The following is a 72,089-nucleotide window of genomic DNA, read 5'->3' as shown; positions in this document are numbered from 1 at the left end:
TATAATGTGGGGTACATCATATGCAATTGTGTGGCATGTGGGAAGGAATTTGTCTGAAGTCTTCGTAGTTGTGTTGATTCTTCTCTGGTGACCTTTGGATGTGGAGGTGGGTATTTCCTTCTTGTATGCCTGAGGTGTTCCAAGATGTCTTTGCTTCGTTTGGCGATGGGATGGCTGTGTGGCATCCCGGGCAGGACGTGTGTTCCCGTCAAGGCAACTGCCCGGAGTGAGAGGTCTCGGGCTACGGCGTCGGCCGCTGCGTTACCTTCTAGGGACTCGTGCCCCGGTGTCCACACGGTGTATATATCTATTGGGTGTCGGCGTGCTTGAAAAGTCTTGGATAATATTCCAAGCGCCGTTTTAGAAATTCGTCTTGTTTGGTAATTCCTGCAGGCTGCTTGCGAGTCCGTGAGCACTGTGATTCGCTCTTTGGTTTCCGGCGCTGTGGTGACGGCAAGCGCAACCGCTGCCTCCTTCGCCGAGTCCGTGTCTCCCGTCTTGATTGTTGCCGATGATAGGTGGGAACCTTTGAAGTCTACAACGCTTATTGTATCGGCTCGTTTATTTCGCTTGGATACACTGCCGCATCAACGTATCTTGAGTTTTGATCATTTCTGTAGGATCTGTGGAGTGCTTTCGCTCTGGCTTCGAGACGCTTCTTGTGGTAGACGGGGTGCATGTTTCGTGGGATGCTTGCTACTTCGATGTGCGTCCTTAAATTGAGGGGGATGCGTTGCTTTTGGTTTTCTGTTTTTATTGGGCCCTGATAGTTTAGGCGGCACAAGGTAGCTCTGCCCGTTTTTGTAAGCTTGAGCCGTTCCAGTTGGCTTGCCCGGTGCGCTTCTGTCAGTTCGTCCCACGTATTTGCACCCCTAGTTGCAGGAGTTTTTCGGTTGAGGTTTTGGCCGGTAATCCAAGCGCCATCTTGTATGTTTGTCGAATTAAAACGTTTAATTTTTCTTTTTCTGCTGTTTTCAGTTCTAGGTAAGGGGTTCCGTAGGTTATTCGACTTATGATTAGTGCCTGGATCATTCTTATCGTGTCTTCTTCTTTTAGCCCGTGCTTTTTGCTGGTCCCTCTTTTGATCAGGTGGGTGACCTGGGAGAGGGTATACTGTAATTTTTGGAGAGTGGCTGATCCCGCGCCGTCCTTTTGGAAGACGTCCCAAGACTCTCAGCGTGTCCACCTTTGGGATGACGACCCCATGAAGCGTTACTTTGTGGTCGAGGGACTCCGGTGGTGGTCGTCCTCTTGTCCGTTTCTTTAGTATTAGAAGTGCTGATTTCTCCGGAGCTAGGGAAAGGCCGCAATTCCTGAGGTATTGTTCTGTGTGGTTTACTGCTTCCTGTAGTGCATCCTGTTGTGTGCCGGTTGACCCTATCGTCGTCCAGAAAGTAATATCATCCGCGTAGATAGCGAGTCGAAGCCCTGGGATAGTTTTTAGTGATTCTGGTAATTTGATCATTGCGAGGGTGAATAATAGAGGCGAGATCACTGAGCGTTGGGGTGTTCCTTTTGCTGGTACGTCGAATTTTTCGCTTTCTAGGGTTCCTAGGCTTACAGTTGCCGTCTGTGAGGATAGAAAGTCCCTTACATAGTTATAGGCTTTCTCTCCACATTGAGTTTCCTGGAGATTTTTGAGTATGGCTGCATGCGACACATTGTCAAACGCTCCCTTGACGTCTAGGGTAAGAATGGCGCTTTTTTGCGTGGTACTCAGGTTGTCAATCACTTCTTCTTTAATTTGTAAAAGGATATCATGAGTTAACAAATGGGGGCGAAAGCCATACATGGTGTCCGGAAATCCCCCTCTGTCTTCTGGTGATTCTTCGATATGGCAGGTGAGTCTATTGAGAACCATGTGCTCCATTAGTTTACCCAAGCATGACGTCAGTGATATTGGTCTGATGTTAGATATTTCGACAGGTTTGTTTGGTTTCGGAATCATTGTGACGTCGGCATGTTTCCAACTGGCCGGTAGCCTGCCTTGCTCCCATACATCGTTGATTTTTTTTAGTATTTTGTTCTGCATATCTTCGTTTGTATTACGCAGTAATTTGTTGGTCACCTTATCACTTCCCGGGGTGGTGTTTCTTGTGAGCTTGGCCAGAGCGGCGTCCAGCTCACACCTAACGAATGGTCTGTCTAACTCCGGGTTGGGGGTCCCTCTGTAGTCCAGATTGGTAACGGCAGGTGGCGCGGACGTGGTGCTATTATTTCCAAGGAACTTTTCTTTCGTCGCTTGGAGGAAGTCCTTTTCTGTCCCTGGAAGATTGTGAATAAGGCGTGCGACGTGTTTTCTGGTAGATGATTTGGATTCATTATTTTGAGGCATGAGGGATCTCAGGATATTCCAAGTGCCTCTTGTACTAAGAGTCCCTTGTAGCCTGTCACATAGTTGATTCCAGTTCTGTCGAGCCAGTTGATTTGCGTATTCTTCCGCTTGCTTTGTTAGATTTGCAATACGGAGTTTCAGCTTCCTATTGCACTTTTGTTTCTTCCACCTCCGGCTGAGGCTGCGGCGGGCCTCCCAGATGTGCAGAAGGTAAGGGTTCACTGCTGGATTATCTATTGTCAGTTGAATTTCTTTTGTGTAGTTTGTTGGCCCTTTCCACCAGGCTTTTTGTCCACTTTTCTAGGTCATCCAAAGAATTTTCATCGTCATCTTCTTCCTCTATGAAGGCCTTCCAATCCGTGATTCTTGCTTTGCCCACTCTGGTGGGTGTTCGGTTGTGGTGATGGTTGAGACTCGTTGGACTATGTGGTGGTCACTGCCCAATGTTTCATCTAGCCTCTCCCATTCTACATGTGGTATTCCCCTGGAGAAGGCGAGATCAGGGCTGGTGTCTTTCGACACGCTATTGCCGATCCTGGTGGGGTGTTGTGTGTCGTTCCACAGGGTGAGGCGGTATTGTTGGGCAACATTGTGGACTTCAGCCCCTTTCTTTAGAGTTCGGGTATATCCCCATGCTACGTGGGGTGCATTGAAGTCCCCAACCATTATAAGTTTATGGCATTGTGTCACTTTCAAGACGGATCGAATCAGGTTGTCAAGGTCCCCTAGTTTGTCCGAGGGCGGGCTGTATATATTCAATATAAACAGGCTCTTCTGATTCTTCTTTAGAGGCAAAATTTCAACAACGGTGTTTTCAATCCTATGTTGGACTGAATGCTGCTGCGTCGTTAGATATTTCGAAGTTAGGATGGCTGTGCGGGTACTGCCTTCTGCTATGTGCGTTTCGTATCCCCGCAATGTTAATGAATCTGTTCCTGTCTCTTGAAGGGCCAGGATGTCCGGTTTTTCCTTTTCAGTTAGTTGTGAGAGATTATGTCTCTTTAACCTAATTGTTCTACAGTTCCATTGCCAAATTTTGAGTCGTCGATCCGCGCTCTTGTCGTCGATGTGTTGAGAGGGGCTATACGTCGTCATCGTCTAACGTCTCCTCCATTCTTGCTTCTCTTCCCGGATAGCTTTTGGGCTTTTTACGAGCTTTGTCCTTTTCTTCTATGGTGGTAACTCTTCGATCTAGTTCGGTCTTTTCATTTATGATAGTGGCCAATGTCTCCTGAATTTTTCTTTGGGTTTCCAGGTTTTCTTTGAGGGTGGTGTTAATATTCTGAATTTGTGCTTGAATTTGCTCGAACGTTTGTATAGCCATCTGCTGGAACAAGCCCTGATCCTGCTTCATCTTGTTGACTTCTTTGTCTTGTTCAGCTTGGTGCAATTTCATTTGCTTTATTTCTTTCAGCATTTCTTCCATGTACGATCTCGTAAGCGCATGTTCTTTCATCAATTCTTTGGTCATTCGCGTGTTCTCTTCAGCGTTACGCCTGAGTGCTTCGAAGGCAGCTACCCAGTCGGGTGCATCTCGTCCTTCTTTACTAGTGCAGGTACTAGAAGGACAGGAGACTTGTGCGAGGGGAGGGAAGTGTTCGTCTGAGAACACTACTTTGTGCACGTCTCCTTGTGCACGCCTGGAAAGCGATCGTGATGGCGATCGCGACTCTTTACGGATCCTTTGACTTGAGCGAGAGTGTGATCTGGATCTCGAATTGGTGGAAGGGGACGACTCGCTACTGCTCTCTTTCAGAATGCCTGAGGGCACCCCTGTTGCGGCCATGGCACTTTTTAGGCTAAATGAGTTGCAGTTGGTCTCTGAGGTCTGAGGGAGCCGTTGACCAGGCTGCTTTTCCGCTTGTTTGGTCCCATGCCTGCCTGGTGCGAAGCGGGGGTGGGGGTGGTTTTAACCGGCGCCTGCACTCTTTACCAGCGGTCTCATGCGGTAAGTTGCAGAGCTTGCACGTCGGGTTGCAGTCGTCTTCCTCGTTTTCGTGTTTCTTTCCACACTTTGAGCAGACTTCTCGTTTTGGCGAAGGGCAAACATCCTGCCTATGTCCAATATCTCCGCATACCTTCCAGTATTGCACAGATTTACAGTAGGGGCGGCATCTGGCTATTGTTCCTAGTACCTTTATGTAAAAAGGCACATGTGGTCCCTCGAAGTGTATTATGGCCGCTGACGAGTTTCCCAGTCGTCTGGCTGATACAATTTTATGGTGTTCTGCCGATATGTAGTCCATTATGTTGTCATTGGTTAGCCAATCTGTAATTCCTACAACTACGCCCACACTCGTGTTGGGCAGTGGTTTGAGATAGGCAGTAAAGGTGCACAGGTTTGGGCCTACCTGGAGTTGTCTGACGGCTGTGAGGCGGTCGATCATATCCTCGCGCGCTGTGCTTGCCACAAGCAGATTTTGGGCCCACTGAACTTGAGTAGTCACTTTGTTTACAAAGTCTCGAAGCGGCATGTCTACGGCTCTTGCCATTGCGAGGGCAGCGTCGGAGTCCTTCCATTTAGCGAGGTGAAGTATACAAAAATAACTTTAATCAGCAGCAAAACAAGCCAGTAACGGAAGAGAAACACTCTGCTTAGCATGCGGTCGATTGCGACGTTCAAAATACACAGCAGGTATCTTGGCACGGTGGCTTTGCAAGCTTCTCACACCGGTGTTGAAACTCAACAAATTGCTTAAACCGATTCTAATTTTTACGCCTTTACGTACACGTGGTATATATCCTAACGTTGGCCTTACGTGCGAGTCCAAATGCCTCCTCTCTCTTAGGTGGGTTACCAATCGACCACTATGAAGGGGCGCCTTAGTTCCTGGGTGGCTAAGAGTATTCGTGTGCTCTAGATAGAAGGAGACGTGACGGTCGCCTCTCCCCTTCAAACTGGCGTTTATTACCTAGACACGCGGTGTTGCACTTGCCGCATTCACCGTATTACATCCTTATTACTTACGGGTGGTCTTTCCACTCAATGTGTGTATCTAAAGTGTGTGTTTGTTGTGTGTGTGTGCGTGTGTGTGTGTGTTTTGTGTGTGTTGTGTGTGTCTGTGTGTGCGTGCGGGCGTGCGTGCTTGTGTATGTGCGTGTATGCGTGTGTGTGCGTACTTGCATGTGTCTGTGTGTGTGATAAAAAGCGTCTTCTTCAGAGGTTAGCACATTCGCACAAGGTTGCAGAATGAATGGTCTTCTGGCGCCTATGTTATGCCTCTTACAGGATATGCTAGCTGTGCTACGGGGAAATAGGCAATACCTATCGACTATTTTTTTACCCGTCCCCGTACAGGCATATATAGGAACAACTGTCTCAGGGACCGTGGTCGGCTCGTTTGCAGCGATTCAGCTAACAAAGGAAGCGTAGCTAAAGCTTCAGGTCACCTCTCACACATTTTTCTTGGTTTGCGGCCCCATCAATGCGTAGGCCGGGTGTGACCACGGCGCTGCATTCTACTTTTACAGCGAAGGGCCTCTCACAGAAGCGGATGGCGGCAGTCTCATGGCTGAGCGACCAGCGGACGAGTATCAGGTAAAACCTTGCGTTCAGGATATCTCGTTTCTGTGGTTTTGTTGAAGCAATCTCTGAATCGTCTCTGGTGTATCGGCCGAAGAGTCAACTACTTCTGTGGTTTTTTGTTATACTCAGCCAATCCACGTAGGCCTCTGCAGTCAGTAGAAGTCACCAGAAGCCCATATTTTGTGCTGACTGTCTCTGCTCCATGAACTACTCCAGGTGCAATAACTATTCTTACCGAACGAATTGCCACATGACTGAAACGCCTCTACTACGCGGTCATTTGCATTTTAACATAATAGCATGGTGGCAACCTTTCTGGGACATGTTCCCGCATTTCTTTTTCGAGAACCCCGGCTGTTCAATCTGGACAGTTTTTTTTACTTAGGTCATATTGACGGAGCTGGTGCTAAATCTGTCGGTTGCCTTATAGGAACCGAGTCTTGCTATCATCATGCCCTAGATATATTAAAGCACCGTTGTGGCATCACCAACATTTTCAAGAAGAAATCTTCGCAAGAATTGCAGATGTGCCGGCCCCTCGATTCATTGAGCAACACGGAGACAACGACAGCGTGCAAATGAACTAAAGAGGAATGTGAAGCTTGGGTATTTTAATGTCAACTTAGGAGGTACGCTGACCGAATTTCTTTTGAAGGATATGCCTTGCGCCATTGTTGTCGTTTAGTTAAAGTAACAGAGCCATGATATATTGTTGTCGATTAGTTAAAGCTACAGAGCCTTGCTACGAGCAACGCTGATACAAGCAGCCATATTTATTCGTAGTTGGAGATGAAATATCTGCTGTTCTTTTCTGCGATTGGAAGTTGTCTGCTGAAACAAAAGCTGCAAAAACCGACCTAGGATCCAAGAAACAGCCATATTTTGCTACTTCTGCGGTTCTTTGCAACAGGGCAAAGACGTTGTTCTGCATCTTCATATCCGCCGCAGACAAGTGGACCGAGGAATTGAAGCAGCGACCCTAATTTTGCTGAGAAGCGACCACTGCAGCCGATGCTTCAGATGTACAGCCAAGGGACATCTTTTACGGAGTGGCCGGGAAACGCTCAGAAGAGACTATGTTAGCACCTCCTTGCTACCACAATGTCATCATTGGCCCAACGGAAAGGTCTTCGAAATCGGCTGCAAAAACACGACGCAGTAACGGACTTTGCCGCGTGCAAATCAGCCGTTCCACGACCGGGCAGTGACATCCTACAACCGACGTTCTTGGCATGCTTAACGATTTTGTGGAATTGCTGCTACGCCCGTGGAGTTTTCGATTATGGTAGCCAGGACAGACTCATCAGAGAAGTTATCTCCTCAAAGCTAAAATGAGCTGAGATTGTACAGACGGGTCTGGCTAGTAAGGCATTTGGGCGATCTGGAATTTCTAGGAGGAAGTTTAAAGTGCTCAAATTGACCCTTCTCAATCAGCATGACGGCACATCCGTTGGGATTGAAACGATCATTTCCTTTTCACTTATAAAAACTTGCCTTGAGCACCAATCGAGGTTGAAAGCATCGCTCCATAAGGCATGGAGTTTCAAGGCATGAACCTTCTCGTTGGGTCCCACCACATCTTGAAGTTTCGGCTGAAGACGAGCAGTGTGGAAAGGGAAGAGAAGAATCTAGCTCAGCTGATTTCAATTCAAGCGCAAGATGGAGGAGACTAGTGCCATTTTCTCTGGAGAGAGCAACAACAAAAATGCAGTTTTCTCGTCAGCGTTTTCTGCACGCTCTCACACGAGAGTAGGGACTCTTTTTGCTCTTTTTGCCAATTTTGTTGGGAGGACACATTGTCTCCATGTACTCTTCGATGAATTCATATACCGATGAAGATGTATTCTAGTTCAAGAGAGTGAACTGCTGGGCTAGTTTGTGTTGTGTATGTGCCTCCCCTTCTCGTCCTGCGTTCTGCTCGCTGGTTTCCCCTTTTCTGAACAAGATGTATTGTGCACATTCCAAGCTCCCATTACCTATAAAAATGGGAAATACGACGTTCTAAGCCACCCCCCCCCCCCCAATTTCTGTGAACGACTACAGCACTATGGCCGTTCCAAGGCCTCAGATTTACCTCTACAGCTGGTTTCAAACGAAGAAGCGATTGCGGCATCCTACAAGGCAGACACGCAATATGGGAATGGCCACACAGAAAAGGCTGTGAAACGCACGTCTTGTCCCCGTCTTTTAAGACACACCGAGGTGCGCCAAAAACCCCTCGATGTCACCAGCTTGTTACGCGTCCTCACGTGCTGTTGTAGTCTCTTTTTTTGCAGGGCCACCTCAAAGAGAGACAGCATTTCAACGTAATGTCAGCTGAAGAAAAAACCCCGCTACCGGTCCCCTGAGGTCATAATTCTACCTATTTCATTGCGACAGCGTTCAATGGCTCATGAACGCTGTGAAAAATGAAATGAGTAGTAGTATGACCTCAGGGCACTGGTAACAGTAGATCTTGCAAAGTACCGCTAACTGGTCGAAGAGAATGCGCTAGAACAAAATCATTGCGCTTCTGCCTTCCGTATAGTGCGAGAGAACATTTTGTAGGCGCGGAGGGCGCTGCGGATTTTTAATTTTCCGGAAACATGATTGACAATTATTGTAGCAGTGGAGCCCACAACGAAGTGTGACCAGCGGCGCCACGCGTTCGAGGTTGCAACGCTGGCGCTTTTGGCTTCACTGTGCACGGCTTAAATTCGCTCTTCGTGGGCTCACACAAACACTGATGTGCGGTTTTACAATTTGTATTAAACGAGTCATCGTTGGGTCATCAAACGAGTCGCTTTACCTGGTCAGGCCGTATAGGCTTCTTGTGGCATCCTTTACTCCCCACGCCCCCGCGATATAATTGCTGGGAGCATAAACAAATATTCCGCACTCCAAAAATTTTCCTTTGCTCTGATTAACGTACACATTTGAATACCATAGCAAGATGCTGTCAGCTTTCTAGTTTTTATAGCTTGATTCCCCTTCGTTACAGTTTATTATCGGTTGAGTGTCATATTGAGGGCACGAAGGATAGAGGATCTGCCGTTGTATCCAGTTTTATAGAGCGGATTATCAGGAGCTCGTGGCTGAAGAAACACGTCTCGAAGACGTGAAATTACTGCCGAGACTGTGGGAGTGTGAAACGGTAGTCCTATGGCGGGTTTTGTTCAGCGGGAAGTGTCGGCTATATTATTGGTGTAATGGTTTTGTACTCTGCATATTTCTTTTGCCATTATTCAATAGAGTAAGGGCATTTGAAATGTTCAATTGCAGTCAGATTCCAGACGGGTGACGCTTTGTACGATATTTTGTACAAATGAACCCTGCCTGCAAGTAGGAGTTCCGTCCATGTCGCGGTTTCTGAGCCTGTGTTGTCACGTATACCTCCTAGGAGCCCACTACAGGCAGGATGGTAGTTCTATGCATGAGGGGGTACTGTTTTACTATTTCAGAGTAAGCTTCGTGGTTCTAGAAGTCTGGAATGACCTACTTGCACTCATATGGTGGCTACGGCAGGCGTGCTCTTCAGGAGAGCGCAATGACTTCAATTAGACGGGGACCATTTGAGTATCCCGAATACCCATGGTCGATGACAAGTTGTCACAATTTCTTCTATACGAGGAATATGTTTTTGGTAAGTTCCTACTTAGCTGTTTAGAAAGTCATTCTGCGAAGGCAGTAAAAGACCCAGAGAAAACCCATGGCAAGTGCTTGTTCTCACCATTCCATTTTTATGATGGTGGTGGTGAAAAACGTTCTTTACTGAGCTCAAGTGGTAGGGAAAGGGGTGTGGTCAGCCTCCTTCGTCCAGGAGGCCGCGGGCCTGCGCTGCATTCGTGGCTCGTTGCACCAGTGCGAGTTGACGCTCTGGCGCCGAGCTGGTCAGCGCATACTCCCACTGCTCAGGGGATGGGGATGGGATGGGGTGAGGGTGGTGGGGACAGTAGTATACTAGGTGGTAAGTTGAGAGTGGGATGTCACACTGTGAGCAATTGTAGGGGAACAGAGATGGGGAGATGTGGGACAGGATGGTGTGGTTGTAGTATGTCTCGGTTTGCAGTCGCCGGTAGATATACGGTTGATGGTTGGAAAGAGTGTGATGAGGAGGTGGGTATATCCTTCTTGTGTTTGTGTAATGAGAGAGAATGGAGCTGTATGTGAGGTCGAGTGGGGTCAGTGCCTGTGGGACAGGTGGGGCTTGTCCGGTTCTTCCTGGCCTTGCTGTTGGGAGTGCCCGGTTGAGGAGGTCGCGGGCTACGGCGTGGGCCGCCTCATTCCCTGCAAGGCCGGTGTGGCCTGGTGTCCAGATGATAGAGATGTCGATGTCTTCGGGGAGGTGTTGTAGGATCTGGATGGCTTGAGGGGGTGCGAGGCCGGCTTGGTATAGGCGGCAGGCTTGTTGGGAATCCGATATGATGGTCAAGTAGGGTTTTTGTTGGTGGTAGTGGTGGCGTGAGCGATGGCTAGCGCTTCGGCCGTTGCTACAGGTAGGTTCCGATAGGAGGCTGCAGTTGCTAATTTACCAGTTGAGTCGAGGACTACAAGGGTTGTGTGTTTGTGGTCTGTAGATCCAGCAATGTCTGTGTACCGTGCGGGAGGGTCTGAGCTGTGTCGTTTTTCAAGGAGCCTCACCCTGGCCTCTCGGCGTCCCCGGTTGTAGGTAGGATGCATGTGTTTTGGAACAGGATGGACCTTGAGGCGTTGACGGATGGTGAGAGGAATACGTTGCGGTGCTTGCTGTGAAGAAGGGGTAGTGCGTCCGATGTCCTGGAGAACTTTTCTTCCTGCTGGTGTCAATATGAGTCTCTGGAGGTGTGATGCGCGCTGTGCTTCCAACAGTTCACTTAAGGTATTATGCAGGCCGAGTTTGAGGAGACGATCGTTAGATGTGTAGGTTGGGAGGCCGAGGGCTGCTTTGTAGGCTTTTCTGATGAGGGTGTCCAGTTTGTTGATTTCCTGCGGTTTCAGGTTGACAAATGGGGTGCCATAGGTGATGCGGCTGACTATCAGCGCATGGATTAGCTTGCAGGTATCGTGTTCTTTAAGTCCGTATGTAGAGCCTCGTATTCTTCGGATGAGGTGTGTTAGCTGTGTGACTGTTTTTTGGAATTGTGGTAGAAGGGCCGCTCCGGAGCCATCGTAGTTGAAAGGTACGCCGAGCACGCTGAGCGTGGTAACTTGTGAGATGGGGGATCCTTGAATGACGACTTGGGGATCTGGGGCAGTGGGAGGGGGTCGGCCTCTTGTGCGGGAACGTAGAATCAACAGGGCCGATTTGTTAGGTTGTGCTGTGAGGCCCCTGGGTTGGAGATGAGCAATGGTGGTGTCGATGGCTTGCTGGAGTGCGTCTTGATGAATATCTTTTTTTGGGAAGATGCTGCTTAGCTGTTAAGAGCGTTATTTTCTGAAGGCAGGCAAAGCCTTAAAGAGAACGCAAGGCAAGCGCTTGCCCAGTGTGCTAGCTTATTCTTAAACATAAATTTTCTTCAGTTCACCGAATCCTGCTCCACGTACTTTTGATTGCCCCTGAACACAAAATTTATTTTGTTCCTACTTACCGTGAAATGCCGCTGATTGATAGCGAACATATGACGAACTTACTCAAAATAAAACCACATAGAAGTGGTGGGCCATGTAGGATTCAAATCTAAATCCTGATTTCATGGCGTACGACTTTAATAGTGACAGCGCACGCCATCAGTACGCTCGTCTGGAATGGGTCGTGCGTCAAAGTCACGTGGACTCTTGAAATGTGTTTTTTCGCAGACATCAGAATAAATAAAACCGTAGCCATAAAAACTGCTCAGAAAAAGATAAGGCACAATTCACCTCAACTCCTACTGTAGGCATCGGCCATTATCTTGCTTCAGGCTCAAAGAACAAAGTATCTTTGCTGCTAACGTATAGCCCTGCTCAGGCTCGATTTCTCTATCGCCTGTGGGGTTCACAGTCCAAATCAATTGTCTGCAATGTGCATTCGCCAGCTGGTGTGAGTGACTCTTTTTTATGTGTGGATATATTGAACAATTATCAGTTCTATTGTTTCTGAGACACGCCCCCAGGTATGTTCTACCAAAAGAAAACATTCATTGAAAAACGTTACCCCCACATCGCCCAAAAGCGACACGTTCTCTACTCCCACCCGCCGCGTCTCGCGAAGTACTTTTATTTCATGGAGCTGTGTGACGTGCACATTCAAGTATTTGAGTCAGCAAGCTTAGCAAGAAGGTTTCGGGAGTGGATTAACATAAAATGCGAGTTTCCTCGCAAGTGTAAGAATCACTGTGCTCTAATATTTTTGTATCCCGGAGGAGATTTTGTAAAGTGCGAGGCCGCCACAACCAGTGAACGCGCTTACGGGCTGTTTAGTATGGGAAAAGAAGATAAAAATGACGAGAGCAGCGACAACTTTGTCGGAAAGGTCTGTTCCTTTTTTATACTTTTTTACCGTTGTTATTTGCTGTTTTTAATCATATACGTGCGAAACAATTTTGTGTCATTAAAGATTACTAGAGACTATCAAACTAGTATTTTCACCCTCTTTGCAGCGAGATGTAGCCAGTGTCGCTGACAGCAGATTAGAAGAGATTTATTTCAGGGACCTATAACTTGTTATATGGTATGTCGTAGTGTGGAAAGTCGATTCAAAATGAATGAGCGGAGGCATTTTCGAAATGAAGTTGGGAGCAAGGGAAGAGTGATGTAAAATATTGCACGTTTGTATGTTTTGTAAATACATCACTGCAGGCAGGCTACAATGGCAAAGAGCGGAAAAGATCCTTGCTTCTTGAACTGCCTTAAATTTATAGCTTATCCCTGCGCCTATTGCGAACGCATGCGCAAACTTTGAAGCACCGGTGTGTTCTGCGCGCCATATGCTTGTTGTAGCTAAACCTCACACGACACTGGCCAATGGGCATGAGCGACGTTGTCTTATTTGACCATTTTGTGGAAGATACAGAATGTTTCGCGAAATGATGACTATCACCCGTAACAACACCTAACCAAGCACATCATCATCATCATCACCAGCCTATCTACGCCCACTTCAGGGCAAAGGCCTCTCCCATTAACCTCCAATTACCCCGGTCCTGTGATATCTGCGACCAATTTATCCCCACAAACTTCTTGATCTCATATTCCTATCTGACTTTCTGCCGCCCCCGGCCAAACTTGCCTTCTCTAGGGATCCACTCTGCTACCCTTAATGACCAACGGTTATCTTGCCTTCGAATTACATGCCATGCCAAACGTCAATTTCTTCGTCTTAATTTCTACTAATACATCCTATTCGCCGCGAGATCGACATGTAGGTGGCGACAGCGTCGCGCTGCTAGTGTGGATGCTGCGCTGAGCGGCCCGTAAGAACGCACACTGTGGGCGCGCTTCGTGCCTTTTCCCGCCGTATGTGCGCACGAAAGGTGAAAACAAGAGTGGTATGCTGTAGTTCGGTTCCTCAAAGTTCAGTGTATAGCATGGAAGCGGCAGTAAGTTTTCATTACTACGCCAAAAAAAGCGACGACCCATCGGAAATCTCAGAATGGCCGAAAAAGTGACAATGAACTTGTACTATGGCTTTGAGCCTTCAATAAAATCATAAATAGAAACAAATGAGGAAGCCTCGATCTCTGAAATTCAGTTTACAACGGAAATCTCAATCGCTTTCACTGGTATGACGCATTCTTGCATTTGTGGGGAGCCCTGAAATGGTAACACTACTTAACTGTCCCGTCATTCTTTCTAAGAGCTTACGATGTTTTTTGTGTTAAAAAGGCAACATAAAATTACTGAATTTCGATCAGCGCAGAGATATAAATGTAACCGCTCTAACGGGTCTTTTAAATGAAATTTTAGCGACTCTGAAGGAAGGTTTGATGAATAACGGTGTCGGATCACTTATTTACGGCTTTCGTCGCAAGTTAACTTGCGAATTGAATTGTCAACGTACGCAGTACAATCAACATCCCATGTTTAGCTAGGTTTTCGCAAAGTGACAAGCAGGTTTACAGTGTGCAAACCAAGCTTCTGGGACCTCACAGTGATCACAAATTTTCTGTTACGGCTGCTCTGTTGACCATTTGAGTTCCTTTTAAAATCTAACAGGTGCCTGCAACAGCGAGATGTGTTTGCATTCCTGCGTATAAGGTCACTCACGAACCCTAAAGATGGAAAATGAAGTTGCGCTGTTGCAGATGTAGTAAAAAACATTTCCTTTTTATTTCTCGTTGCGAATCAGCGGAACGGGTTCCCGGGAACTACTTTGTTTTGTAAACTGAACATCGCCTTTGTCTTGGCATTTAATTATCGATGATTGGTTAAAAAACGAAATCCTGTGGATTTCGTTTTTTGTTGTTGTTTCTCGTTTTTTTTTTTTGTTGTTGCCAACGTTGCAAGAGCAGCGAGAAGAGAACGCATGTAACGCGAAAAGCCAAACTATGGTTATCAGTATTACCTACAATCGAAAGTACGCTAGGCGCCCTGTTCTGTAGCGGTGAAAAAGCAGTACTTTAACACGTATTTTCAAAACCGATTAACCGCCCTTTGGTCCGATATTGTCCAGGAATTATGGCTCGCCTTTTTAAAAATTGTACTGAAAGCAAGCATTGTGGGAAAGAATTTAAAAAAAAAACCAGCGAGTCATGACACACACCCCTCACACATGTGGGCAACAACGTGCATTATATTACGCGATTTCTCCTCTTTCTTTAAACTTAGGTCCACCTTAAGAGGTTAAGACGTGATCATATTAGACATTTGGTTATGCTGAGTGAGACACATTTCTGGACAAGGTGATGTCGGGATTTGAAAATGACATATATGAAAATGACACACGAAATGCCACATGACAGACGCAAACACACAACTGCCTCATTTTACCGAAAAATCCCCCCTAAATACTCTTGCGCATCCATAGAAACGTATTTAAATAATACGTAAAATTAGTAACTCGATACAGTTGAATAAATGTTTATTCCTCCTCCTTAGTATAAACAACGACTGTTCAAAAATGGTATTTATTTTAGAAAAGGTACGGGAAGGACACGATCACACAGGCTCTTGCGGGTGTAAAATACGAGTCCGGTAATGTATGGGCAATAGCGCACGGGTCGTGTGCAGTGTAAACGTTTTTGTTTGTTTCTTCTTTCTGTAAGGACACAGCGCAATTTTACAAGGGTGTGGAATTTGCACGCGTATTCACAGGTCTTGTCGCTTCTTACCCGTTTCGCATACTAAACATTTATCCTTTAAATAATCACCACGCCATCTTCAAAAAGCACCCTTCGACGTTCCCGTAACTGCAGACGGCTGCACTCAGCAATAAAAAAAGCGCAATGTGTGGAAGCAATGTTTATAACACGTTGCACACTCAAGCTGTGACCACGGCGAAGATGTTTCGTGGCATTAAACCAGCGCATTAACCCGCAACGGCCGCTGATTATAGCGTTTCTAGAGGAGATGCGCAAGCAGAGGTAACTATTTCATTGCTTACTGCCAAACGAGCACACATATTGGTTGTTTTGTCGTGTGCAGCACGCGTCTTGTGACGCACGCAATGTGAAAAAACAGACGACGCGAGAGCGCCATCCCCACTAGGAGCGGTTCGTCCCGCCGCCGCCAGGGGCCGACTCTGTTCGCGCTCGGGGCGAATACACGCGTTTGTTCCCTGACCCACTCCGCTCTCTTCTTGTCCCTTAGTGTTATACCTATCATCTTACGTTCCATTGTTCGCTGAGACGTTCTCAATTTAAGGTGAACTCTCTTAGTGAGCCTCCAAGTTTCTGCCCCATAGGTGAGTACCGGTAAGATGCAGCTGTCATACACTTTCTTCTTCGGGGACAACGGTAGACTGCCATTCATTATCTGAGAATGCCTGCCGAATGCACTCCACCCCATTCGTATCCTTCTATTATCTCTACCTCGTGGTTGGGATCCCGGGTCACAACTTGGCATAAGTACCCAACTACAGATAGTCTCAAAAACGAAGGAGTGCACTCAGCGGTCCTGAGCTGTAACTTTGTTTTATATAGCAGGACTGGCGCTAAAGTAGCCCTTTGGGTAATCGCTGCACTCTAGACACGTCATCGTAGACGTCACCATACCTCAGATTAGGCGGGTAATCATTTTGTTTTAAAGTTGTGACATAAATTTCTAAATTCCTCAGCGAATGAACAATAGTTTTCTGCAAGTCAAGTGCTTCGGCACTATACCTTATAAATAAAACAAACTTGTATTGCACCTTCATGGCCCCTTCAAAGAAACACAAATGAATTGTAAGCATACACTGCTATGCTCGAATGAGGACGCCACTTTTTGGAGCGCTTAACAAGTTCCAGACATTCGGAGCAAAAAATGGATTCAAACGTTTGGCTTTGGCTTCACATTTATACCTCCCATTTTCAAACTTCCCCGAAGAAGTTGCAAGTGCCTCGGAAAAAGCTCAGGTGATTGCCTCCACGTATGATGAGCGTAAATGAAAACTTTAGTGACATAACATTTGGAAGGGTTTTTAAGTCTTAAGCAACGTTGTAAACCCATATGGCGTCCCAGCCCGAGTTGGCAGGGTTAACAGCAATTGTAACGAGTTGTTAGAGCGATTACCCATAAACTAAGGCTGTATACTTTCTCTAAATGGCCATACTTCGTGATAAGGGCGGTAAGCAAAAGCACATACGTGACAGTAAATACCGAGAAACATTTGCGTGAAAGTTTCGGGGGTCCTAACGACAACAATAACAACTAAGCACAAAATTCAGCTTTATTGCTACTAATGGCATCGTATTTTTCATACGAGACGGGATGGCGCAACGTATATATGTTTCTTATTTGTCTACGCGCTCATGACTGCTCTACTTTTCGCCGAGTCTCATTTATAAATGCGATCAGGGATTTTAATATATGAACACAGTACTGGGACCAGTGATGCCGACTAGGAACAAAACGATTAGGTCGAGAAACGTCTTTTTCTGTCAGCGATTACCGGTAACGTGCAATTATGCAATGCTGAAAAATACCATATACTGGCGAGGAGTGTCACTTTCTCTGTTTTCACAAAGGAAAGCTTAGCTAGCCACGTGCGTTAACTGCCCGACCGTGCAAACTAATACGCGCATTTATGAGGAATCTCTAAAATTTCCGCATATACAGCATTGAGTAAAAATTCTGAGGCTTTTTTATGGCGCCGTGTTTCCACTTCTCTCAGACTGTCAGCTTAAGGGATGTGCCAACAGCAGAAACCCACACCTCGCCCATGTGATATCTGGGATAATCGTATAGAAACTGCTGAGGTCGCTGTTGCAAACTGAATTGGTGGCCCCACAAAAACTTATTTTCAATCAGCTCTTCCGCTAGGTAAAGTATTTCCTCCTCCTCCTTCTCCCTCTCCTCCACACCTTTCTCGCAAAGTTTTCTGGTTGTAACACCCAACTGGTGAGCCGTCTTGGAAAGAGATTTATAACTGTGCTACAGGGAAACTTACTCACAAGTGCGCCCGGTATAAAGACCATGCGCCACAAGATAACAATCCGTTCGAAGGCCTCCGGAAGGCTTTTGAATAGGTGTCATGCCTGTGCCTCACGGTAACTTTAAATTGATAATTGCACTCTGGCCCACAACTTCCCATTACGTATTTACAACGGGGAACTCCACAGACAATCGGTTGAACGGCCTTCCGAAGGCCTCCAAAACGGCCGTGTAGCACAAGTATGAGTGAATAGAAACTTTTTAGCAACCATGGCGACCCTTTTGAATGTTACGTAACTTTTCTCGTTAATGTTTTGCAGCACTTTAACGCTAATAAAGTTTCTCGCGTCCTAGTTTAGGATCCTAAGGCGTTAGTAACGGAGTTTTTAAGAACGTTAATAAAGAACGAAGAGAAAAATTCCGGTCGCAGTTGTAAAACGTGCTCTCAGAAGTTGTGGCGTGTCGCGCGACACGCCACAGCATCTAACAATTGTTAGACCGCAGCCTTTGTTATTTGCGGGACTAAAAAATCACTAAATTAATTTATTGATATTTGCATCCCGCAAATAACAAAGACGATGGTCTTCCCTAATCGTTTTTAATGATCACGCTGCGTGTGAAACATCAACAATAGCACGGTTCAAGAGGGTTTTCTCATAAAAGTAGTACCAAACATTCATGCAAATCCCTCAAAAAAAGAATTTTCAAAAAATAAGTCCTGGACGTTTTTAATAGGCCGCAATCTGCCAAGTGGCGCTAAAAGGGAAAGCAACGCCACGCTGTGTCTGACAACAATAAAAACTGACCGTGTGCTTACTTTGGAAATTCCGATTATTCTGCGACGCTCACGAATAACCGTATTTTTTAAAAATAACGATGGGATCAACCACGGCTGTTCGTCTGCGCGGGTACCTCAGAGCGCATTGAAACAGCTTTCGCGACCGGCGGCCACCGGGTTTCTAATGATGATGATGATGACTACTAGAAGCCCTACCTTTGTATCGGGACGTCGGTTGTCACCAACCGACTTGCCTGTGTTATTCTACTTGTTTGCCCTACCCTTCACTAAGCTAATGGGTTACCCCCCTCCCGCCCCCTCGTCGCTTCCCCCCCCCTTCCTGCCCTTTCATCCCTGTTTACCTCCTCCCTTCTGATTCTATTTCGGTATATTACTAATCGTATACGTTCCACTCTCTTCCCTACTTTTCTTCCATCATCACTCCAGCCGCCTCTTCGTCACCTCTACGGCTCTGAAGTTGAGGCTCCCCCTCACACCAAATCTCAAAGCCTCCGCCAACGTCGCTTCCCATCGCCCTGTCGCGGTCGTATCTCTGTGCAGTCTATGACAACATGTTGTACGGTTTCCAGATCCCTGCCACAGCATACGCAAGTTTCGTCCAGTTGCCTGTAGTTAGCCGTGTATGCCCGTGTTCTCAGACACCCCGCCCGTGCCTCACAAAGCCATCCACTGCCTCGCGTATTGCCATAGAAACCTTCCTTCCTGATTTCTAGTTTCTCTGTCCTATAAGTCTCCATGGTTTTTTTCCTTTCCATTCTCTGCACCCAATTCGTCGTCTCTGCTGCTTTTACCTGCTTTTTACCCGTTGTGTATACCCCACGTTCCCCTACCCAATTTCCGTACCGCTCGGTCAGCTGTCTGGTCCTCAGTCTCCACCGCGTGTCGATGTTCCCCATTTACAGGTACCTAAACAATCTCGCGGCCAATTTTTGATGATCAGCACCGATGATCACCAATGATCACCGCTGATGATCGCCGATGATCACCGATGATCATCGCCAAGGTATACGCTGCGGCGGAAAATGGAAGTAGCGCCGTCACCGGTGGAGAGGCGCCTTCGGCAGGCCGGACCATGGCCTCCGCAATCTGCGGGGAGGCCACAGCTGGACCTACTTTCGATCGAGCGGCCGAGCCACAACACTCAGATTCTGGAATTGTTGCACCTTTAGAACCACTGAGCATGATATCAGGATGTGTCTTGGATTAATTACACGCCAGAATTTTTGGGGGACTTTCAAGAACATGGAGGACAAGTGAGGATTATAAAGATTACGGCGGGTGGATTTCAGTAGGGACGAGTATTCTTTTTCACATTTTTCTGCTTAAGCCAGGATATCGAAAGTCGGTCTTTATCAGCTAATCAGCTAGCCTTTTCTTTTTATTGTTAAAACGTCGAAGGTGTCGGTTAAACCAAGGAGTGCTATTGTTTGTTTTTATGCCTATTGTAGGGGAAAGATCTGCTGATGGGGCTAGTTAAAGCGTCTTTCAATAGAATCCAGCTTTCTTCGACACTGCGATTTAAGTAAGTTTCAAAAAACTGTTCGCTGAAAATGGATAACTCGGAATTATTTGCAATAAAGTTTGCTCTGTTATAACAAGCTATTATTATAGACAACGTTTTTAGTAGCGGAATAAATAATATCTGCCGTGTGGTTGTCGTCATCAGAAAGCCCATCAACATGAATGAAGTCTGAGCAAATGTGTGAACCGTATGTCAGAATAAGATCTAAGATGTTGTAGGTAGAACCAGCACGCCGCGTGGGTTGGGTGACTGTTCGTGTAAAGGTGTGATCAGGGCATATCTGCAGGAATGAATGTGTTTTCTTGTCACTGGAATTGCTGATAGTGGTGACCAATTGATATTAGGAAAGTAAAAAAGCCAACGATAATTAGTGAGCACTTTGGGTACCAACTATTCACTTCACTGAAAACACGATTAAACTCCGCAGAAAAAACATTATCCACATCAGGCTACTACGTCAGTAGTAGTTCAGCAGAACACACACGCCTTCCAAAAACAAAGTTATATTGAAAGGAACACAGATAAATTTTAGTTTTATTGCTATCGGTACACCACCACCTTTGCGGTGTTTTTTGTGGCAACGAAAAATATGAAATTTGTATTTTTTATTTATTTATTTATTTATTTATTTATTTAACAAATACTGTAGACGGTTTTTCACCGTACTAGCAGGAGGGGGTTACATCATGTTTTAAGTGCGAATGCACTTCTTAAGCGAGCCTGAATCGTCGGCCGCCGTTGTCCGCATAGCAACAGCTGCGGGTGCGCGCGCTCCTCGTCTTCCTCCTCGTCTTCCCTAGCAACGGGGGGAGATGGGCGCGCGCTACTCTCCTCCTCCTCTCTCCGCTCAATGACTGCGGGTGTTGGGCGCACTTCGGGCGGGAGAGCTCTCGCTCGCGTAGCGGGCGCTCCGCATTCCGACGCGTGAGGGCGCTCGTGTAGCCCTCGCCGTAACGGCGGGCGCTACTCTCCTCCTCCTCTCTCCGCTCAGTGACTGCGGGTGTTGGGCGCCTCCTCTCCACTCCAAGATCACGATATCCACCGTAATCGCGCAATCAACAACCGTGCATTCGCACTTACACACTCTCCCCCTCGGGGAAGTGCGAGGGAATTTTTCTAACACAAATGTCAAACCTTTCAGATGTTGTAGCACGCACGCAGCCGGGAGGCCCTAAATTCCACTCGTCCACGGTTCATACAAAAAAGATTACTTAAATGTGTTAATTTTAGGAACATATGCTCTAACATTTTTTTTATGATTTAACCTTCCTGACCGCTCGTGAGGTGGCAGAAGATACAAATCTTTATACAAATGATACAGATGACACAGTTTAAAAGACGCTTAACCTTGCAATTGTTGGTTTGTTTCCAAACGACTTAAGAACACATTCCTTATAATTTCAGAGACCTATTAAAGGCGCCTAAAGTCGGAAAATATAAATCTGGCGCTTAGTCGCTGAATGCTCTCCAGTTTCTGTATATCTTCCTTTAGGTATGGATCCCACACTACTGACACATATTCCATCACTGGTCGAACTAATGTTTTATAGGCTGAAGGTTTTTCTGTCCAATCACACGCCCCCAGTGTCCTCCTTAAGAAGCACAGCTTTTTGCAGGCTTTGGCGCACATATTATCTATGTGAATGTCCCAAGTGTCGTGTTGATCGACAAACCCACGTATTTCATGTCGCTCACAAATGCAATACATTTATCCCCCAAAATGAAGGGGAGTTATTTTATGTGTTATTATAAGAGCACAAGTTTTTGAGTAGTTGATTACCATGTGCCACCTCTCGCACCAGTCAGCAATTTTACACGTTTTCATTCAGCGATAATTGATGCAGGGTGTTACCGACAGTGGTATAAATAACACAGTCATCAGCAAACATTTTCACAGTCACACCCGCGTCTAGATCATCAGCAATATCATTAGTATATATCAGGAACAAGAGCGGCCCTAACACCGACCCCTGGGGCACTTCTGAAAGTATGTCAAGGTTTTGGGATTGACAGCTGTTAACTTCTACATACTGTGTTCTGCTTTTCAGATAGGCAGAAATCCAATTCACAAGGTTGGGAGCAATGCGTACTTGCTGTAGTTTGCTCATTAGTAGAGAGGGCGGTACCTTATCAAAAGCTTTTGATAGGTCCAAAAATACTGCATAAACTTGTTTTCGATTGTTGACGGCATTGGCGAAGTCATGTATAACTGATGCGAGCTGGGTCGTGGTTGAAACCTTTTTCCTAAAGCCATGCTGGAAGGTGACTAATAATTTATTGGATTCGAAAAACGAAGTTATCCGGCAGAAATGATGTGTTCAAGCAGTTTGCAGCAACTACTGATTAATGATATTGGTCTGTAGTTCGTCGCCAGTAGTTTGCGTCCGTCCTTGTGAACCGGCACAATTTTTTCACTCAACCAATCAGGAGGTAGGGAGCCGTCATTCAATGATGCATTGAACAAAACATAAATATTGCGATATCATATCCGCAATATTTTCAAAAAGGCATTGGGGATACTGTCAGGACCAGACGACTTATTTGCGTGCAGTTTTGAAAGAAGGAGGCGAATACCATTTACGCTTAATTTATATCTCTCAGATCGAGTGCTGCACACGGGCAACTAAAAACACCGTGAAATGTACTGTTTAGCACATTATCAATTTTGTAGGGGTCAGTAACTTCACAGTCGCCTACGTGGCGACTTCTACGTGGCGAAGTCAACAGACTTCGTTTTTTCGGAAAGGTATCCCCATAACTTTTGCGGTGCGTTTTTCGTGAAGTTCACAAGTGCGGTGCCAAAAACAATATTCCCGAGCACTCCGTATTTTGTGCCTCAGTGTTTCCGAAAGCGAAGATATGATATTGTTATCTTTAAGGGAAGCCATGCGTTTTCTCGATAGCATGCTTTTCAGGTGTACTATTTCGCGTGTAATCCAGGGATTGCGATGTTTTTTTTCCTAATTGTTGGTTCGAATTTATCAAGAGATGACAAAGTAATATTTTGGAAAGGTTTTCACAAGCTTGTCACATCCCCTCACAAATCAAGTGAATCAATAATAGATTCGTCATCAGCAGCAGAAAAACTGAAGACACCTTTACTCCCGCGATGCTTTTTGGTAGTGGCGAAATTCCCAGTAAGTAAAACAAGCTTATGGTGGGAGATGCCGTCACAAACATTTACTTTCGTGCTATCCTAAAACTTTCCAACAAATATGAGGTCTCGTACGCTTTCAAGGCTTTGCGTAACTCCTGTAGCCTCTTTGACAAGTTGGACGAGATTAAAGTTTAGCATCAATTCAAACAACAAGTTACAGTTCCCTGTGTCAATTGATCCAGAGGGGAGAATGTGCTAATCAATTGATGGTAGGTTGAAGTTCCCCGCTAATATGATTTTTGATTGGATTTGTCCTTCTTTTGAATATAAGACTGAATGTTTCCTAAGAATGATTTGGTTGAGGAGGCGGGGCCGACAGACTATTTGAGATCACACACTTTCATGGTCGGTTATTTCGGCCAAAGTGATACAAGTGACTTACTTTTTCCCTACCGAAGCAACTCCTCCTCCCCGGCAGCGGCGACCATGTCTAATCATTTTGTGAGTTGTGGGAACAATTTCAGAACCTAGGATATCTGAGGATAGCCGAGTCTCGGTAATTGCAATGATTTCTGGATCGTATGTGAATATCATTTCTTCAAGCTCCCGATATTTGTTAACAATGATCCTGGCATTAATGAGGACAAAACGCAGCTGCTTGTAATCAAGTCCTTCATTGCGGTTACGTTGCGAGCGGATAGGTTTTGCTCGTCCCATTCATAGATATCGTCATCAACCCGTATCTTGTCGTAATCCAGAGACACTTTGTGACGTAGAGCCTTGAAATCACTTGAGCACCCGCCGCGGTGGCTCAGTGGCTAAGGCGTTGCGCTGCTGAGCACGAGGTCGCGGGTTCGATTCCCGGCCGCGGCGGCCGCTTTTCTGATGGAGGCGAAAAGCAAAAACGCCCGTGTGTACGAGATTTCGGCGCACGATAAAGATCCCCAGGTGGTCAAAATTAATCCGGAGCCCTCCACTACGGCGCGCCTCATCGCCTGCGTTGCGTCGGCGCGTTAAACCCCACAATCAATCAATCGAAATCACTTGAGCGAGCCCAGAGTTTGCGGCACTTTGCTAGATTGCCCTTGCAAAAGTGCAAAAGTCGTGGTTTAGCGAAATAGGTGTTCCTTTTCTTTTATGGCAGTTTTTAACACTTAGTTTTTTTGTTGTAATCGAAAAAGTTCATGACTAGCTTTATTCTGCTTTTTTTGCAGCCCTATGCACTCTTTCAAAACAGTTATTAACCGCTCCCAGCTTCTGCCCTATCAGTTCTTCGGTTATATGTTTTTTTTTTTTTCAGTTCTTCAGCGTTTCCCCGATCCAGCTCCGTAAATTCCAAAATAATAAGGCTGCGGCGAGTGCTTCCATCTTCTAAATCATCCAGGCGCTTTTGATGCAGTTGTTCATTGCACACAGAAGAATTTAGCGGTGCTGCCATTGCGGGCCCTCCGTGCCCTCTGAAGTGATCGTTGAAGGGGTCGTATTTATACGCTGCAGCAGGGAGCGTAGGTTCGAAGCAGTCAGATGACGATGATGTTAGAGTTGCGAGACAATCGGGACTGGGAAATTCAACCGGGTTTTGCAGCAGTTGCACCATTGTCATTGCTTTGATTCACAAGGCAAATATGTACCGAGTGTAAAAGATAACTTCAAGACACTTAGCTTTAGCGAGCATTTTTAATTTGCAGTTGTTGTCATCAGCAACTAGTGCGTTTTTATCGTCTGCTAAACATGTACATATTCATTACTCTTGTCGATCAACAATTGCTATTGTCACTAATATTTGCGTCATTGTTGACGCGTTTGACATCGTTCATTGGCTGTTATTACGTCGCGCGAAACTTATGCTACAGAGCGTATCCACATAACCTCACCGAGGAGCGTTTGTCCATCGCGCTTCGCGGCTCCTTGCCATTCCCGCCGCTCGATTAACCCTAGGCAATTTTCTTACAAGTAACATAGCTATTCTCTCCCATGGCCCCATGTGAAGGGCCCACTGACTGCAATGACTTGTGTTTTGGAAATCTTAAACTGTCCACAAGTATATGCCCGAAATGGCAGCGACGACGCCATTACAGGGGATTAACGACGCAGCAAAGAGACTAAATGCACGCATTTCGTCTTCCCGTTACACCTTATACATCTGCGGGGACGAACAGATAGTCCGCATTCGTGCCCACGGCCCACACTCTGCCACAGATACTCACCTTGAAGACGAACGGTTGCCCGCGAAGACTACCGGCTGTATTTAAGACCCTATTTTAGTCCTTTTAAATGCAGAGCATTTCAGTAAATCATGATGTTACCCGAGTTGGCGTCCATGGTCCGCGTCCGCATTGCTCCTCCTACACTACATAAAAAAATAATACTTGCCGGCGCCAGGTTTCGATCCTACGACTTTGCGGGCGGAACGCAAGGTGCACGGTACTCTACCAACTGAGCCACAAAGCCGACAGAGAGCGAAAGGTTACGAACGTGCCTTATATCCTTGACTCATTCAACCGTCGGCCAGAGGTGCGCCCTCTCCCCCGCGTCCTCCTCGCCTTCTCTCCGCTCGCAACGCCCTCTCTCGCCGCGTTCGGTTCGGGCGCACAACAGGTGGGGACGTGCGCAACACCCTCTCTCGCCGCGTTAGGTTCGCGCGCAAGAACAGGTGGGGCGCTCGCATCGCGCTCTCTCGCCGCGGTCGGTTCGCGCTTAAACCACATATGTCGTTCGCGCGCGCTGCGGTCGCTAACATCTGTGGCGTGATCGTGACGTCAGCATCACGCGTTCGCGTGGTGGCGATTTCGGCGCTATAACACTCTCTCGCGAGGGGCATTGGATTGGATTCGATTGGATTGGCTTGGATTGGCTTGGATTTGGATTGGATTGGATTAAAGTGGATTGTGTTGGATTGTGTTGCGTCATAGCCGCGCCACGTTGCGTCATAGCCGCTCCACGTTGCGTCATAGCCGCGGCAGGGGGTTCACGGCACGTTTCACCATCGACTTCATCGACAATGTCTACGCTGGAAGACAACAATTCCAACAACAACAACCAATACGTAATCCATACGACTTGCAGGCGCGCCCCCCCCCCCGCAGAAATGCTCTGCATTTGATCGTGCCCCTCGCGAGGGGGATGTTTTATATAGTGTAGGGGGAGCGATGCGGACGCGGACTACGGACGCCAACGCGGGTGACATCGGGAGTTACTGAAATGCTCTGCATTTAAAAATCATACAGGCACCGGCACGATTCGAGCCTGTGTCCGGTAGACCAGACAGAGTCAGTGTCAGTCGACTTACTACCCATTGGGCTACGACCTTTTTGCCTAAAAGTGCAGGTGGTCAAAATAAACCCGGAACCCTCCACTACGGCGCGCCTCATCGCCTTCGTAGCGTCGGCGCGCTAACGCCCCCCCCCCCCCCCCGCTTCCCCCCATCACAAATGAAATCAAAGCTGGTTTTCTGGAAGCTTGGAGTGTTCACACATTACGATTGTATACATCACCCCAATGAAACGCTCCAAAACAAATTGTGTCCGAAGATTTTGCATCTACGACAGCGTCTCAGACAAACCTAGGTGACAGATTGAGGACTGCCGCCATGTTGGTTATTGGGACGAGGGCTCTAAGTTCAATCGTCATTGCCAGCTGCGCCATCAAAAGGTATAGAACAAGGAGTTCTCAAATGTCCTAAAATATTATTATGTGCTTTTACAACAAAAAACTTATACCATGACCTCATCGTTTAACATACTTTTGTAATTGTTTTTTTACCCTAATACATAAGGAACGAAAAACATTTCGTTCCGACAGCTTGATCTTAGGTAAGGCTGTTGGTAATAATTAGGAAGATGCGGAGGCTCTGGGCAAGCGTTGTGCCTAAGCATTATCCAAAAAAATCAGGGAAGCTTGCCCTCACCCGCGTTACTTGATGAAGAAGCTATTGTAGGTGAGCATTACATAGGTTTCGGTATCATTGTTTATTATAGTTGTGGTGCTAGTAACCGTCGTCATATGCATAGAAGAGGTCATCGTCTTCTTTGTGGCGAGCGGTGAATGCAATCATCATCAGCATTTTACACTTCACCAGCTCTTGATTGATTGATTGTAGGGCTTAGCGCGCCGACGGAACGCAGGCGGTGAGGCGCGCCGTAGTATAGGGCTCCGGATTAACTTTGACCACCTAAGGATCTTCAACGTGCGCCCAAATCTCGTACACACGGGCGTTTTTGCCTTTCCCCTCCATCAGAAAAGCGGCCGCCACGGCTCGGAAACGAACCCGCGTCCTCGTGCTCAGCAGCACAACGCCTTAGCCAGTGAGCCACCACGGCCGGTCACCAGCTCTTCGTCATCGACTCGAGGCAGCGGGGGCGGATATGCAAGTCGTCTCAGAAAGGAGCAGCACACTCGTAGATATGTTCCCAAATATCCACAATGGCTTCTAGAGAAGGCAGAGGCCGCGGTAACCTGTCCTAAGCACGGTGTATTGTCAGCCTTAAAATAGCGCTTCAGTTTTTGTTGTTTACATGCACGCTAGCACTTCACGACAGCGCTGGTGTTTTTTTCCTCAACTACTGCGTGGGCCGGAACTCAGCGGTCACTGCGTGGCACACGCTCGTCAGCGCTGGCCACTTTCTTGCTCCTGAAGGTTGTTGCTCTCTTATGTTTTGCTTAAGCCACGGCGCCATGCCGAGGGTGCTCGGCGGTCCCTGTGGGGCACGCGCTCACGTGCGCTTTCCATTTCATAGTATTTTTTTCCTGCAAGGCTGCACTTACCGCATGTACAACAGCTCTGTGGTTACAAATCGCCATTTGCGGTGCCAGCAATGCTGTATTGTATCATTTGGCATTGATAAACATCGTTAAGTGTTAGGCTTCAGCTTGTACGCGGTATTGTGATGGCGTCCGTTTACGCCTTTCTGACCGAGAGGTTTGGGGTGTCACACACGCAGCGAAGCGCTCACGAGAGTGTGTTTCGTCGAGCGCGCAGCTGGTTATTGTTTGAGTCTATCGTATTTACACTGCACTCTTCAATTATACTGAGTCGTAGTTGAGACCTTATTCCCGTCTTATCACGTTCTGGCAAACGACTCGCGGTCAGCAACGCAGTTATTTCAAACACCAATTTTTCGGAGTGGTAATGTAGTAGTTGCCGCTGCAATAACGTTTGTCGGAAAGCGTGGCAATTGGATGTTGCTCATTTACACAACAGTAATACTAGAAGTACTAGTCCCTTAATCTACGATGGCAATGGCTCTGTGGACTACTGCGCATCTCCTGAAGCATCTGGTGAACACAAATTTCCCTTAGCGTTAGTATGTTTAGAAGCTTCCTCACTTTGTCGACACAGCTTATTCAGTACAACACATTCGGCATTTATCTCAGTCTGTTAATTCTGGAAAGCTCTTGCTTTATTTACCATTGTCCGAACATTTTATAGCCACAGTACCCCAGGTACTGTTCTTGTACCCGTAATACTCTACTTAATGCATATTTTTCTTGCGCTTCAGTGCACTGAAAAGTCCAAACTTGTTTTCCAAAGCAAAACGAATTTAAAACAGCAGTTTGCTCTCAGTGAATTGTACCAATCTCTCGCAATGCGCTTTGGCGTGGTAGCGCTGAAATTTTATGTAACCTTACCTGACGCCCGGGCCTGGAAAAGAGGACAGGAACAAATCTGAACGCATTAAAGCTCAAACAGTCGATTTCACATCGACACTAATGTTTTTACGCGTGTTACTTCTTTACGCGTCTTAATGTTTTTACGCGTTTTATGCGTGTTACACCTCTTACGCGGTTCATTTTTAAGATTTGTTAGCATTAACCCAGACAGACCACAAGGACTGCAATAGACTGCAATAGCTCAGCTTAAAGCTTAAATTGTAAAGCACTTCAAGGTTCGCAGTAGTGACGGTTGGAATATGTCAGCATGGCACCGAGGTGAGAAACACATTATTAGGATTAACGTTAATGGAAAACACGATAATAGTATTAACTGCTGTCTGTACAGGAAACAGGGAAGCAGTCAGGTACATTTGTGTATCGTTTGCGCCATACCCTCATTCTTTCTTTGTGAAAATACAGAGCAAAGGATCCCACGTACGGTGAGTTGGCATCTCCGAAGGAAATGACTACTAGTCTATATTTTACAAAAAGCCATGTAAGCACCTTTAAACAAGCACAAACAGGAAGAAGATGCTTAAACACCTAACAACGCATTGGCAAGCACACCTAAAAACCGAAGCACAGTGTTGCATCTCTAGTCCTCGATACACCACTCATAAAGGAAGCTTCCTTTTTCTGCGCACGGTTTTATCAGTGCATATTTCTCAGTATATGAGGCAATGAAAATGTCGGAAGCACCAAGATCTAAAAATGCAGATGCGTTAGGATAATTGAACTCTTTATTGCATAAACTTGACGTGAAAACTAAAGATGCCCGAAGTAAATAGCTCATTATAATAAAATACAAGTGTGGTTCTTTCCAAACAGTGTATTGAGGGAAAACACAATGACGAAAATGTCTATGCAAGATTCTAACTACTCACCCAGTTATTATTTAAAGCATTAGGGTAGCTTGCGACTGGACCGGCCAAACATATACAATAGCTCTGTTTTCCGGGTTTTTGTTACACTCCACTCGGGTCTTGGACCTTTGAATTTCATGAGTCGTTTTGGCTGGGAACTCGAAATACGTGCCTATCCATCAGCATAGGCCATGTGCAATATTTTAATGTGCAATGCATAAAGATCACAAGGTTTTTGTGGAATTTTTATTACGGTGGGACTGGGTGTGTGATAAGCGAATAGAAAAGTCACAAAAGGATGCTTATCTTGTCTTTTTCTCTTGATAGAGTTTCTGTGCAAAGAGAGAGGATGGTGGAAAGAACGCGGCTGCTTGCGTTTGGTGGTTGTTCGCCTGCTTGGTTCAGGGTTATTGATATGTTCAAAGCGACTACACTTGGACACTCGCCCTCTGTCCGAACAAAAGATTTTGGGCACGTGGGATGACATCAGGAAACAAAGCCTAGCCATTAAAGCCCTGCTTATATTTCTCAGTGACGCAACTCTGGATTCTCGGCTTTAGGTTGCGACTAAAAGGCTGCGAAATAACGTCGTAGTAGTTTTCTTTTCCTTTTTATGGATGATATTCATGTGCTCTAGTCATCTGATTCAGCGTCCCGTTGTATGTGAAACGTTCATTGGTTTTACGGCTTGTACATATTTCATTTGTCGCTTTCATTGTCATTTTCCATACCTCCCACATTCATTACTTTCTCTTTTTGTCCCCAGTACCCTACCCCCAGTGGGAAGTAGCAGGCCCAAGATAATTTCCTCAGGCCGATATTTTCTCCTTTTCAATACACATTTACTGTCTTTCAAAATGGAAGAAGTGAGAGCTGGGGGGAAAAGGTGCTAAGGGGGAAAGAGTTTGGCGTGCTTATTTTGGTGTGACAAGAGCGTTGGGCCCCCCTCCACTTTGTCCGTGAACTATAAGACGCGCTTCGAGCTTGGCCTGCTTTGGCTCTCGCGTTTGTTCAAGCAACACATTTCTTCAAATTAAATTACAATAACTAAAATTATTTATTAATAATAGCTATATATTAATAGGTATTAAAATAAACAAATAAATAAATAATCAAGCATGAATGAACGAACGAACGAACGCTCGAAGAAGAGATAGATGGTCTCACAGAAAGAAGATCTCTGCTTATCAGAAAGCGGCGCACAGAGTAGCTAGACAACATCCTAGGGAACTTCTACCACCAAGGGTCATTTAGGCCGCTTGGTGGCCTACATATGGCCTAAAAAAACCTTACCTATAGTTGGCGCGTACCCCTGCGGGTTACGTTCACCTCTAGTGTGGCATTACCGAATGGACGGATGGAAGGACGGAGGTACGGAGGAACGATTGAACAAACGACCGAACAAACCACCAGGCAAGCAGGCAGGCAGACAGGCAGGCAGGGAGTCAGGCGCCCATAGTACGTATATATGTACGCATTTTGAGCACGTACAATGGGTGCCTTTACAGGTACCCCGGACCCGCGTAAAGCGTCCACACTACCAGGGTGACCTTGGACATCTAGAACTTAGTTGTAACATGTTTTCGTATATCACAAAAATTGGGCCCATCTCCCCGCGAGGGGGACTCGAGTAAATGCGTCGCATAGGGAGTGGTTGTATTGCGTTAACGTTTAGTGTTTGGGGAGTTGGTGGTACTGAATGCGTTGTATCAGCAACTTCTTGACGTAGTTTGAATGTGTCGAGGATATAAGGCGCGTTCGTAGCCTTTCATTCTGTGTCGGTTTTGTGGCGCAGTGGGAAGAGCACCATGTACCTCGCGTTCCGCCCACAGGTAGTCAATGCGTTGTATCAGCAGCTTCTTGACGTAGTTTGAATGAGTCAAGGATATAAGGCGCGTTTGTAGCCTTTCATTTTGTGTCGGCTTTGCGGCGCAGTGGGTAGAGCACCATGTACCTTGCGTTCCGCCCGCAGGGTCGTGGGATCGAAACCAGGCGCCGATAAGTATTATTTTGAAATGCAGAGCATTTCCGTAACTCACGATGTCACCCGCGTTGGCGTCCGTAGTCCGCGTCCGCATCGCTCCCCCTACACTATATAAAAAATAATACTTGCCGGCGCCAGGTTTCGATCCTACGACTCTGCGGGCGGAACGCAAGGTGCACGGTACTCTACCAACTGAGCCACAAAGCCGACTTTTTTTTTTTTATTGCCGAAAAGGACAAAACAACACATTTACAACAATACCAGCCACAATGACTGATAAAACAAGAAAGGAAAGAAGGAAAAGAAAAAGGGGGGACTGCATCGCTTTGAGCGAGCAGTTAAAAGAAATGTACTTTCATGACAGCCAAGTCATCCATTAGAGACAATATTTCTTCACCATAGCCTGCTCTGTGGAACACCTCGCGTAATTTGCATATGCTTTCTACAAAATAACAACATACAGATCGAGCATTTACATCTGCATTACGCACATCCATACGGCTCCTCCATATAGCATGTAGGCCCAGGAGGAAGAACAGGTCGTAGGGCAAAACATCTGGACCTATAGCGAGGTATCGAATTCCATGGGGCGTCAAAGGCAGTTCTTTCTTTAAGGTGCGCTGCAGGACATCCCAAAAAAAAAACTGCGTCCCAGCAGTCCAGGAATACGTGTTCAATACTCTCCGGTTTCCTGCAGAGTGAACAGTCCGCACCCCACGGCAAGAAGAGCTCCTTGGCAGCCATCCACGTCATAACCGGGAGAGTTTCTGTGTGCATCTTAAAGAAGAAAGTCTTAATTCCCCCCGGCACTGGCATTTTCTTCACTCTCTTCAAGACATCCTGACCTGGGCCCGCATTGTAAATAGAACGATACAAGGGTTCGGGAAATAAACATTCGATCAAATCCCCCATCAATTTTTTACGTGTCACGGAAGAAAGAAAATCACGCGAGAAGCGTGCCGTGAGAAACCGATATGAAAAAATCACTTCCTTCAAAAAACGACTAACGCTGTAACGAGCCACAACAGCAGAAGTAACCAGAAAGTCAGGCAAAGCATCACCTAAAGCAAACTGCATAAAAGTTCGCAAGAAAGGGTTAGACTGGTCCCGCAAAAAGAAAAAAACGCGACACAACCTGTCTTAAAAAGAGATGGGGCAAAGCTAGCCCACCCCCTTTGAGCTTTCTAAAAAGATTAGTACGACTAGTTCTTTCGAACGTTGAATTCCAAACGAACACGGCAAAAATGCGGTGAAACTTCTGAATATTCAAACGGGAACAAAACAAAGCCTGCATAACATACCAAATCTTGGCCACTAGAAAAACATTACAGATCGTGACACGAGCAAAGATGGACAGATTACGACCCCCCCAGTTCCCTGTCCGTTCTCGTATTTCCTGTGCCTTTTCACACCAGTAAGTCTTGTTATCACGGTAATGCTGCAGCGGTACTCCTAGATAAGACGTTGGTTTTGATGACCACGTGACACCCTTGAAGATGCGTGGAAATTGCAGCCAATCGCCATGCCAGAGGCCGACACACTTCTTGTAATTAACTGAACTGCCCGTGACATCACAGAACTCCTGTGTTATGTCCAAGGCATTTGAAACACTTTGTTTGTTAACGCAAAAAAAAAAAAACAACGTCATCTGCGTATGCCATTACTCTGACTTCGGACGATTCTAGTGTAAAACCCTGTATGCCGGTACTGTTGTTAATTCTTCTACATAAAGGTTCCAAGTAAAGCGCGAAAAGAAGAGAGGAAAGTGCGCAGCCTTGTCGTATTGAGGCACACACATCTATACTCTGTGTTAGTCGTCGGTTGACTAAAATCTTAGTTGTGCACTTATGGTAGGCCATTTTAACTCCGTCAAGTATAACTTTTCCAAGTCCTGCGCGTTCCAGGATTTTGAAAAGAATGGAATGGGACACCTTATCAAACGCCTTTTCAAAATCAATTTGTATCATCGCCACCCTCCTAAAATCCACGTCACATGCTTCCAGAATAATCCGTGCAACATGGATGTTGGTATAAATGGTTCGTCCTTTTATCCCGCAAGTTTGATGGGGCCCGACCAACGTTTGGATGACCCCCTGAATTCGCTTAGCCAGTACCTTCGTGAACACTTTGTAATCAGTGTTAGTCAGGGTAATGGGCCTATAGCCAGTGACTTTTGACAATTGTTCTGCATCGTCACTCTTGGGAATCAGAATTGTATGTGCTTTTGAGAAGGACGGAGGTAAAAAACCAAAGCTGAAGGATTCACGGAAAACTTCATATAAAATAGGCGCCACATCCTTTTTGAATAATTTATAGAACGCAGTACCTAACCCGTCTGGTCCCGGTGATTTCCCGTTATTTAAATTGTTTATCGCGTCTTCGATTTCCTCCACGCTTATGGGGCTACCTAAACTCTCAGTTGTCTCTTTTTCTAATTGGGGCAAAAGGCTAAGAAATGAGCTCTCAAACCCATCCGGTGCCTGTTTACAGGAAAAAAGGTCTTTGCAGTATTCGAAAAAAGCTTTTTCAATTTCAGCTTGTTCACGGACTTCGGATCCTTTGTATTCTATTCCCCCAATTTCGTTCTTCTTTGCCTGCCTTTTTTCGTCTGACAGTGAGCGCTTCGTTGGCATTTCCCCGGCCATAAGGTTCTCTGAACGGGCCCTTATTGCCGCCCCCTTGTACTTTTCTACTTCGATGGCTTCTGTTTTTTCTTTTACACTGCGCATGTCAGCCATAAACAGACCGGGCATTTTTGTCTCCTCATCTGTCAGCTGTTTAAGCAAGTTGCGTAAATCCTTCTCTTGTTTTCTTTTTTCACGTCGAATTTCAGTAGAACGCTCAATAGCTACAATCTTCACTTCTTGCTTAAAGCACTCCCACTTCTCGATACAGTTCTTGCCTTCCGTGTGAAAAAGTTCATCTCGCTCTGCGTTAATCATGGAAAGAAACTTGTCATCCTTAAGGAGCTTTTCATTTAATTTCCAAAGGGTCCAGTTAAACTTTTCCCTGCTTTGTTTTTTGCATCCGACACGCGCGGTAACCAAACAATGATCTGAAAACGAGACGGGTTCGACTGAATAATCATTGCACGAGGGGCCTAGCTCTGCCGACACATAAATCCTATCTAATCTGGCATGGCTAGCTCCTTGAAAATGTGTGAATTTTGCCGCGCGTGTAGCATTTGCGAAGCACGCAACGTCCTCGAGTAACAAGCGGCTGATGTTTTCCAACAAAAAAATAGCACTTGGATCAGAGGGGGCGTTTTCGTTCGAACGGTCCTCTTGCCTGCAAACACAGTTAAAATCACCGAGAAAAATAAGCTTCCTGTCACACTCGAGAAGTTTAACTATATCCTCAAAAAAAAAATACGGCGTTCTTTGGGCTTTGTGGGCGCATAAACACACACAACTCTAAAAGGCTGTTGGTGATACACGAAATCACAGCAGACGAAACGGCCCTCTGAGCAGGCCTTAACGCTTTCAACCACGCAGTTTTTCGCCTTTCTTATAAACAAGCAACAGCCTCCAGAAGTTCCAGCCGCATGGCTAACGCACACGCAATACGCATCAAGGAACGGTTGCACCATGGTGTCTGTATGTTGCTCGGATTCAATTTTAGTTTCTTGCACGGCTAGCAAATCAATTTGCATTTCCTCCATTAGCTTCCGAAGTTGAAGTTGACGCTTCCTTGAACCAAGGCCTCGTACATTTAGCGTCGCTACTTGGAGGGGTGTATCGGCTGTCACCGATAATGAGTTACACACCGACACCATGATTTACATTTTAGCGGGAAACACAAGACTCAGTGCTTCTTAAAACGCGTCGCGGACTGTGACCGCGGTTGGTGCGATTCAAACTTGCCCTTTTTTTTTTTTGTTGATATTTTCCATTCCTTCTCTAGGCGGGCGAGGCGTCGCTCTTCGCTCAATGTTGCATCCCGGCGTCGCTTTGCTGACTCGTCTCGACGTCCGGTGTTCTCTGCCTTCGTGCCCTCGTCCTCCGTTAGATACTCTCCGCTATGCAGTGTCCGTGTGGAAACACATGAGTGCTGGCTCACTGCGTCGTCGTCGTCCGCGCTGTCTTCGTGCTGCTGCTCGATGGGTGCGTCCTCCTTAGTGGCCTCGGGTGTACTTGCAACCCAGTCGCTGGTCTGTGGCTCGAGCTGTGACCCGTTGGCGGTTTGCTCCTCGCTTACTTTTGCAGTGTCAAGGGGCGTTTGGTCGCCAGCCCCGTTCACTCGGTTTACGTCGTTCTCCGTCGCTGCCGCGGCCAAAGCTGCCGACGCCGCTGCCCTCTCCGCTTCTTCGTCATCCATGACTTCAGGATGTACTTCCGGTTCATCAGCAGGGCCGGTGACATTGGCGTAGGTCCTTACACATTCGTCTGAGAGGTGACCAAAAAGCTTACACTTCGAGCACCTCGGTGTTCGGCACTCTTTTCGCATGTGTCCTCTACGCTTGCACCGCAGACACTGAGGCGCACGACCCGGCACGACGACAAGAACGGAGCCTCCGTAGAACTTGAACAGGTGGGGCAAATCGTCGGTGGTGAGGTCCTCACGCAGAGTCATGCGGACGAGGCGTGTCGTCGACTCCGCAGTCTCAAAGCCGGCTGCCCCCCATGCGTCTTGGCGAACGTCCTTCACTTCACCAAACTCTGTGAACACCCTGCGTATCGAGGCATCCGGAACGTGAAAGGGTACCCAATGTAGCTTGATGGTAACTTCTTGTTGAATGGGGTCTATGACGGCGCAGTAACGCCCCTTCACTTTCAGTCCTCCCGCGTCCACCAGCCGTTGGCGCGCCTCCGGTGTCTTCAGCTTTATCAGCCAGACATGGCCCATTTGAAAGGGCCCTATTCCTGCGATGTCCTTGAGCACGCCCATTTCTTGTAAAGGCGTGCGAAAGTCCTCAATCCGGTATGGTCTCCCACCAAGGTCACAGTGAAGAATTAAACAAGCTTTCATCGAGTCTTCCGACGATATCGTCGGCAGCAAAAACCTGTACCCCGAAGGCGCAAAAGGAAACCGTTCACCGCGGCCGGACATGGCCGCTGAAACGCCTGGCGCGGAGCCAGCCATCCGCACGTCCGTTCGCTGAGCGCGCCAGAAGTGAAGTGAGCCACAAAGCCACGTTCGTAACCTTTCGCTCTGTGTCAGCCACAAAGCCGACACAGAGCGAAAGGTTACGAACGTGCCTTATATCCTTGACTCATTCAACCGTCGGCCAGAGGTGCGCCCTCTCCCCCGCGTCCTCCTCGCCTTCTCTCCGCTCGCAACGCACTCTCTCGCCGCGTTCGGTTCGGGCGCACAACAGGTGGGGACGTGCGCAACACCCTCTCTCGCCGCGTTAGGTTCGCGCGCAAGAACAGGTGGGGCGCTCGCATCGCGCTCTCTCGCCGCGGTCGGTTCGCGCTTAAACCACATATGTCGTTCGCGCGCGCTGCGGTCGCTAACATCTGTGGCGTAATCGTGACGTCAGCATCACGCGTTCGCGTGGTGGCGATTTCGGCGCTATAACACTCTCTCGCGAGGGGCATTGGATTGGATTCGATTGGATTGGCTTGGATTGGCTTGGATTGGATTGGATTAAAGTGGATTGTGTTGGATTGTGTTGCGTCATAGCCGCGCCACGTTGCGTCATAGCCGCTCCACGTTGCGTCATAGCCGCGGCAGGGGGTTCACGGCACGTTTCACCATCGACTTCATAGACAATGTCTACGCTGGAAGACAACAATTACAACAACAACAACCAATACGTAATCCATACGACTTGCAGGCGCGCCCCCCCGCAGAAATGCTCTGCATTTGATCGTGCCCCTCGCGAGGGGGATGTTTTATATAGTGTAGGGGGAGCGATGCGGACGCGGACTACGGACGCCAACGCGGGTGACATCGGGAGTTACTGAAATGCTCTGCATTTAAAAATCATACAGGCACCGGCACGATTCGAGCCTGTGTCCGGTAGACCAGACAGAGTCAGTGTCAGTCGACTTACTACCCATTGGGCTACGACATTTTTGCCTAAAAGTGCAGGTGGTCAAAATAAACCCGGAACCCTCCACTACGGCGCGCCTCATCGCCTTCGTAGCGTCGGCGCGCTAACGCCCCCCCCCCCCCCCCCCCGCTTCCCCTCATCACAAATGAAATCAAAGCTGGTTTTCTGGAAGCTTGGAGTGTTCACACATTACGATTGTATACATCACCCCAATGAAACGCTCCAAAACAAATTGTGTCCGAAGATTTTGCATCTACGACAGCGTCTCAGACAAACCTAGGTGACAGATTGAGGACTGCCGCCATGTTGGTTATTGGGACGAGGGCTCTAAGTTCAATCGTCATTGCCAGCTGCGCCATCAAAAGGTATAGAACAAGGAGTTCTCAAATGTCCTCAAATATTATTATGTGCTTTTACAACAAAAAACTTATACCATGACCTCATCGTTTAACATACTTTTGTAATTGTTTTTTTATATAGTGTAGGGGGAGGGGTGCGGACCTGTTGTTGAGAGCGAGGAGGGTAGCGTGATGCGGGAGAGGAGGAGTGGGGGAGAGAGCGCGCCTGCGCGCTGAGCTGTTGCGGACGCACGGCGGACGCTACATGTGAGTTAAAGAAATGCTCTGCATTTAAAATTTAAGAGAAGCACATGGGGAGAAACAGTCCCGAAAACACGGGTCACAGCGCGCTGACAAGGTGCCCAGGTACTCTTTGTGCAGCCTGAATGCAGGACAGTGTTGAAAATGTAACCGCGGAAGTCGCAAAACATGGTGGAAACTCAGGCAGGAGACAGGGTTCTGTGGGGCGCATTTAACACGCCACAGTGACCACGGTGGAGATTTTAGCAGTTAGCGATGCTTTGGTGTTTACAACGCACGCATGCAACGGTCGTGTGGCCACTAAAACCACGCCAACAGCATCAAACAAAACCAATGGAAATCATGATTCCTTCCACATTGTGAAGTTCGAGGACCAAGAAAGCTGATACTACACAGAAAATTAATGATGGGAAGTGGTGATGCGGATAGCCGGCCCTCGCAGTCCTATAATCCAGTGAACTATCGCTAATGGAGAAGCAGAGACATGCGTTCTTAGGGGAACATCGGGGAACGGCACCCTTAAAATCACAGTTTAGAACATACTCGGATTTTTTTGACGTCCTCGGCGTCCTGCGGTTTAAGGACTACACCACTTATCCAACAGGACGACACAAAAGAACTGAAATGCAGGGCGCAGAACCCCGTTTTTTTTTTTAATTTTCTACAGCGTGCTCCCCCGCTACAGTTGAAATTTGTGGTTCAGCTCCCACCTTTTTCGGTATCAGCCGCTTATAATGAAGCAAGCATACAAATAAAAACAAAAGCACGCTCAGAAACGCTTCGAGCTCAGCCGACTTGTAGGAAATTTAATAGACGGCGTTTTTTGAGGCTTCACATTGATTGATTGATTGATTGATTGATTGTAGGGTTTAACGCGCCGACGCAACGCAGGCGAAGAGGCGCGCCGTAGTGGAGGGCTCCGGATTAAGTTTGACCATCTGGGGATCTTTAACGTGCGCCGAAATCTCGTACACACGGGCGTTTTTTGCCTTTCGCCTCTATCAGAAATGCGGCCGCCGCGGCCGGGAATCGAACCCGCGACCTCGTGCTCAGCAGCACGGCCACCACGGCGGGTGAGGCTGCAGCCACCACGGCGGGTGAGGCTTAGCCACTCAGCCACCACGGCGGGTGAGGCTGCAGAACAGGGCTGAACGGGACCCTAACCAGAAACAGCTTCGATGTAAATGAATTCAGATGACATCTCTTGCCTGAATGTCCCTCGTTTCTCCCCCAGCACACCCTCGTGACTGAATCCTCTTTTCCATGAGCACGCAGCCAATTTGAAGTGTTTGGTATCGAATGCATACTTCACATTTGCTTGTAAGCGGCGCCAGACAATAATGCCTACAAGTAGAGCTGCAATAAATCTGCAGCAAAAACTGTTTTGGAACTCATTGGAGGTACAAAATCATGTCTTTGTTGCCAAACGGAATAATCTGAGCACACGAGTTTGCTCCGGTACGTTTTGTGAACCCGCATGAATTTTCAAAATTCTGCATGCATATGAATATTGCGTTGGAGTGAGCGTAGACGTGTTGCTCACCAAAGAGTCTGAGTTTGAGTGCGAGGAGTTTCCAAAAAAACTTTATGAGTAAGTTCGAGTGAGCCGTTCCAACTTTTCGAGGTATGGCTATGGGCAGCGCACATTTTTTGTACCGTTTACGACTTTTTTGTGGTTCGCGTAGTTGTGTTTAGCCGGACAAGGAAGTACATTTTCACGTGCGATAAAAAAAAACGACTAGAGCAAAAACGTTTTCCGACCAAAATAAATGGAAGCGAAATTGTGCCCGTTTTGAATCTCACGTCCCCGTTACAAAGTTTGCATTTTGTGATGGTAAAAATCTCGTAATACTGCCCTATAGCAATATCCTCAGCTGACCCTAAACAATTGTACAATCCTAAAGTCACGTACAATGTATAAGTAAACATGGTCTCCAACAGAAGGGAGCCAGAAAGCCAAATTTACTGTTGTAGAGTCTTGATTTATGTGCTAAGAGTGGACAGGGTTTTTAAGGGCAGGCAAATGGCTGGCTTACAGATAAACCCTGTAGGAAAGATAAGAACACATAAAGACAGCGCCATAACAAATAAAATGAAGTTAGAGACGTACAAAAAAGCAATAACCTACAAATTGCCCAAAAAGGTAAACGACAACGAATAAATTGATCGTCCCAAAAGGCCATTTGTTGGGTTTATCAAAGCTTCGCCCAAACGCAAAAGTTGTAGAAGAGCCAGGCGCCTGGCCACGCGGACGCTGGTATCCAATTTTAGCATGAGTACGTGGCTGTGGGGCTCGAACCAACCAACTCTGGAAGCCATGACGGTCGTCCTACCCGATAGTGAGAACAGACAATGGAGAAGTATTAAAGGTGACGTAGTAGCACGTAATACTTCGCCTAAATTCATCTTAAAACGGCGTTTTACGTGTGGTGAGTGCAATAGAAGGGGAGCTTAAGCACTTTTCTTCCCGAAAAAGACGACATAGAAAGTGAGTGCATCTTTTAGCAACAGAATGTGGATTTTAGCAACGGCTAATTTAAATTTGCAGGTCGCATACCGTGTGGCCAAATTCCATGCGCCAGTTAATTGCGGGTGGGCATATCTGTGTTCCCTGAGTCTTTCGCTGTTGTGTTCACTTGTTTGGCCGACGTAATTACCACCGCGTGACACTAGCCTCATGAGCAACCTTTTGGCACATTTGAAAAAGCTGCGTACGCGTCTGTCCTCGCACTTTTTCTTCGCTGCCAGGTTTCTTTGTCTAGGCAGCACTGTGGAGCACAGGAAGTTTTTAATGGCACATTGAACACTGCATGCACGTTAAGTGTGCCACCGTCTTGTCCTTTCCTGTGTGATACGACGTGAACATACTTAGACACCGGGTTACCTCTGAGGTGCACCTTTTTTCCTACACCACTTCGTTTAGCAATTCCCTTCAAAGCTTTTCCTGCTACAAAGACCCGCACCAATTCGCGGCAACCACTTCTCTTTACTCGGCAGACCTGCTTGCAAAAGTTTCCATCGACATGGTGAGAACAGGATTTTGTGATAGATCCCTCAGTGCCACATCACTACGTGACCCTCAGTTTATTCAGTTGTTATCAGAAACGTAAGCGTTCGTTAGCACTCCATGAACCAAAACTATGGACTGACATCAAATAGTACCTTTGACAAATGAGCCATCTTGCGCAAATCCGCTCTACGCAAAATATATATAAATGCAAACTTTTGAGCGAGCTCGCAGCCCTACAACTCTATACCAATTATATGGTACTTGTTGACTTGGTTTCAAACACCGCGTTACAGAGTGAAGGTGGATTTTAAGGTCGAAGCTGAGACCGGAGCCGCACCTCTGTTAAAACGGCCAGCTAGCCTGCGGACGTTCTTATGTGCTCTAGGGAACTAAGTAACAACGTTGTTTGTTTACCAGCGTTGTCGTTTTCCATTGACCGGCCACAGGCTTTATCAATATCGGTAGTTTTATCTATATAAGCGTATATTTATTTGGTATACCGAATAAACATGCGGTTTTAAAAACAAAAATATACAACGAACGTCTGTAGTTGATAAAATAATGGCTATGTAAAGCCGAACGTCATTTCATAGCCAGCTGTTTTATTTGTAAGAGAAAATCGCTCGGTGTTTTTGGGCGATTTGGAGGAGCGACTGGAAGCGGAAGCCAATATTCATTGGCTAGTGCCCAATATAGGACCGCTCCGTGCGACGTTAGGTCCGATCACTCACCTGCAAAATGAAGCCTTTCTGTTTCGCATTCAAGCAAGCAATTTGGAGATTGCAAAAATAAGTATTCTACGAAACAGCCTGGTGATAGTCGGCGGGTGTAAAAGTGTTTTCTTTATAAAATTTGTTCTGACACCACATGTCTTATTCCTAGCAGCATGGTGGGGCGTTTAATGTGTTTTACTCGACATTCATGTGCAAATTCTAATAATACCTTGTATAAGTTACGATGACTCTTTTGGCAGATAACCGAAGTATCCCTTTTTTAAGGATTCCAGTTATGCTTTTTCTTAATCATGAAAAATTCTTTTATTAGCAAGGTCAGTATCAAAACATGAGCTGTGGGAAAGATTCTAAATTAATTCCTAGTGCGCGAATGAGTTTCAGTACGTTCAATAGGGGCCATTTCGAAACATTTTTTTTCGTCGGTCGTAAAAATGAAATATCCAGGTAATTTCAAAACCATGCCAAGAAAATGTGGTTGCTTATTTCGAGGGAAATTGCGTGCGCAGGTGCGCCTGGGCACCTACATGGGATCACCAGAAGACATCTTGAATGCCTTCAAGGTCTACGAGAAGAAGTCCTGGAAGGGTACTTCGGCCAAAGACTCTAAATTGGCCAAACTCGTGAGCCCCGAAGATATACAAAATGGCTGCCTCGCCTGGGCCATCGGCTTGACCCATCATGTCAACATTATGCTCACACCTGAAGCCGATGCCTTTATTAAAGGAGTAAGTTAACTTTTTTGTGAGTAGCCACTTTCATGGATGATAGCACAAAGTTATTTTAGTATTATTTAGAAGTACACTCAGTGTGAGAAACCTCACTTAGACCTTCCATAAATGCCTGAATTGTATGTATTAAGATCCTGTTTCTTTAAAACCCATTAGTTTTTTTATGACTCGACATTACTGATTTTGCGCAAAACAACACAATTACACTGTGTTACAAAAACCACAGTCCACAACGATGCTTCATGCATTGTTATTGCCAACAGAACAAAGACAATGACAGGACGTTTTTTCTTGCTAAAAGAAAGTTTTTGTTTACCACCTAAAAACAACAAAAAACTAAAATTTCCATAATCACGTGGAGCAGTCCACACTTCTCTGAAATATCCTTGAACACGACTAGCTTTCATGGGGTGTTTTATTATTTTCCAAATTAACGCGACGGCGATCAGGCATGTATAAACGTTGTATTTGTGTCACGTGAAATTAAACTAAGAATTTCGTGCAATGCAAAAATATTGTAAAGTTATTTATAAGTCACTTTGCATATTTTACAAGAGCAGTTCCTGTTTATGACCCTAATATAGCATATTTTTGTTTATGGATTATCACTTTGCGCTAATTTTCAGAAATGGTGTTTTCTTAACCTGAATTATTTTAAAGCATGTTATGATTGGGTGCTCAGCTACCCGGAATCATTGCTTAACTTAGCATATAATTTGTATTTCATCGCGGTGTTTCGTGCAGACATTACCTGTCTTCGTTTTTAGCCGCAGTTCATAGAACACTGTAAAAATACCAGCTTTTGTAGACAGGAAATCACAAGATTAGTAGTCCATTTTTCCCCCTCTGATATTAGCAGGTAAAAAGTGGTAGCAACACCGATGCTGCTAGTCTACTGTGCTCTGCAATAGCAATTACAGCGCAAGATAGGAATTCATTCGGTGTTTCAATGAGCCTCGCTACGCCTCCTTATTACAACCGGTGGTTTTGCTGAATCCCCGCGAGCGATCCTTCCAACCAATGAACGTTTGAAAGATGTATTTGGTGGACTTTAAAAGAATCCGTAATATGTCAGCGTACCTGTGTACGTTAGAAAATTTACAATAGTTGTGGTGGAGATGAGTTTCTAAAAATTATACTAGAAGCAGCCGAAGCACTACTTAATGAAAAAACGCAAGCAAATTCCGTTTAGGTGCAATCAATTGAACTTGAAGAGACACGTGCGGCAAAAAGTGGTTGAGAAGGGCTGCTGGTCCTATTTGACATGAACACTCTTCTTCTGCTCCTGATCCGAAAGGGGTATGAGAAGAGGGACGATGATGCAATAACAAACAAGTTTCTTTCGAAGACTGTAGAAAGCTTCATCTTGTGTTTTGTCCTCTTCTGTAGTTATTGGTGCTTTGAGCTACGGTATAGAGGGATCGGTTCGGTTTCTTTTATCTTGTTCAAACATGCTTTTTGTGGAGTTCGTTAACTGTGTTGCTAAAGTAACACAAGCATCACACAATACGAAACAGAATGACTGAAAACATCTAAACGCAGTGGTTTGTGCCAAGGCCTTATCGCGGCGATCATCTTTTCATGTTTCTTGCAAAAACACTGCGCTAAATTGAAATTACGAAGACGAAAGACGGCGGAACACACGATGCAGACTTACGAAAGCGCTTTCGTAAGTGTGCATCATGTGTTCCGCCGTCCTTCGTCTTAGTAATTTCAATTTAGCGCAGTGTTTTTGCAAGAGATAATGTACCAACTAGCCCAGGCGCAAGCTCTCATTCATCTTTTCAGGCATTATTTATTCGATGATTTTGTTTGGTTAGGTATTTAAACCTGATTTACAGCTTTGAATAAATCTATAACATATCAGTCACCACAAAACCTAAAAAAGCTTGCCACTTTCTATATATCTAGAAATTATATGAGCGATATTGGCGAAGTACAAACTTCTCAACGCAACGTCAGCTTTGGAGGGCCGTACCTTCTTGCGTTACAATGTGAAATGTCGGTCACTGAAGTAATCGCGATTGCGGACAATTGGTTACGATGGCAGAAATATAAAAAGCATGGAGGATAATGAAGTGCTCTTTTTGTTTCTCCTGCGTTTTTTCTGCTTAATAATGTAAAACTTGTTCAGGCCATACCGTCTAATTGGTTTAAAAATACCTACAAGACAGGAAGCTATCGTATTAACGAAGGGGTTTTCAGACTGCTTTGAATAAGACGATGGTACATGGCATAAATATTTCATAAATTGCGCAGTATTCCCAACGAGCTTCAGGAAAAAGACTGCTAAGTTTTAGGTTGACTGCAAATATACTGGTCTTGTGTGCAGCCCATTACAAAGTAGGGTAATTTCTATATATTTTAAGGCTTATGTAGTGCATCTAAATCATACACGGGGAATTTCTCGCACACACCTGGGTAACAATCAGCCGTGTGCGCTGACAAGCATAAGTATTTTATGTTCAAAAAGTACTTATAGTCACGGTCAAACTACGAGACAAAACCTTCATTAACAAAATCTGAAAATACAGTGATCTGGGTATTCACTTCGATGCGCAAACTTGAACTTTAGAAAATGTGGACGATGTTCTTAACTCTAATCTCTAGAGCCTGTTTTATGCTCGTTGCAGTTCGAAACTGATAAAAAACTAAATGGACAAGGACTTGCCACTGCGACAGCCATCAAGAAAGTGCAAAGAATGTTCTCTGCTCCGAAAAATGGACCCAAGCCAGAAAATGTGGACGAAACCAAGGTGATACTACCGAAAATCTACAAATCATTTCTTACGATGCTTATCTGATTCGCCACTTTGTTCTAAGGATATTTGAGGACTTTTTTGTTTCGACAAAGCACCCTCGCTGCGTTTTTTTTTAATTTGATATTCCTCATATTAAGCTCCGGATTCTACTGTTGTAGTTTGTCACAGTTTGTTTTGTAATCATCGTGCCCCTATTAAACTCATCATTGGCACGAATATTGATCAAAAGCTGTTTCTCTGCGCAGCCGGATAACTAAAGTCCGTTTTGCTTGGATAAATATTTTTATGAAAAAAAAAACACTTATGCCAGCGGGAGTGATTTACAGACTTCCATTGCAGTGAGTTTTTTGAATTTCAGACGAAATCTGGACTACAGTGTCTATATTTCGTACGTATCTTCTTCTCCCGGTTTTGTTCACTAAGCTTAGTTTGTGTACAATTCGTTGCAAATAGAGCTTCCGGAAGCCAAGCATCAGGATTCAATCCTAGCCACTTTGTTTCGTAGGGACGACTTTAGAGCACGGCACTTTCGTTGCCGCTAAAAATGAATAAACAGTTCGAGAATCGTTTCAGAGCTTGTGTCCAAACACATGTGTAAATTTGTTTCGTATATTTCTCGTGTGAGAGGGGCAAAATACAGTACTAATATATTATTTGCAATGAGGGCAGGCCCTCTGTTAGCCACAAAATTCTAATACCGCCTGCATGGACGAAACTTTTATTTATTTATTTATTTATTTATTTATTTATTTATTTATTTATTTATTTATTTATTTATTTATTTATTTATTTATTTATTTGAAAATACTGCAGACCTTGGCGGTCCAAGCAGGAGTGGTACAACAAAATACACTCAAGTATTACATACATCATGGTCACACGGAGAGGCACAAATATATAAGGGAAAAAAACAGTCATGACATTATTAAGATAAAGAAACAAAGGTAATAAAGACAATAATTAACAGCTGGATTTCTCTTTTCCAGAAACAAATACCACATCAGTTTTATATTTTATACAAATTCCAAATCCTGAATATGATCATTAAATGATTGCACGGTCTCAGTTTACAGCACTTGCCGGTAATCGGTTCCAGTAAGAAATACAGGAGGGAAAAACAGAGTATTTATGAGCATTGTTGTGACTAATAGGTTGTCGAAGCACTTTGTTATGGTTTGTTTGTGAGGAATGTTTAAAAGGTTCAAGGAGGTAATCGTCTCGTGAAATTTTAAAACGGCCATGATAAAGAAGATATAAAAATTTTAGTATGGAAGTTATTCTGCGGCGTGTGAGTGAGGGAAGCTGGGCTTTGTTCAGCAGATTTGTTACGCTCGTATGCCTAGAATAATCTGAAAAAATGAACCGAACTGCCAAGTTTTGAATCCGTTCTATTTTCTTAACCAGATATTTTTGATATGGATCCCAAATAATATCTCCATATTCTAGGCCTGGTCTTATAAGAGATTTATAGGCAGTTAGTTTCATTGCAGGAGGTGCATTACGAAGCTTTCTCCTTAAAAACGCCAATTTTCCTTGTGCTTTAGAACACACAGCCTCAATGTGCGTCTCCCAACTTAGGTTAGACGTAAGCGTCATGCGTAGATATTTCACGTGGTTACTTTTACCAATTTTATTATTGTCAAGAGTGTAGGCAATGTTTAGCGGAGTTTTCTTATTTGTAAAAGTTATGCTCACAGTTTTTTTGGCGTCGAGTGCCATTCCCCACTGTTTACACCATGCATGAATTAATTGTAAGGAATTATTCAGCTGAACTTGGTCTTCCGTTGTATGTATTGTTGAATATATGACGCAGTCATCTGCGAACAGCCGTAATTGAATGGGTGATTTAATGCTGAAATGAATGTCAATAATGTAAATAAGGAACAAAATGGGTGCCAAAACCGATAACTGAAGATAACTGATAAAGACAGAGAGCAAAGATACGTCATTAGCGTTCTTGATTGATGGATCTGAAAAAAGAAACCGGCATTGTTAAAAAAACGCGGTCTGCATAACATATTTCGAAGAATCATTTGAGTGGAGGTGATGATGTGCCCGACTCTTAAAATTCAGGCAAAAGAAATACGCAACACTTAGCGCCTCCTTTCCTCTCTCGCACTTCTTCCTTGCTCATAATGATACGTACACCTATTCCTTTGTACACGGCCGTTCGTACTACTTGAAGACAGGTCGGGTTTGAGCACAAATTTTATCTGTCCTGCACACAAGGCATCACCACAGACGGTCCACTCGAACCCGCTATCACTCCGTGACGCGATGTGGTTTCAAGTGCATCTGGCGACGCCTGACCGATAAGAGCCGTGTCTATGGCGCGCGTACCTCAATAATCATTGCATGGTGTTTCTGCACCAGTCGGCGAATAGGGCCTAAAAAAGCCCTCCAGCATTCATTTAAACGAAGAGCAGCTTAGCTCTCTCTACCTGTTTCGTTTTCTTTTTGTATGGGCGCAAGAACAGGATACAAAATTGTCCCCATTGATTACCACATCAAATCTTCTGGTGTCAACAACCACCACCAGGACGAAAGGCAGAAATTATCCTACGGGGGTGCTAGTTTTGTAATTTGGAGGAACATTTCATGCAAGTAATTCTAGCATTCGTTAAATTGGATTGTTAATTTTAATTCATGGAAGCCTAGAAAATGTAAGGTATGTCAATGGCAAGAGAAACGTTTGTTTCCGCGAGTATGTAAAAACTAGTGGTACTAGCATTTTATTGCCAAAAATATGCCCTACAAATAACGCCCGAGGTAAAGTATCTAATGGACACATTTCATTGTTAACTTTTTTGTATGATGTTTTCTCTCAGGGCCTGATGATCGCGAACGCAGTCGGTACAAAAAAAATCAAAAACCAAGGCAACATTGGCTTCACAAAATACAAAGATTTGCTCCTGATTTCACATTTGCTAAGTACGCCTCAAACAGTTTGTTACCGGCAATTACAATTTATTCGTCATGATTGTTGCGTTGCCTTGATGCAAACGCCAAGAAAAACTGATAAAAGTACCATGGCATTTGAATGGAAACCTTTGTGTTCGATACATCATCATCCGCAGCAGCAGCACCAGTGGCCTCTTTAGGTCCACTGCAGACTGCCTCTGCCGGTCAACTCTAGCCCTTCCTCAGCTTAGGTTCTCTAGTCCATCGCGGGCCTCCAGGTTTTCTTGTTTCTTCTCTCCATTCAGTTATTTTCCTTCCCCTTATTCTAGTACCATCTCTCGGTATACACCCTGTTACCCTAGTGATCGATCCACCCGTTGCCATTTAGTCTCACTGCATCGCCTGCCCAAGTCCATTACTTTTTCCTTCTCTGAACTATGACATTGGCTCAAACCATGCACTGAATTTCTTTTGGTTTTTACCGCCCGGCTGCACCGGCTATGCTAGCAGTGTGCCAAGTGAAGCGCGTGTTTATCTTTATCTCCTTTGATAGGAAGACTATTTCGACATAACGTCACCAGCCTAGAATATTCTTTTTTCAACTGCGGTGTTCTGAATGTAATTCGACGGTTCGAGTAACACCCGTGCCGAAAGGTAACTGCCCGCCGAGCAGACGCCGCGGTATTCGATTCGACGACACAGTCACTTTGTTCACTGCTGTTTCGTCGCCTGTGGAATCTCAAAATTCTTAGTGGAGCACAAGTTCGCTCCAACAAACTTACTTTTCCATCAAGACAGTCGCGCTGTCTTTGGCTACGTGACATCTGGTGGAGTTGCGGGGTACGCACCCTTTAGGCTGATTACGACCTCTGAAAGCCGCCAAGCCAGTCCAACTAGAGCCAGCGGCCAACTATGAATAAGGTTTACCGCCCCATTTTGGTCTTCGGCAAAAAGGACCCAAGAGAACGACCCAAGCAATATAAACCATGATGCAAGAAGCAACGTCGCCAATCGTACTGCAGCAGCCCCGAGAACTGCCATTGTTCCGGGGAGCCCACGCGGAAGACCCAGAGGAATGGCTGGAGACGCTTGAGTGCGTCCAGATCTTCAACAGGTAAGACGATGAAGGAAATTTCCAGCATGTTTTCTTTTACTTGGAAGATGCAGTTCGGACTTCGTTAGAGAGCCACGAGAGCTCCTTTACCAACTGGACTCAATTAAAAATCGAGTTCCTTGAGACTTTCACGGGCGTGGTGAGAGAAGAAAGAGCTGCGCTTTCCCTTGAAACTCAAACGCAACACCCCAGCGAAGGAGTCGTGATCCTCGTTGAGGAAATGAAGCAACTATTTCGTCGCACAGACCCGGAAATGACGGAAGAAAAAAAAACTGAGGTTGCTGGTGTGAGAAGCAAAGCAAGAACTTTTGGCTTCTCTTCTCCGCAGCCCCCCAAAAAACGATGGCCGAATTCGCGCCTGAGGCGGCCGCCATGGAGAAGACATTAGAAATTCATGTGAGGCAGTGCGACCGTATCAACAATGCCCTACTATTTGGTGAGACGATCACTGAAGAACTCTTAGCTATCATACACTACGTGAGACAATCCGCGCAGTCATCAGAGAAGAACTGCGGAAACTCTTCCAACAACGCTGCAACCCCAAGTCGCCTCAATGAGCGACGTCATCCGGGAAGAAATTCAACTCACTTTGGGGACTTCTACGTTGACGGAAGCACCCTGAGGGCCACAAGCTATGACCTCCGTGTTGCCATCCCGGCCCTCTGCAGCCGAAAACCATATGCCGAGGAAGACGAACGTATGACGAACTGCCGAGAATCGTCCGCTGTGCTACCACTGCGGAGAGGCCGACCACTTCTACTGTCGCTGCCTATACCAGCAGCTCGATTTGTGAGGGTTCTCCGTCGATGCACCCCGCCCCCGACCCGGCCAGCGACCATTGGAGATCTAAGAATACCTGTCCAACACCAGCCGTGGACCAGCCCGTTTCAAACGATCGCCGTCGCCTGACCCATAGCAGTCGCCGAATCACTGAAGCAATGCTTAGTTCGCACGTTGAAGGTTCGCCAGCGCACGCGGGGAAAACTAAAAGCAGCAACATCTGGAGGTAACGTTGCACAACGGCGGAAAAACGAAAATCCTATAGGGACCGGGCGGCCGTTGTATGGCACCACCGTCGTTTCAGCGAACAGCGCCGCCCGTGGCGAACCGCTCGTCAGTGGAATGCCGGTGGCGGTCAGCGCAGCGTAGTTGTGCATGGCTTTCTGTCGTTTTTCTGCGGGGCGGCTTGCAAAGCGAACGTATCCGCACGTTCATTTTTCAGATCGGTATATCTTGAGTGTGGATGTGACGTTTACGAGGCATGTCATGTGTGTTATTTACGCCCATACTCAGTATTTACAAATAGCAGACGACACTCAATACGCCAATCTGGAAGTCAAGCTGGATGTGAAAGTTCGTTGCTTCATGCAATTTTTTCATGCCTGCATGCAGTTTCGCGAATCGAGGAGTATATTGCCGCTAAATGCTCCCACAAAGCCGCTGTGTGCAACCGATCTAGGAATGCTGCGGCGCTGGCCTTTGGCAGTTGATGACGAAACGGCGCCGACGTCGTGGACAAGCGAAAGACAAAGTTGGAGGGTGTCTTCGAAGATTTACCTCAAAACAAATTGTGACGGACGACGCTTCCGTATCTTCATTACCTACGGCTGAAACGTGTTTAATTTCACAGAAATGCTCTTACTACAGTCATCGGGATTCGTTGATAGAATAAATACCGCATGATAGTAGAATGTTATTGCTTGTCGTGGGGAAGCATTGCTTTACAAGAATTGCTATGGTTGCTGGCTAGTTGGTAAATGGTTTTTCAAAAACCAATTCCTGCGTGGCTGAAGGACGCAAGACAGGAGGGTGCCCGAAACCTGTACTCAGCTTCACAACTGAATGCTGCGGTAGGTTTACAAGCTGCCACCTACGCTTGAAAAATCATGCACACCTCCGTCAAACGACGATGATGATTTATCGCAAAGCTATATCGTATGGGTTTCCTTGGTTGCCTTCTGGATTTAAACATTGACTAGTTAACCGTCAAATTTGACCAGCACGCAGTTTGGTCTTTTGATCGCAGCGTCTTTGACTTTGACCATTTCCCACTTGATTTCGCACGAAGAAAGCTTTGTGTTCACACGATGCAGACTTACGAAAGGGCTTTCGTAAGTGTGCATCATGTGTTCCGCCGTCCTTCGTCTTAGTAATTTCAATTTAGCGCAGTGTTTTTGCAAGAGATAATGTACCAACTAGCCCAGGCGCACGCTCTCATTCATCTTTTCAGGCATTATTTATTCGATGATTTTGTTTGGTGAGGTATTTAAACCCGATTTACAGCTCTGAATAAATCTATAACATATCAGTCACCACAAAACCTAAAAAAGCTTGCCACTTTCTATATATCTAGAAATTATATGAGCGATATTGGCGAAGTACAAACTTCTCAACGCAACGTCAGTTTTGGAGGGCCGTACCTTCTTGCGTTACAATGTGAAATATCGGTCACTGAAGCAATCGCGATTGCGGACAATTGGTTACGATGGCAGAAATATAAAAAGCATGGAGGATAATGAAGTGCTCTTTTTGTTTCTCCTGCGTTTTTTCTGCTTAATAATGTAAAAATTGTTCAGGCCATACCGTCTAATTGGTTTAAAAATACCTACAAGACAGGAAGCTATCGTATTAACGAAGGGGTTTTCAGACTGCTTTGAATAAGACGATGGTACATGGCAAAAATATTTCATAAATTGCGCAGTATTCCCAACGAGCTTCAGGAAAAAGACTGCTAAGGTTTAGGTTGACTGCAAATATACTGGTCTTGTGTGCAGCCCATTACAAAGTAGGGTAATTTCTATATATTTTAAGGCTTATGTAGTGCATCTAAATCATACACGGGGAATTTCTCGCAGACACCTGGGTAACAATCAGCCGTGTGCGCTGACAAGCATAAGTATTTTATGTTCAAAAAGTACTTCTAGTCACGGTCAAACTACGAGACAAAACCTTCATTAACAAAATCTGAAAATACAGTGATCTGGGTATTCACTTCGATGCGCAAACTTGAACTTTAGAAAATGTGGACGATGTTCTTAATTCTAATCTCTAGAGCCTGTTTTATGCTCGTTGCAGTTCGAAACTGATAAAGAACTAAAGGGACAAGGACTTGCCACTGCGACAGCCATCAAGAACGTGCAAAGAATGTTCTCTGCTCCGAAAAATGGACCCAAGCCAGAAAATGTGGACGAAACCAAGGTGATACCACCGAAAATCTACAAATCATTTCTTACGATGCTTATCTGATTCGCCACTTTGTTCTAAGGATATTTGAGGACTTTTTTGTTTCGACAAAGCACCCTCGCTGCGTTTTTTTTTAATTTGATATTCCTCATATTAAGCTCCGGATTCTACTGTTGTAGTTTGTCACAGTTTGTTTTGTAATCATCGTGCCCCTATTAAACTCATCATTGGCACGAATAATGATCAAAAGCTGTTTCTCTGCGCAGCCGGATAACTAAAGTCCGTTTTGTTTGGATAAATATTTTTATGAAAAAAAAAACACTTATGCCAGCGGGAGTGATTTACAGACTTCCATTGCAGTGAGTTTTTGGAATTTCAGAAGAAATCTGGACTACAGTGTCTATATTTCGTACGTATTCTCTTCTCCCGGTTTTGTTCACTGAGCTTAGTTTGTGTACAATTCGTTGCAAATAGAGCTTCCGGAAGCCAAGCATCAGGATTCAATCCTAGCCACTTTGTTTCGTAGGGACGACTTTATTAGAGCACGGCACTTTCGTTGCCGCTAAAAATGAATAAACAGTTCGAGAATCGTTTCAGAGCTTGTGTCCAAACACATGTGTAAATTTGTTTCGTATATTTCTCGTGTGAGAGGGGCAAAATACAGTACTAATATATTATTTGCAATGAGGGCAGGCCCTCTGTTAGCCACAAAATTCTAATACCGCCTGCATGGACGAAACTTTTATTTATTTATTTATTTATTTATTTATTTATTTATTTATTTATTTATTTATTTATTTATTTATTTATTTGAAAATACTGCAGACCTTGGCGGTCCAAGCAGGAGTGGTACAACAAAATACACTCAAGTATTACATACATCATGGTCACACGGAGAGGCACAAATATATAAAGGAAAAAAACAGTCATGACATTATTAAGATAAAGAAACAAAGGTAATAAAGACAATAATTAACAGCTGGATTTCTCTTTTCCAGAAACAAATACCACATCAGTTTTATATTTTATACAAATTCCAAATCCTGAATATGATCATTAAATGATTGCCCGGTCTCAGTTTACAGCACTTGCCGGTAATCGGTTCCAGTAAGAAATACAGGAGGGAAAAACAGAGTATTTATGAGCATTGTTGTGACTAATAGGTTGTCGAAGCACTTTGTTATGGTTTGTTTGTGAGGAATGTTTAAAAGGTTCAAGGAGGTAATCGTCTCGTGAAATTTTAAAACGGCCATGATAAAGAAGATATAAAAATTTTAGTATGGAAGTTATTCTGCGGCGTGTGAGTGAGGGAAGCTGGGCTTTGTTCAGCAGATTTGTTACGCTCGTATGCCTAGAATAATCTGAAAAAATGAACCGAACTGCCAAGTTTTGAATCCGTTCTATTTTCTTAACCAGATATTTTTGATATGGATCCCAAATAATATCTCCATATTCTAGGCCTGGTCTTATAAGAGATTTATAGGCAGTTAGTTTCATTGCAGGAGGTGCATTACGAAGCTTTCTCCTTAAAAACGCCAATTTTCCTTGTGCTTTAGAACACACAGCCTCAATGTGCGTCTCCCAACTTAGGTTAGACGTAAGCGTCATGCGTAGATATTTCACGTGGTTACTTTTACCAATTTTATTATTGTCAAGAGTGTAGGCAATGTTTAGCGGAGTTTTCTTATTTGTAAAAGTTATGCTCACAGTTTTTTTGGCGTCGAGTGCCATTCCCCACTGTTTACACCATGCATGAATTAATTGTAAGGAATTATTCAGCTGAACTTGGTCTTCCGTTGTATGTATTGTTGAATATATGACGCAGTCATCTGCGAACAGCCGTAATTGAATGGGTGATTTAATGCTGAAATGAATGTCAATAATGTAAATAAGGAACAAAATGGGTGCCAAAACCGATAACTGAAGATAACTGATAAAGACAGAGAGCAAAGATACGTCATTAGCGTTCTTGATTGATGGATCTGAAAAAAGAAACCGGCATTGTTAAAAAAACGCGGTCTGCATAACATATTTCGAAGAATCATTTGAGTGGAGGTGATGATGTGCCCGACTCTTAAAATTCAGGCAAAAGAAATACGCAACACTTAGCGCCTCCTTTCCTCTCTCGCACTTCTTCCTTGCTCATAATGATACGTACACCTATTCCTTTGTACACGGCCGTTCGTACTACTTGAAGACAGGTCGGGTTTGAGCACAAATTTTATCTGTCCTGCACACAAGGCATCACCACAGACGGTCCACTCGAACCCGCTATCACTCCGTGACGCGATGTGGTTTCAAGTGCATCTGGCGACGCCTGACCGATAAGAGCCGTGTCTATGGCGCGCGTACCTCAATAATCATTGCATGGTGTTTCTGCACCAGTCGGCGAATAGGGCCTAAAAAAGCCCTCCAGCATTCATTTAAACGAAGAGCAGCTTAGCTCTCTCTACCTGTTTCGTTTTCTTTTTGTATGGGCGCAAGAACAGGATACAAAATTGTCCCCATTGATTACCACATCAAATCTTCTGGTGTCAACAACCACCACCAGGACGAAAGGCAGAAATTATCCTACGGGGGTGCTAGTTTTGTAATTTGGAGGAACATTTCATGCAAGTAATTCTAGCATTCGTTAAATTGGATTGTTAATTTTAATTCATGGAAGCCTAGAAAATGTAAGGTATGTCAATGGCAAGAGAAACGTTTGTTTCCGCGAGTATGTAAAAACTAGTGGTACTAGCATTTTATTGCCAAAAATATGCCCTACAAATAACGCCCGAGGTAAAGTATCTAATGGACACATTTCATTGTTAACTTTTTTGTATGATGTTTTCTCTCAGGGCCTGATGATCGCGAACGCAGTCGGTACAAAAAAAATCAAAAACCAAGGCAACATTGGCTTCACAAAATACAAAGATTTGCTCCTGATTTCACATTTGCTAAGTACGCCTCAAACAGTTTGTTACCGGCAATTACAATTTATTCGTCATGATTGTTGCGTTGCCTTGATGCAAACGCCAAGAAAAACTGATAAAAGTACCATGGCATTTGAATGGAAACCTTTGTGTTCGATACATCATCATCCGCAGCAGCAGCACCAGTGGCCTCTTTAGGTCCACTGCAGACTGCCTCTGCCGGTCAACTCTAGCCCTTCCTCAGCTTAGGTTCTCTAGTCCATCGCGGGCCTCCAGGTTTTCTTGTTTCTTCTCTCCATTCAGTTATTTTCCTTCCCCTTATTCTAGTACCATCTCTCGGTATACACCCTGTTACCCTAGTGATCGATCCACCCGTTGCCATTTAGTCTCACTGCATCGCCTGCCCAAGTCCATTACTTTTTCCTTCTCTGAACTATGACATTGGCTCAAACCATGCACTGAATTTCTTTTGGTTTTTACCGCCCGGCTGCACCGGCTATGCTAGCAGTGTGCCAAGTGAAGCGCGTGTTTATCTTTATCTCCTTTGATAGGAAGACTATTTCGACATAACGTCACCAGCCTAGAATATTCTTTTTTCAACTGCGGTGTTCTGAATGTAATTCGACGGTTCGAGTAACACCCGTGCCGAAAGGTAACTGCCCGCCGAGCAGACGCCGCGGTATTCGATTCGACGACACAGTCACTTTGTTCACTGCTGTTTCGTCGCCTGTGGAATCTCAAAATTCTTAGTGGAGCACAAGTTCGCTCCAACAAACTTACTTTTCCATCAAGACAGTCGCGCTGTCTTTGGCTACGTGACATCTGGTGGAGTTGCGGGGTACGCACCCTTTAGGCTGATTACGACCTCTGAAAGCCGCCAAGCCAGTCCAACTAGAGCCAGCGGCCAACTATGAATAAGGTTTACCGCCCCATTTTGGTCTTCGGCAAAAAGGACCCAAGAGAACGACCCAAGCAATATAAACCATGATGCAAGAAGCAACGTCGCCAATCGTACTGCAGCAGCCCCGAGAACTGCCATTGTTCCGGGGAGCCCACGCGGAAGACCCAGAGGAATGGCTGGAGACGCTTGAGTGCGTCCAGATCTTCAACAGGTAAGACGATGAAGGAAATTTCCAGCATGTTTTCTTTTACTTGGAAGATGCAGTTCGGACTTCGTTAGAGAGCCACGAGAGCTCCTTTACCAACTGGACTCAATTAAAAATCGAGTTCCTTGAGACTTTCACGGGCGTGGTGAGAGAAGAAAGAGCTGCGCTTTCCCTTGAAACTCAAACGCAACACCCCAGCGAAGGAGTCGTGATCCTCGTTGAGGAAATGAAGCAACTATTTCGTCGCACAGACCCGGAAATGACGGAAGAAAAAAAAACTGAGGTTGCTGGTGTGAGAAGCAAAGCAAGAACTTTTGGCTTCTCTTCTCCGCAGCCCCCCAAAAAACGATGGCCGAATTCGCGCCTGAGGCGGCCGCCATGGAGAAGACATTAGAAATTCATGTGAGGCAGTGCGACCGTATCAACAATGCCCTACTATTTGGTGAGACGATCACTGAAGAACTCTTAGCTATCATACACTACGTGAGACAATCCGCGCAGTCATCAGAGAAGAACTGCGGAAACTCTTCCAACAACGCTGCAACCCCAAGTCGCCTCAATGAGCGACGTCATCCGGGAAGAAATTCAACTCACTTTGGGGACTTCTACGTTGACGGAAGCACCCTGAGGGCCACAAGCTATGACCTCCGTGTTGCCATCCCGGCCCTCTGCAGCCGAAAACCATATGCCGAGGAAGACGAACGTATGACGAACTGCCGAGAATCGTCCGCTGTGCTACCACTGCGGAGAGGCCGACCACTTCTACTGTCGCTGCCTATACCAGCAGCTCGATTTGTGAGGGTTCTCCGTCGATGCACCCCGCCCCCGACCCGGCCAGCGACCATTGGAGATCTAAGAATACCTGTCCAACACCAGCCGTGGACCAGCCCGTTTCAAACGATCGCCGTCGCCTGACCCATAGCAGTCGCCGAATCACTGAAGCAATGCTTAGTTCGCACGTTGAAGGTTCGCCAGCGCACGCGGGGAAAACTAAAAGCAGCAACATCTGGAGGTAACGTTGCACAACGGCGGAAAAACGAAAATCCTATAGGGACCGGGCGGCCGTTGTATGGCACCACCGTCGTTTCAGCGAACAGCGCCGCCCGTGGCGAACCGCTCGTCAGTGGAATGCCGGTGGCGGTCAGCGCAGCGTAGTTGTGCATGGCTTTCTGTCGTTTTTCTGCGGGGCGGCTTGCAAAGCGAACGTATCCGCACGTTCATTTTTCAGATCGGTATATCTTGAGTGTGGATGTGACGTTTACGAGGCATGTCATGTGTGTTATTTACGCCCATACTCAGTATTTACAAATAGCAGACGACACTCAATACGCCAATCTGGAAGTCAAGCTGGATGTGAAAGTTCGTTGCTTCATGCAATTTTTTCATGCCTGCATGCAGTTTCGCGAATCGAGGAGTATATTGCCGCTAAATGCTCCCACAAAGCCGCTGTGTGCAACCGATCTAGGAATGCTGCGGCGCTGGCCTTTGGCAGTTGATGACGAAACGGCGCCGACGTCGTGGACAAGCGAAAGACAAAGTTGGAGGGTGTCTTCGAAGATTTACCTCAAAACAAATTGTGACGGACGACGCTTCCGTATCTTCATTACCTACGGCTGAAACGTGTTTAATTTCACAGAAATGCTCTTACTACAGTCATCGGGATTCGTTGATAGAATAAATACCGCATGATAGTAGAATGTTATTGCTTGTCGTGGGGAAGCATTGCTTTACAAGAATTGCTATGGTTGCTGGCTAGTTGGTAAATGGTTTTTCAAAAACCAATTCCTGCGTGGCTGAAGGACGCAAGACAGGAGGGTGCCCGAAACCTGTACTCAGCTTCACAACTGAATGCTGCGGTAGGTTTACAAGCTGCCACCTACGCTTGAAAAATCATGCACACCTCCGTCAAACGACGATGATGATTTATCGCAAAGCTATATCGTATGGGTTTCCTTGGTTGCCTTCTGGATTTAAACATTGACTAGTTAACCGTCAAATTTGACCAGCACGCAGTTTGGTCTTTTGATCGCAGCGTCTTTGACTTTGACCATTTCCCACTTGATTTCGCACGAAGAAAGCTTTGTGTTCACACGATGCAGACTTACGAAAGGGCTTTCGTAAGTGTGCATCATGTGTTCCGCCGTCCTTCGTCTTAGTAATTTCAATTTAGCGCAGTGTTTTTGCAAGAGATAATGTACCAACTAGCCCAGGCGCACGCTCTCATTCATCTTTTCAGGCATTATTTATTCGATGATTTTGTTTGGTGAGGTATTTAAACCCGATTTACAGCTCTGAATAAATCTATAACATATCAGTCACCACAAAACCTAAAAAAGCTTGCCACTTTCTATATATCTAGAAATTATATGAGCGATATTGGCGAAGTACAAACTTCTCAACGCAACGTCAGTTTTGGAGGGCCGTACCTTCTTGCGTTACAATGTGAAATATCGGTCACTGAAGCAATCGCGATTGCGGACAATTGGTTACGATGGCAGAAATATAAAAAGCATGGAGGATAATGAAGTGCTCTTTTTGTTTCTCCTGCGTTTTTTCTGCTTAATAATGTAAAAATTGTTCAGGCCATACCGTCTAATTGGTTTAAAAATACCTACAAGACAGGAAGCTATCGTATTAACGAAGGGGTTTTCAGACTGCTTTGAATAAGACGATGGTACATGGCAAAAATATTTCATAAATTGCGCAGTATTCCCAACGAGCTTCAGGAAAAAGACTGCTAAGGTTTAGGTTGACTGCAAATATACTGGTCTTGTGTGCAGCCCATTACAAAGTAGGGTAATTTCTATATATTTTAAGGCTTATGTAGTGCATCTAAATCATACACGGGGAATTTCTCGCAGACACCTGGGTAACAATCAGCCGTGTGCGCTGACAAGCATAAGTATTTTATGTTCAAAAAGTACTTCTAGTCACGGTCAAACTACGAGACAAAACCTTCATTAACAAAATCTGAAAATACAGTGATCTGGGTATTCACTTCGATGCGCAAACTTGAACTTTAGAAAATGTGGACGATGTTCTTAATTCTAATCTCTAGAGCCTGTTTTATGCTCGTTGCAGTTCGAAACTGATAAAGAACTAAAGGGACAAGGACTTGCCACTGCGACAGCCATCAAGAACGTGCAAAGAATGTTCTCTGCTCCGAAAAATGGACCCAAGCCAGAAAATGTGGACGAAACCAAGGTGATACCACCGAAAATCTACAAATCATTTCTTACGATGCTTATCTGATTCGCCACTTTGTTCTAAGGATATTTGAGGACTTTTTTGTTTCGACAAAGCACCCTCGCTGCGTTTTTTTTTAATTTGATATTCCTCATATTAAGCTCCGGATTCTACTGTTGTAGTTTGTCACAGTTTGTTTTGTAATCATCGTGCCCCTATTAAACTCATCATTGGCACGAATAATGATCAAAAGCTGTTTCTCTGCGCAGCCGGATAACTAAAGTCCGTTTTGTTTGGATAAATATTTTTATGAAAAAAAAAACACTTATGCCAGCGGGAGTGATTTACAGACTTCCATTGCAGTGAGTTTTTGGAATTTCAGAAGAAATCTGGACTACAGTGTCTATATTTCGTACGTATTCTCTTCTCCCGGTTTTGTTCACTGAGCTTAGTTTGTGTACAATTCGTTGCAAATAGAGCTTCCGGAAGCCAAGCATCAGGATTCAATCCTAGCCACTTTGTTTCGTAGGGACGACTTTATTAGAGCACGGCACTTTCGTTGCCGCTAAAAATGAATAAACAGTTCGAGAATCGTTTCAGAGCTTGTGTCCAAACACATGTGTAAATTTGTTTCGTATATTTCTCGTGTGAGAGGGGCAAAATACAGTACTAATATATTATTTGCAATGAGGGCAGGCCCTCTGTTAGCCACAAAATTCTAATACCGCCTGCATGGACGAAACTTTTATTTATTTATTTATTTATTTATTTATTTATTTATTTATTTATTTATTTATTTATTTATTTATTTATTTATTTATTTATTTGAAAATACTGCAGACCTTGGCGGTCCAAGCAGGAGTGGTACAACAAAATACACTCAAGTATTACATACATCATGGTCACACGGAGAGGCACAAATATATAAAGGAAAAAAACAGTCATGACATTATTAAGATAAAGAAACAAAGGTAATAAAGACAATAATTAACAGCTGGATTTCTCTTTTCCAGAAACAAATACCACATCAGTTTTATATTTTATACAAATTCCAAATCCTGAATATGATCATTAAATGATTGCCCGGTCTCAGTTTACAGCACTTGCCGGTAATCGGTTCCAGTAAGAAATACAGGAGGGAAAAACAGAGTATTTATGAGCATTGTTGTGACTAATAGGTTGTCGAAGCACTTTGTTATGGTTTGTTTGTGAGGAATGTTTAAAAGGTTCAAGGAGGTAATCGTCTCGTGAAATTTTAAAACGGCCATGATAAAGAAGATATAAAAATTTTAGTATGGAAGTTATTCTGCGGCGTGTGAGTGAGGGAAGCTGGGCTTTGTTCAGCAGATTTGTTACGCTCGTATGCCTAGAATAATCTGAAAAAATGAACCGAACTGCCAAGTTTTGAATCCGTTCTATTTTCTTAACCAGATATTTTTGATATGGATCCCAAATAATATCTCCATATTCTAGGCCTGGTCTTATAAGAGATTTATAGGCAGTTAGTTTCATTGCAGGAGGTGCATTACGAAGCTTTCTCCTTAAAAACGCCAATTTTCCTTGTGCTTTAGAACACACAGCCTCAATGTGCGTCTCCCAACTTAGGTTAGACGTAAGCGTCATGCGTAGATATTTCACGTGGTTACTTTTACCAATTTTATTATTGTCAAGAGTGTAGGCAATGTTTAGCGGAGTTTTCTTATTTGTAAAAGTTATGCTCACAGTTTTTTTGGCGTCGAGTGCCATTCCCCACTGTTTACACCATGCATGAATTAATTGTAAGGAATTATTCAGCTGAACTTGGTCTTCCGTTGTATGTATTGTTGAATATATGACGCAGTCATCTGCGAACAGCCGTAATTGAATGGGTGATTTAATGCTGAAATGAATGTCAATAATGTAAATAAGGAACAAAATGGGTGCCAAAACCGATAACTGAAGATAACTGATAAAGACAGAGAGCAAAGATACGTCATTAGCGTTCTTGATTGATGGATCTGAAAAAAGAAACCGGCATTGTTAAAAAAACGCGGTCTGCATAACATATTTCGAAGAATCATTTGAGTGGAGGTGATGATGTGCCCGACTCTTAAAATTCAGGCAAAAGAAATACGCAACACTTAGCGCCTCCTTTCCTCTCTCGCACTTCTTCCTTGCTCATAATGATACGTACACCTATTCCTTTGTACACGGCCGTTCGTACTACTTGAAGACAGGTCGGGTTTGAGCACAAATTTTATCTGTCCTGCACACAAGGCATCACCACAGACGGTCCACTCGAACCCGCTATCACTCCGTGACGCGATGTGGTTTCAAGTGCATCTGGCGACGCCTGACCGATAAGAGCCGTGTCTATGGCGCGCGTACCTCAATAATCATTGCATGGTGTTTCTGCACCAGTCGGCGAATAGGGCCTAAAAAAGCCCTCCAGCATTCATTTAAACGAAGAGCAGCTTAGCTCTCTCTACCTGTTTCGTTTTCTTTTTGTATGGGCGCAAGAACAGGATACAAAATTGTCCCCATTGATTACCACATCAAATCTTCTGGTGTCAACAACCACCACCAGGACGAAAGGCAGAAATTATCCTACGGGGGTGCTAGTTTTGTAATTTGGAGGAACATTTCATGCAAGTAATTCTAGCATTCGTTAAATTGGATTGTTAATTTTAATTCATGGAAGCCTAGAAAATGTAAGGTATGTCAATGGCAAGAGAAACGTTTGTTTCCGCGAGTATGTAAAAACTAGTGGTACTAGCATTTTATTGCCAAAAATATGCCCTACAAATAACGCCCGAGGTAAAGTATCTAATGGACACATTTCATTGTTAACTTTTTTGTATGATGTTTTCTCTCAGGGCCTGATGATCGCGAACGCAGTCGGTACAAAAAAAATCAAAAACCAAGGCAACATTGGCTTCACAAAATACAAAGATTTGCTCCTGATTTCACATTTGCTAAGTACGCCTCAAACAGTTTGTTACCGGCAATTACAATTTATTCGTCATGATTGTTGCGTTGCCTTGATGCAAACGCCAAGAAAAACTGATAAAAGTACCATGGCATTTGAATGGAAACCTTTGTGTTCGATACATCATCATCCGCAGCAGCAGCACCAGTGGCCTCTTTAGGTCCACTGCAGACTGCCTCTGCCGGTCAACTCTAGCCCTTCCTCAGCTTAGGTTCTCTAGTCCATCGCGGGCCTCCAGGTTTTCTTGTTTCTTCTCTCCATTCAGTTATTTTCCTTCCCCTTATTCTAGTACCATCTCTCGGTATACACCCTGTTACCCTAGTGATCGATCCACCCGTTGCCATTTAGTCTCACTGCATCGCCTGCCCAAGTCCATTACTTTTTCCTTCTCTGAACTATGACATTGGCTCAAACCATGCACTGAATTTCTTTTGGTTTTTACCGCCCGGCTGCACCGGCTATGCTAGCAGTGTGCCAAGTGAAGCGCGTGTTTATCTTTATCTCCTTTGATAGGAAGACTATTTCGACATAACGTCACCAGCCTAGAATATTCTTTTTTCAACTGCGGTGTTCTGAATGTAATTCGACGGTTCGAGTAACACCCGTGCCGAAAGGTAACTGCCCGCCGAGCAGACGCCGCGGTATTCGATTCGACGACACAGTCACTTTGTTCACTGCTGTTTCGTCGCCTGTGGAATCTCAAAATTCTTAGTGGAGCACAAGTTCGCTCCAACAAACTTACTTTTCCATCAAGACAGTCGCGCTGTCTTTGGCTACGTGACATCTGGTGGAGTTGCGGGGTACGCACCCTTTAGGCTGATTACGACCTCTGAAAGCCGCCAAGCCAGTCCAACTAGAGCCAGCGGCCAACTATGAATAAGGTTTACCGCCCCATTTTGGTCTTCGGCAAAAAGGACCCAAGAGAACGACCCAAGCAATATAAACCATGATGCAAGAAGCAACGTCGCCAATCGTACTGCAGCAGCCCCGAGAACTGCCATTGTTCCGGGGAGCCCACGCGGAAGACCCAGAGGAATGGCTGGAGACGCTTGAGTGCGTCCAGATCTTCAACAGGTAAGACGATGAAGGAAATTTCCAGCATGTTTTCTTTTACTTGGAAGATGCAGTTCGGACTTCGTTAGAGAGCCACGAGAGCTCCTTTACCAACTGGACTCAATTAAAAATCGAGTTCCTTGAGACTTTCACGGGCGTGGTGAGAGAAGAAAGAGCTGCGCTTTCCCTTGAAACTCAAACGCAACACCCCAGCGAAGGAGTCGTGATCCTCGTTGAGGAAATGAAGCAACTATTTCGTCGCACAGACCCGGAAATGACGGAAGAAAAAAAAACTGAGGTTGCTGGTGTGAGAAGCAAAGCAAGAACTTTTGGCTTCTCTTCTCCGCAGCCCCCCAAAAAACGATGGCCGAATTCGCGCCTGAGGCGGCCGCCATGGAGAAGACATTAGAAATTCATGTGAGGCAGTGCGACCGTATCAACAATGCCCTACTATTTGGTGAGACGATCACTGAAGAACTCTTAGCTATCATACACTACGTGAGACAATCCGCGCAGTCATCAGAGAAGAACTGCGGAAACTCTTCCAACAACGCTGCAACCCCAAGTCGCCTCAATGAGCGACGTCATCCGGGAAGAAATTCAACTCACTTTGGGGACTTCTACGTTGACGGAAGCACCCTGAGGGCCACAAGCTATGACCTCCGTGTTGCCATCCCGGCCCTCTGCAGCCGAAAACCATATGCCGAGGAAGACGAACGTATGACGAACTGCCGAGAATCGTCCGCTGTGCTACCACTGCGGAGAGGCCGACCACTTCTACTGTCGCTGCCTATACCAGCAGCTCGATTTGTGAGGGTTCTCCGTCGATGCACCCCGCCCCCGACCCGGCCAGCGACCATTGGAGATCTAAGAATACCTGTCCAACACCAGCCGTGGACCAGCCCGTTTCAAACGATCGCCGTCGCCTGACCCATAGCAGTCGCCGAATCACTGAAGCAATGCTTAGTTCGCACGTTGAAGGTTCGCCAGCGCACGCGGGGAAAACTAAAAGCAGCAACATCTGGAGGTAACGTTGCACAACGGCGGAAAAACGAAAATCCTATAGGGACCGGGCGGCCGTTGTATGGCACCACCGTCGTTTCAGCGAACAGCGCCGCCCGTGGCGAACCGCTCGTCAGTGGAATGCCGGTGGCGGTCAGCGCAGCGTAGTTGTGCATGGCTTTCTGTCGTTTTTCTGCGGGGCGGCTTGCAAAGCGAACGTATCCGCACGTTCATTTTTCAGATCGGTATATCTTGAGTGTGGATGTGACGTTTACGAGGCATGTCATGTGTGTTATTTACGCCCATACTCAGTATTTACAAATAGCAGACGACACTCAATACGCCAATCTGGAAGTCAAGCTGGATGTGAAAGTTCGTTGCTTCATGCAATTTTTTCATGCCTGCATGCAGTTTCGCGAATCGAGGAGTATATTGCCGCTAAATGCTCCCACAAAGCCGCTGTGTGCAACCGATCTAGGAATGCTGCGGCGCTGGCCTTTGGCAGTTGATGACGAAACGGCGCCGACGTCGTGGACAAGCGAAAGACAAAGTTGGAGGGTGTCTTCGAAGATTTACCTCAAAACAAATTGTGACGGACGACGCTTCCGTATCTTCATTACCTACGGCTGAAACGTGTTTAATTTCACAGAAATGCTCTTACTACAGTCATCGGGATTCGTTGATAGAATAAATACCGCATGATAGTAGAATGTTATTGCTTGTCGTGGGGAAGCATTGCTTTACAAGAATTGCTATGGTTGCTGGCTAGTTGGTAAATGGTTTTTCAAAAACCAATTCCTGCGTGGCTGAAGGACGCAAGACAGGAGGGTGCCCGAAACCTGTACTCAGCTTCACAACTGAATGCTGCGGTAGGTTTACAAGCTGCCACCTACGCTTGAAAAATCATGCACACCTCCGTCAAACGACGATGATGATTTATCGCAAAGCTATATCGTATGGGTTTCCTTGGTTGCCTTCTGGATTTAAACATTGACTAGTTAACCGTCAAATTTGACCAGCACGCAGTTTGGTCTTTTGATCGCAGCGTCTTTGACTTTGACCATTTCCCACTTGATTTCGCACGAAGAAAGCTTTGTGTTCACACGATGCAGACTTACGAAAGGGCTTTCGTAAGTGTGCATCATGTGTTCCGCCGTCCTTCGTCTTAGTAATTTCAATTTAGCGCAGTGTTTTTGCAAGAGATAATGTACCAACTAGCCCAGGCGCACGCTCTCATTCATCTTTTCAGGCATTATTTATTCGATGATTTTGTTTGGTGAGGTATTTAAACCCGATTTACAGCTCTGAATAAATCTATAACATATCAGTCACCACAAAACCTAAAAAAGCTTGCCACTTTCTATATATCTAGAAATTATATGAGCGATATTGGCGAAGTACAAACTTCTCAACGCAACGTCAGTTTTGGAGGGCCGTACCTTCTTGCGTTACAATGTGAAATATCGGTCACTGAAGCAATCGCGATTGCGGACAATTGGTTACGATGGCAGAAATATAAAAAGCATGGAGGATAATGAAGTGCTCTTTTTGTTTCTCCTGCGTTTTTTCTGCTTAATAATGTAAAAATTGTTCAGGCCATACCGTCTAATTGGTTTAAAAATACCTACAAGACAGGAAGCTATCGTATTAACGAAGGGGTTTTCAGACTGCTTTGAATAAGACGATGGTACATGGCAAAAATATTTCATAAATTGCGCAGTATTCCCAACGAGCTTCAGGAAAAAGACTGCTAAGGTTTAGGTTGACTGCAAATATACTGGTCTTGTGTGCAGCCCATTACAAAGTAGGGTAATTTCTATATATTTTAAGGCTTATGTAGTGCATCTAAATCATACACGGGGAATTTCTCGCAGACACCTGGGTAACAATCAGCCGTGTGCGCTGACAAGCATAAGTATTTTATGTTCAAAAAGTACTTCTAGTCACGGTCAAACTACGAGACAAAACCTTCATTAACAAAATCTGAAAATACAGTGATCTGGGTATTCACTTCGATGCGCAAACTTGAACTTTAGAAAATGTGGACGATGTTCTTAATTCTAATCTCTAGAGCCTGTTTTATGCTCGTTGCAGTTCGAAACTGATAAAGAACTAAAGGGACAAGGACTTGCCACTGCGACAGCCATCAAGAACGTGCAAAGAATGTTCTCTGCTCCGAAAAATGGACCCAAGCCAGAAAATGTGGACGAAACCAAGGTGATACCACCGAAAATCTACAAATCATTTCTTACGATGCTTATCTGATTCGCCACTTTGTTCTAAGGATATTTGAGGACTTTTTTGTTTCGACAAAGCACCCTCGCTGCGTTTTTTTTTAATTTGATATTCCTCATATTAAGCTCCGGATTCTACTGTTGTAGTTTGTCACAGTTTGTTTTGTAATCATCGTGCCCCTATTAAACTCATCATTGGCACGAATAATGATCAAAAGCTGTTTCTCTGCGCAGCCGGATAACTAAAGTCCGTTTTGTTTGGATAAATATTTTTATGAAAAAAAAAACACTTATGCCAGCGGGAGTGATTTACAGACTTCCATTGCAGTGAGTTTTTGGAATTTCAGAAGAAATCTGGACTACAGTGTCTATATTTCGTACGTATTCTCTTCTCCCGGTTTTGTTCACTGAGCTTAGTTTGTGTACAATTCGTTGCAAATAGAGCTTCCGGAAGCCAAGCATCAGGATTCAATCCTAGCCACTTTGTTTCGTAGGGACGACTTTATTAGAGCACGGCACTTTCGTTGCCGCTAAAAATGAATAAACAGTTCGAGAATCGTTTCAGAGCTTGTGTCCAAACACATGTGTAAATTTGTTTCGTATATTTCTCGTGTGAGAGGGGCAAAATACAGTACTAATATATTATTTGCAATGAGGGCAGGCCCTCTGTTAGCCACAAAATTCTAATACCGCCTGCATGGACGAAACTTTTATTTATTTATTTATTTATTTATTTATTTATTTATTTATTTATTTATTTATTTATTTATTTATTTATTTATTTGAAAATACTGCAGACCTTGGCGGTCCAAGCAGGAGTGGTACAACAAAATACACTCAAGTATTACATACATCATGGTCACACGGAGAGGCACAAATATATAAAGGAAAAAAACAGTCATGACATTATTAAGATAAAGAAACAAAGGTAATAAAGACAATAATTAACAGCTGGATTTCTCTTTTCCAGAAACAAATACCACATCAGTTTTATATTTTATACAAATTCCAAATCCTGAATATGATCATTAAATGATTGCCCGGTCTCAGTTTACAGCACTTGCCGGTAATCGGTTCCAGTAAGAAATACAGGAGGGAAAAACAGAGTATTTATGAGCATTGTTGTGACTAATAGGTTGTCGAAGCACTTTGTTATGGTTTGTTTGTGAGGAATGTTTAAAAGGTTCAAGGAGGTAATCGTCTCGTGAAATTTTAAAACGGCCATGATAAAGAAGATATAAAAATTTTAGTATGGAAGTTATTCTGCGGCGTGTGAGTGAGGGAAGCTGGGCTTTGTTCAGCAGATTTGTTACGCTCGTATGCCTAGAATAATCTGAAAAAATGAACCGAACTGCCAAGTTTTGAATCCGTTCTATTTTCTTAACCAGATATTTTTGATATGGATCCCAAATAATATCTCCATATTCTAGGCCTGGTCTTATAAGAGATTTATAGGCAGTTAGTTTCATTGCAGGAGGTGCATTACGAAGCTTTCTCCTTAAAAACGCCAATTTTCCTTGTGCTTTAGAACACACAGCCTCAATGTGCGTCTCCCAACTTAGGTTAGACGTAAGCGTCATGCGTAGATATTTCACGTGGTTACTTTTACCAATTTTATTATTGTCAAGAGTGTAGGCAATGTTTAGCGGAGTTTTCTTATTTGTAAAAGTTATGCTCACAGTTTTTTTGGCGTCGAGTGCCATTCCCCACTGTTTACACCATGCATGAATTAATTGTAAGGAATTATTCAGCTGAACTTGGTCTTCCGTTGTATGTATTGTTGAATATATGACGCAGTCATCTGCGAACAGCCGTAATTGAATGGGTGATTTAATGCTGAAATGAATGTCAATAATGTAAATAAGGAACAAAATGGGTGCCAAAACCGATAACTGAAGATAACTGATAAAGACAGAGAGCAAAGATACGTCATTAGCGTTCTTGATTGATGGATCTGAAAAAAGAAACCGGCATTGTTAAAAAAACGCGGTCTGCATAACATATTTCGAAGAATCATTTGAGTGGAGGTGATGATGTGCCCGACTCTTAAAATTCAGGCAAAAGAAATACGCAACACTTAGCGCCTCCTTTCCTCTCTCGCACTTCTTCCTTGCTCATAATGATACGTACACCTATTCCTTTGTACACGGCCGTTCGTACTACTTGAAGACAGGTCGGGTTTGAGCACAAATTTTATCTGTCCTGCACACAAGGCATCACCACAGACGGTCCACTCGAACCCGCTATCACTCCGTGACGCGATGTGGTTTCAAGTGCATCTGGCGACGCCTGACCGATAAGAGCCGTGTCTATGGCGCGCGTACCTCAATAATCATTGCATGGTGTTTCTGCACCAGTCGGCGAATAGGGCCTAAAAAAGCCCTCCAGCATTCATTTAAACGAAGAGCAGCTTAGCTCTCTCTACCTGTTTCGTTTTCTTTTTGTATGGGCGCAAGAACAGGATACAAAATTGTCCCCATTGATTACCACATCAAATCTTCTGGTGTCAACAACCACCACCAGGACGAAAGGCAGAAATTATCCTACGGGGGTGCTAGTTTTGTAATTTGGAGGAACATTTCATGCAAGTAATTCTAGCATTCGTTAAATTGGATTGTTAATTTTAATTCATGGAAGCCTAGAAAATGTAAGGTATGTCAATGGCAAGAGAAACGTTTGTTTCCGCGAGTATGTAAAAACTAGTGGTACTAGCATTTTATTGCCAAAAATATGCCCTACAAATAACGCCCGAGGTAAAGTATCTAATGGACACATTTCATTGTTAACTTTTTTGTATGATGTTTTCTCTCAGGGCCTGATGATCGCGAACGCAGTCGGTACAAAAAAAATCAAAAACCAAGGCAACATTGGCTTCACAAAATACAAAGATTTGCTCCTGATTTCACATTTGCTAAGTACGCCTCAAACAGTTTGTTACCGGCAATTACAATTTATTCGTCATGATTGTTGCGTTGCCTTGATGCAAACGCCAAGAAAAACTGATAAAAGTACCATGGCATTTGAATGGAAACCTTTGTGTTCGATACATCATCATCCGCAGCAGCAGCACCAGTGGCCTCTTTAGGTCCACTGCAGACTGCCTCTGCCGGTCAACTCTAGCCCTTCCTCAGCTTAGGTTCTCTAGTCCATCGCGGGCCTCCAGGTTTTCTTGTTTCTTCTCTCCATTCAGTTATTTTCCTTCCCCTTATTCTAGTACCATCTCTCGGTATACACCCTGTTACCCTAGTGATCGATCCACCCGTTGCCATTTAGTCTCACTGCATCGCCTGCCCAAGTCCATTACTTTTTCCTTCTCTGAACTATGACATTGGCTCAAACCATGCACTGAATTTCTTTTGGTTTTTACCGCCCGGCTGCACCGGCTATGCTAGCAGTGTGCCAAGTGAAGCGCGTGTTTATCTTTATCTCCTTTGATAGGAAGACTATTTCGACATAACGTCACCAGCCTAGAATATTCTTTTTTCAACTGCGGTGTTCTGAATGTAATTCGACGGTTCGAGTAACACCCGTGCCGAAAGGTAACTGCCCGCCGAGCAGACGCCGCGGTATTCGATTCGACGACACAGTCACTTTGTTCACTGCTGTTTCGTCGCCTGTGGAATCTCAAAATTCTTAGTGGAGCACAAGTTCGCTCCAACAAACTTACTTTTCCATCAAGACAGTCGCGCTGTCTTTGGCTACGTGACATCTGGTGGAGTTGCGGGGTACGCACCCTTTAGGCTGATTACGACCTCTGAAAGCCGCCAAGCCAGTCCAACTAGAGCCAGCGGCCAACTATGAATAAGGTTTACCGCCCCATTTTGGTCTTCGGCAAAAAGGACCCAAGAGAACGACCCAAGCAATATAAACCATGATGCAAGAAGCAACGTCGCCAATCGTACTGCAGCAGCCCCGAGAACTGCCATTGTTCCGGGGAGCCCACGCGGAAGACCCAGAGGAATGGCTGGAGACGCTTGAGTGCGTCCAGATCTTCAACAGGTAAGACGATGAAGGAAATTTCCAGCATGTTTTCTTTTACTTGGAAGATGCAGTTCGGACTTCGTTAGAGAGCCACGAGAGCTCCTTTACCAACTGGACTCAATTAAAAATCGAGTTCCTTGAGACTTTCACGGGCGTGGTGAGAGAAGAAAGAGCTGCGCTTTCCCTTGAAACTCAAACGCAACACCCCAGCGAAGGAGTCGTGATCCTCGTTGAGGAAATGAAGCAACTATTTCGTCGCACAGACCCGGAAATGACGGAAGAAAAAAAAACTGAGGTTGCTGGTGTGAGAAGCAAAGCAAGAACTTTTGGCTTCTCTTCTCCGCAGCCCCCCAAAAAACGATGGCCGAATTCGCGCCTGAGGCGGCCGCCATGGAGAAGACATTAGAAATTCATGTGAGGCAGTGCGACCGTATCAACAATGCCCTACTATTTGGTGAGACGATCACTGAAGAACTCTTAGCTATCATACACTACGTGAGACAATCCGCGCAGTCATCAGAGAAGAACTGCGGAAACTCTTCCAACAACGCTGCAACCCCAAGTCGCCTCAATGAGCGACGTCATCCGGGAAGAAATTCAACTCACTTTGGGGACTTCTACGTTGACGGAAGCACCCTGAGGGCCACAAGCTATGACCTCCGTGTTGCCATCCCGGCCCTCTGCAGCCGAAAACCATATGCCGAGGAAGACGAACGTATGACGAACTGCCGAGAATCGTCCGCTGTGCTACCACTGCGGAGAGGCCGACCACTTCTACTGTCGCTGCCTATACCAGCAGCTCGATTTGTGAGGGTTCTCCGTCGATGCACCCCGCCCCCGACCCGGCCAGCGACCATTGGAGATCTAAGAATACCTGTCCAACACCAGCCGTGGACCAGCCCGTTTCAAACGATCGCCGTCGCCTGACCCATAGCAGTCGCCGAATCACTGAAGCAATGCTTAGTTCGCACGTTGAAGGTTCGCCAGCGCACGCGGGAAAAACTAAAAGCAGCAACATCTGGAGGTAACGTTGCACAACGGCGGAAAAACGAAAATCCTATAGGGACCGGGCGGCCGTTGTATGGCACCACCGTCGTTTCAGCGAACGCCGCCGCCCGTGGCGAACCGCTCGTCAGTGGAATGCCGGTGGCGGTCAGCGCAGCGTAGTTGTGCATGGCTTTCTGTCGTTTTTCTGCGGGGCGGCTTGCAAAGCGAACGTATCCGCACGTTCATTTTTCAGATCGGTATATCTTGAGTGTGGATGTGACGTTTACGAGGCATGTCATGTGTGTTATTTACGCCCATACTCAGTATTTACAAATAGCAGACGACACTCAATACGCCAATCTGGAAGTCAAGCTGGATGTGAAAGTTCGTTGCTTCATGCAA

General features: G+C 45.2%; 1 protein-coding gene across 2 annotated transcripts; it reads left to right on the top strand.

The window, feature by feature from the left end:
- The first annotated feature begins 11,816 nt into the window (after positions 1–11,816).
- LOC144164987 (uncharacterized) lies at positions 11,817–66,750 on the top strand. 2 transcript variants are annotated; one of them, XM_077695170.1, is made up of 6 exons: positions 11,817–12,270; positions 42,074–42,292; positions 44,929–45,051; positions 52,148–52,270; positions 59,358–59,480; positions 66,580–66,750. In XM_077695170.1, exons 1-6 carry the CDS (start codon positions 11,914–11,916, stop codon positions 66,748–66,750), a joined length of 1,116 nt encoding a protein of 371 aa, XP_077551296.1. In that variant the 5' UTR covers positions 11,817–11,913. The 2 variants fall into 2 exon arrangements, with proteins under 2 accessions (XP_077551296.1, XP_077551297.1); XM_077695171.1 differs by lacking the exon at positions 11,817–12,270 and adding an exon at positions 15,514–15,639.
- Positions 66,751–72,089: the final 5,339 nt, after the last annotated feature.

The sequence above is a fragment of the Haemaphysalis longicornis genome, unplaced genomic scaffold, assembly GCF_048455015.1.
Source record: "Haemaphysalis longicornis isolate Haplotype H1 unplaced genomic scaffold, Haemaphysalis longicornis Haplotype H1 scaffold_14, whole genome shotgun sequence".
In the NCBI taxonomy this organism is placed as follows: domain Eukaryota; kingdom Metazoa; phylum Arthropoda; class Arachnida; order Ixodida; family Ixodidae; genus Haemaphysalis; species Haemaphysalis longicornis.
The sequence above is the reverse complement of the archived record's forward strand: the minus strand, read 5'-3'. Positions and strand labels throughout refer to the sequence as shown.

Coding starts and splice junctions, on each gene's coding strand:
- LOC144164987 (XM_077695170.1), top strand. CDS start 11,914: ATGTTCTACCAAAAGAAAACATTCATTGAAAAACGTTACCCCCACATC. Junction 12,271..42,073: donor GCGACAACTTTGTCGGAAAG/GTCTGTTCCTTT, acceptor TTGCGTGCGCAG/GTGCGCCTGGGCACCTACAT. Junction 42,293..44,928: donor CCGATGCCTTTATTAAAGGA/GTAAGTTAACTT, acceptor TGCTCGTTGCAG/TTCGAAACTGATAAAAAACT.